Below are 59,943 nucleotides of genomic sequence, written 5' to 3'. Positions count from 1 at the left end.
GTAATCGCACTTGAGGTTGCATGTTCGTGAGCTTATGTATTAACCATGACAAACTGGATGGCTTATATAAATGTTATAAATCTATCAATATATCTAGAGTGTGAGAGAGAGCGATTAGAAGTTTATGGCATTAGTGAACATTTTGGTTTCGGTTTCACGTGTTTTTGATACCAAGAACGAATGAATTTGACAAGTCATTCTTGAGCACTAAAATGTCTTTCCATCGGGTGAATTGTGGAGTTTTGATATAACAGCAGACCTACGAGAAAGACATATCACACGTATAATATGCTGCAGACTTTTCTATGAATTGGATATTCGTGCAAGACACGCACACAGAATCTTTTAAAGTACAGGTCTTTAGGGGGGGGGTTAAATTTATTTCAACACACTAGTGGTCCTCACATCCCTTACTTACCAAAGCTATAGTAGATGTGACGCTATGAGGTTGAAGTCAGTTCCTCGGGATAAAGGATACCAGCCTTTTGTTTTTCTCATCTTTTCAGTTCCCACAAATTTTGCTTCTTGCCTAAATGTCTTTTTTTTTTTTTCTTATCAATAAGCCCTTTTCACTTGAATACCTCAGTTAATTGCATGCATTTTTTGGGTGCTGTTTTTGTATTAAGCTTGAATTTCTCATCTTTTTTTGCACTGTAACTATAATACCTCTTTATTTGACCTTTTATTTTGAAATCTGTTTGGTTTGGTTGTCCTATACTATCAGCCATCAAGCTGTCGAGAGCTGCATTGTTGTCGTCCCCCCCCCCCCCCCCACACACACACACACACACACACACACTTGAGGTTGATGCAGAGTGTATTCTCTGCACAGAAGCCCAACTAATTTTTTCTCATCGATCCGCTCTGTCTCATTCATTTAGATCAATGGAGAAGCTATTTGTGAATGCTGGGAAAAGCAGACAAAAGATTTCAGATGAGTTTAAATGCTTGTAGAGGTAATCAGATTGCACTCGAAATCATACGCTTTTCTGGATTTATCTTTGCTCTTCACATTTCACTCCTTGCACTCATTGATGCTAAATAGTTAGAATTGTCTCCCTGAAGATGGGCAGAGGGAAAGATGCTTGACTTGTCTCTTCAAGAAGATGTTTCCTAAGCTGTGTTATTGTGGCTAGCAGAAATCTAATGTCAAGTCAACTAATCCTACCCATAGGTGCTACTACCTCAAAAGACACTGCACTCTGCTCTCTGCCTGGCTCTTGTCTTTGTATATGTACATAACAAAAACGTTTATTCCTGGACAAAACTGCAATTTAACATCCATCTATGGCAGTGACACATACTGTAGTATTTTTACTGTGATATCTGTACCTTGAAAAAGGAGGTTTTGTCCAACTCATATCTACACACGCACACAAACGCAGAGCAAGCTTTGCACTCAGTTGAGTAATTTGTATTGGTTATAATGTCTTGAATAACAACACAAAAGTTAATCCCAGTGCCTTCTATGGAAAGAGTTTAGTGCCAATAGAGACTTTATCTGAATTAAATCAATTGAAGTCTGTCATGTTCATATTGAACACTTGAATTAAAAAATATATATATATATAGTTGATTTGTAAGCCATAAATTGAAGTTGTGTACCATGGCTTCAAATTCAATCTTATTGAATTTAACTATACTAGACTATAATTTCACATCCAGTTTTCTCCACTCAGATTGAGCTCTCTGAGACGCACATCCAGGGATTTAGCACAGATTCAATAAACTGCGAGGCTGCTGGATTCACGCGAAATCATTAGATCACGATCACGGGACAAATCAACCTGTGGGTTTGAATCAGAAGCAGCAGTGTTTGAATCAGAAGCAGCAGTGTTTGAATCAGAAGCAGCAGTGTTTGGCACCAGTCAGCGTCCAGAGGCTACGGGAGGGCTTTAGGTGTGACGAGAGCGAGCCCGTGATAGACAGATGGTTCATCCAATCACCTGCCAGGTATTTTTTGAAAGTGCCTGCCCTTTGAAACGGTTTCCTGAGTGACTCGTTCCCTATTGGTTATGTGAAAACAAACCATCTGGCAGCGTCAGGTTAGCGATTCAATGCGACACCACCAGACTGCCAGTTTTCACTAGCTAGTAGCAGTTTTCATGTCTGCCTTTTTACTAGCTTCCCTTCCAGCCAGGGGGGGGGGGGGGGTCACCGAAAAGAGCAGAAGGTACTGGGAGTGCGTGTTCAGAATCGTGGAAAAATAAGTGTCATTGTACCAGTATGCTCTCCAATTTTGTTGGATTGAATCTTTGTTTGCCTATCTTAAGTCGACCCAAATAGTCTGTTCTGTGAATCCGACTTGAGAATACTGGATTTGAAATGACAGTTAAAATTTAAATTCAATACTGATCACATTCAAAGTGTGCCTTACAAATTCAACATTTTAATTCATTAATTCAGCGCATTCATTTTTTTTTTGAAATGGCAGATTCAAATGCAATTCAAATAGAATCTCATGTGGTGCTTATCACTTTGCAGACCTTTCCACTTCAACAATCTTACAGCTTGATCTTAACGCTGCAGTGTTGTCAGTGTTGTCAGCCGACAGCTTGACCTTAACGCTGCAGTGTTGTCAGTGTTGTCAGCCGACAGCTTGATTTCCAGCAGGTGCCATCATACATTTCATGTGGCTTTATGTTTGGATTCCACCAGCCATAAATAGTCAAGTGTGAATTCATTGTGAAATCCTTCAGTTATGTGAAAAAAAAGGAATGTGAACTATAATAGTGGAAATTCAGTTGCACCATCTAATTTTGTTTGGTGTTAAAAGTACCTTTTTAAGCTCACTATCAGATGGGAGTGCAATCTGTAATTATTTCTCAAGCAAGTGTCTGAACCTGTACTTTACATAAAGCCTTCAATCTGGCTTTTGGTTTCCCCGTTAGAAAGAGAAAGACTGGAGGCTTCGGAGTGGAACTGGACTTCCAGGCCCTGCCAGTCACACCATCTCCAGCACTTCAGCCTGCAGTGTACCTGCAACCATTTTTACATTCATGTCAAACAGAATTTGTGATTTTGCTTTTTGGGCCACGGAATTGGTACAGCCAGACGTCCGTGTGAGGCCAGACGTCTGAGAGGGAGGGGAGGGGAGGGGCTTACTAAGGAAAGAATATGAAATCACTCATACGCTGCCACGACCATTCTTTATTTTCGTCTGTGACTGATGAAAAATAAGGACATTCTCACAAATTATCATTTAAGCCAGATGTGGAATTCAATTCCTACAAGCTCGTATGTATTTGATTTGTTTTTCTCTCTCTCAGAGGGAGGTCTCTTTTTGCGACTGTTGAAGTGAAGGTGGTCCTGCGTTGTTCGCGGCGGACTGTGTTCTCTTACTGGCATCTTTTGTTATTTTTCCTTTTCTTTTTGTACATGTAGCACAATTGAGCATTGCACTTGGGCGCCATACTTTACCTCATGTCAGAGTGTGAAAGGGAGTGTTGAAGACAGGCGAGAGGAAAAAGTGTATATATATCATGCTGTTATGTTAAAGAGGACTAACTTGTGGTTCGGGCTTTTGCTGCTGTTTCAATTGCTGGTATTATACACAGAGGGGAGACACATGTGCCTGCAGGTTATCATCTGATGAATACACTGTAGTAAAGAGATCTCTGTAATTTGGGGGCGAAAATGTACCCCGCCTCAAACGACTTTTTGAAATAAGTTGGAACTGTAACCCTCAAACTACCATGTCCAAAGCATGACTTGAATCACGCGAAGTGAACGGTCCCTCTTGGTTCAATTCTGTTTTGACTACTTTCATATGGAAATATTGTATTTCTCCTCTGGTGTGTTAGATTGCCCTAGTGAGAGAAACCTCCCCCAGCCCTTTATTGGCAACTTGAAGGAAAAATCCACCCTCAGATACTCGTAGACTGTAGACTGCCGTCATCCATCTGCAATGTTCAATGCATTTGCGGAGTTGTTTTCTGGTGGTCAGTTGTAATTTACCTCTTCTTTTTTTTTGTACCAACTTTCTATCAACCTGCCGCTATTTCTACTTAAGTCCCTAAATATCCCTGAATGCCTTTTGACAAGCGCCAGAGACCAGGTGTGAACTGCATTCGATCAAAAGTGTGGCATAAATCACTTGAAAGTGTGATCATGTACTCAAGATGCTGCATTGCATTCTGGTCTATTGAGGCTACAGTACCGTCATTGGAGAAATTGGCCTCTCCGCTTGTACGAATACGATGGATTACTCCCTGTCTGACTGTTGAACACCTCTGTGTAAAAAGACACCACCAAACAACAAAACGGACCCAGCAAGGCACATTGCCAATAGCCATTTGTTTTTTGTAACGGTGCTAAAGTGTTTTAGGCTGGGTGTTTCCTTTAAGGCCCACTGGGAAAGTGTTCAAAGTTTGAAAAGCGAAATGCCTTTTTGTTAAATGGTGGTGTGGAGCGCGCTCTTCACGCAGCACTACATCGGGCGCACTTAAAGCCAGCATGGAGCGACGGAACAGAACAGCGAAACACCAGCAGAGCGGAGCGACACCGAACGACGGACGAACTCTCTATCAGTACGGGACGTGATGGGCCATCACGACCTGCAGCAACATTTTAAGGGACATCAGACAAAGAAGAACTCCTCACTCATACTGTCATACCGTGCTGCAGTGGTTTGCGGTCTGCACCTTATGGATCACAAATACCTTTAATTTTTTTGTTTTTGTTTTTTCTTTTGTAATAATTGTAGCCAAGTATATCTACAATAAAATTAATGGTATGGTCGTTCACTTTTGGTCCTGTGGGTTTTTGTTTTGATTGTGGTGCCGATAGTGAGTCGGCACCGCTCTGCCACCAATGCGCCAACTCTCATATCCCTTTTTTCACAATTTCCCCCCCCTTTTGTACTTAAGTTTGTACTAACTGATCTCGTTCCCCTGGACTCTTGCATCACTCATAGACTCATTTGTTTTCTTCTTCTTTTTTGCCTATTTTATCTCATTCCCCTGAGCTTATGGACATTTAAAGACTCTACTTTTTGAACTGAATTATTTTTTTGGAAATTTTATCTCTGTATTTTAACTCTGTAAAATGTTTAGCCCGGCATCTATTGCATGTCAGTCTGCCCCTAGTTGCATCAGCCCTCACAAGGTTCCTCCTCTCTCCTCCCCCCTCAAAAAAACAACCATTGGTTTTTGGGTCCATGTCATTCAGGGGCTATTGAAGTCATAGCACTACCCACAGCAGTGAGCAGGTGACACCCCACCCACACACAGTGATTTACTGATAGCATTACCCACAGCAGCCAGTAGGTGGCACACACCAATTAGTGATGACAGTACCCACAGCATCCAGCAGGTGGCACACACACACAGACAGACAGTGATTGTATGCTCCAACGGGTAGCTATCAGAACTAGTACATACTGATACGTAGGTTTGCCCTTTTATATGTTGGATGTATAGAGAAGGAAATGACTGCAAAACCATAGTTGCCATTGGAGCAAATAGGCTACCTTTAACATATGCTAATGAAGTTAAGGATTTGAACTCAAATTCCCCCTGTTTTTAATGACATACCTTATTCAAGCCTATCCGCCATTGACATACCATTCACCGCTCCCTATAGCTGTTTTTTTTTTTCAGTCCCATACGTCCACAGATGGTCCGCTGATCCCCTCTGTGTCTCTGGGTCTGAGGCTCGTCAGCATCACCCACTATATTGGCTGGGTCCGAGGTGGCTGCTGACGATACACCATACTACTGCGGAATAAGAGGGACAGCTGCTGTACTGGGCCTTCGGGACCAAACGCACAGATAAGTCAAAAGTCCACTTTCTTCTCATAAGAGGCGCCTATAGGATCGGTCTTCATCCTGGGTTTGGGTAATACTTCCAGGACTGAATTTGTAGCAACTCACAAAACAAAACTCCAGCCGCCTGCTCACCAGAATAAAATGTCTGCTTTGTACATCTCTGCAATCCACGGGTTTGTAGAATATCACCTTTCTGAAGCAAATACGTTGCATAATATGTTTGTAGATGCATCATACAGTATATCAACGTTATAAACACACGCCTTTCACACCCGAGGGCCGTGTTCAATTCCCAGTCATGGTCACAGCGTTTCCAAACTGAAGTCTAGTCACTCTAATGTTTTTATTTCACCCAAACCATAACCCTAACTGTTAGAGAATGAAATTCCACAGCCAAAAGGTAAACAGTGAACCACTTGAAGGAAACCAGTTGAAATGAAATGATGGAGCCAGGAGTCAGAAGAAGTCGTCTGATATGATGTATTTGACATAGATCTTGGCCAAGAGCAAGAGATGCACTCTTGTATATTCACGGATGGATACACAGGCTTACATACATTGAACAGAAAGTCAAAGATACTTATAGGACACACATGTCTTGACGCACATCAGATGACATGTCTTGACGCACACTTGAAGGCCACTCTGTAGACTCAACCTATCTGTTATTCTGGCCCTGTAGAGGGCACCGTGGCACGGTGACAGGGCACAGTGTGCGATAGAGAGGAGCTGCAAATGTAAGGTACAGGTTATCTAAATACGTCTGTGTATGTACACAGGTTATCCAAATATCATGTCTATCTGTGTATGTACACAGGTCATCTAAATATGAAGTCTGTCTGTCATAACTATATGTAACTAAAATGGAAATGTATATTAATATATTAATAACTAGTGATTGTCCAAATAAAGGCTAATGTGATGTAAATTTTCTCTATCACTAACCATAACCAAGTTGTCTTGCCTAAACATAACCAAAGTTGTTAACGTTGTGAATATTATTATTATTATTATTATTATTTGCGTTTAACGTTAGAAAGGCAGAGAGGTTTTCAAATTAATTGCCGTTTTGTTTCAAATGTATGTTGAGATTGTACATATCTGTGGATTGCAGAAACGTCTGATGCTGGCTTTTTATTCTGGCGATTGGCTTGACTACAATTCTTGATGTAAATTGGTATTTCTCAATCCAAGAAGTTTTCTATATTTCAAAATTCTCAAGACCATCTACTTACTGCAGAGACTCAGACCCAGCCTTTTATTTGCAGAACAGTTTATCCCGCTTTTTAGACAAACATCAATCTTTATGACATAAAATATAGTCGGCTACGTTACACTAAGTAGTATTAAACTTATGTATGTCATATGAGCATAGGGTCTTTTAGGGGGGAATGAAATATTTTCTGATTGCAAGTGAGTTGAACCACAGCCTGACTGGGAGGCCAGTACTGAAGCCTGTGTGGGTGAGTCTGACCTGCTCCTCTCATACTGTACTGAAGCCTGTGAGTCTGACCTGCTCCTCTCATACTGTACTGAAGCCTGTGAGTCTGACCTGCTCCTCTCATACTGTACTGAAGCCTGTGAGTCTGACCTGCTCCTCTCATACTGTACTGAAGCCTGTGTGAGTGAGTCTGACCTGCTCCTCTCATACTGTACTGAAGCCTGTGAGTCTGACCTGCTCCTCTCATACTGTACTGAAGCCTGTGAGTCTGACCTGCTCCTCTCATACTGTACTGAAGCCTGTGAGTCTGACCTGCTCCTCTCATACTGTACTGAAGCCTGTGAGTCTGACCTGCTCCTCTCATACTGTACTGAAGCCTGTGTGAGTGAGTCTGACCTGTTCCTCTCATACAGTACTGAAGCCTGTGTGAGTGAGTCTGACCTGCTCCTCTCATACTGTACTGAAGCCTGTGTGGGTGAGTCTGACCTGCTCCTCTCATACTGTACTGAAGCCTGTGAGTCTGACCTGCTCCTCTCATACTGTACTGAAGCCTGTGAGTCTGACCTGCTCCTCTCATACTGTACTGAAGCCTGTGAGTCTGACCTGCTCCTCTCATACTGTACTGAAGCCTGTGAGTCTGACCTGCTCCTCTCATACTGTACTGAAGCCTGTGAGTCTGACCTGCTCCTCTCATACTGTACTGAAGCCTGTGAGTCTGACCTGCTCCTCTCATACTGTACTGAAGCCTGTGAGTCTGACCTGCTCCTCTCATACTGTACTGAAGCCTGTGTGAGTGAGTCTGACCTGCTCCTCTCGTTCTGTACTGAAGCCTGTGAGTCTGACCTGCTCCTCTCATACTGTACTGAAGCCTGTGAGTCTGACCTGCTCCTCTCATACTGTACTGAAGCCTGTGAGTCTGACCTGCTCCTCTCATACTGTACTGAAGCCTGTGTGAGTGAGTCTGACCTGCTCCTCTCATACTGTACTGAAGCCTGTGTGAGTGAGTCTGACCTGCTCCTCTCATACTGTACTGAAGCCTGTGTGAGTGAGTCTGACCTGCTCCTCTCATACTGTACTGAAGCCTGTGAGTCTGACCTGCTCCTCTCATACTGTACTGAAGCCTGTGAGTCTGACCTGCTCCTCTCATACTGTACTGAAGCCTGTGAGTCTGACCTGCTCCTCTCATACTGTACTGAAGCCTGTGTAGGTGAGTCTGACCTGCTCCTCTCATACTGTACTGAAGCCTGTGAGTCTGACCTGCTCCTCTCATACTGTACTGAAGCCTGTGTGAGTGAGTCTGACCTGCTCCTCTCATACTGTACTGAAGCCTGTGAGTCTGACCTGCTCCTCTCATACTGTACTGAAGCCTGTGAGTCTGACCTGCTCCTCTCATACTGTACTGAAGCCTGTGTAGGTGAGTCTGACCTGCTCCTCTCATACTGTACTGAAGCCTGTGAGTCTGACCTGCTCCTCTCATACTGTACTGAAGCCTGTGTGGGTGAGTCTGACCTGCTCCTCTCATACTGTACTGAAGCCTGTGAGTCTGACCTGCTCCTCTCATACTGTACTGAAGCCTGTGTGGGTGAGTCTGACCTGCTCCTCTCATACTGTACTGAAGCCTGTGAGTCTGACCTGCTCCTCTCATACAGTACTGAAGCTTGTGAGTCTGACCTGCTCCTCTCATACTGTACTGAAGCCTGTGAGTCTGACCTGCTCCTCTCATACTGTACTGAAGCCTGTGAGTCTGACCTGTTCCTCTCATACTGTACTGAAGCCTGTGTGAGTGAGTCTGACCTGCTCCTCTCATACTGTACTGAAGCCTGTGAGTCTGACCTGCTCCTCTCATACTGTACTGAAGCCTGTGAGTCTGACCTGCTCCTCTCATACTGTACTGAAGCCTGTGTGAGTGAGTCTGACCTGCTCCTCTCATACTGTACTGAAGCCTGTGTGAGTGAGTCTGACCTGCTCCTCTCATACTGTACTGAAGCCTGTGAGTCTGACCTGCTCCTCTCATACTGTACTGAAGCCTGTGAGTCTGACCTGCTCCTCTCATACTGTACTGAAGCCTGTGAGTCTGACCTGCTCCTCTCATACTGTACTGAAGCCTGTGAGTCTGACCTGTTCCTCTCATACTGTACTGAAGCCTGTGAGCCTGACCTGCTCCTCTCATACTGTACTGAAGCCTGTGAGTCTGACCTGCTCCTCTCATACTGTACTGAAGCCTGTGAGCCTGACCTGCTCCTCTCATACTGTACTGAAGCCTGTGAGTCTGACCTGTTCCTCTCATACTGTACTGAAGCCTGTGAGCCTGACCTGCTCCTCTCATACTGTACTGAAGCCTGTGAGTCTGACCTGCTCCTCTCATACTGTACTGAAGCCTGTGAGCCTGACCTGCTCCTCTCATACTGTACTGAAGCCTGTGTGAGTGAGTCTGACCTGCTCCTCTCATACTGTACTGAAGCCTGTGAGTCTGACCTGCTCCTCTCATACTGTACTGAAGCCTGTGAGTCTGACCTGCTCCTCTCATACTGTACTGAAGCCTGTGAGTCTGACCTGCTCCTCTCATACTGTACTGAAGCCTGTGAGTCTGACCTGTTCCTCTCATACTGTACTGAAGCCTGTGAGCCTGACCTGCTCCTCTCATACTGTACTGAAGCCTGTGTGAGTGAGTCTGACCTGCTCCTCTCATACTGTACTGAAGCCTGTGAGTCTGACCTGCTCCTCTCATACTGTACTGAAGCCTGTGAGTCTGACCTGCTCCTCTCATACTGTACTGAAGCCTGTGAGTCTGACCTGCTCCTCTCATACTGTACTGAAGCCTGTGAGTCTGACCTGCTCCTCTCATACTGTACTGAAGCCTGTGAGTCTGACCTGTTCCTCTCATACTGTACTGAAGCCTGTGTGAGTGAGTCTGACCTGCTCCTCTCATACTGTACTGAAGCCTGTGTGAGTGAGTCTGACCTGCTCCTCTCATACTGTACTGAAGCCTGTGAGTCTGACCTGCTCCTCTCATACTGTACTGAAGCCTGTGAGTCTGACCTGCTCCTCTCATACTGTACTGAAGCCTGTGAGTCTGACCTGTTCCTCTCATACTGTACTGAAGCCTGTGAGCCTGACCTGCTCCTCTCATACTGTACTGAAGCCTGTGTGAGTGAGTCTGACCTGCTCCTCTCATACTGTACTGAAGCCTGTGAGTCTGACCTGCTCCTCTCATACTGTACTGAAGCCTGTGAGTCTGACCTGCTCCTCTCATACTGTACTGAAGCCTGTGAGTCTGACCTGCTCCTCTCATACTGTACTGAAGCCTGTGAGTCTGACCTGCTCCTCTCATACTGTACTGAAGCCTGTGAGTCTGACCTGCTCCTCTCATACTGTACTGAAGCCTGTGAGTCTGACCTGTTCCTCTCATACTGTACTGAAGCCTGTGAGCCTGACCTGCTCCTCTCATACTGTACTGAAGCCTGTGTGAGTGAGTCTGACCTGCTCCTCTCATACTGTACTGAAGCCTGTGAGTCTGACCTGCTCCTCTCATACTGTACTGAAGCCTGTGAGTCTGACCTGCTCCTCTCATACTGTACTGAAGCCTGTGAGTCTGACCTGCTCCTCTCATACTGTACTGAAGCCTGTGAGTCTGACCTGCTCCTCTCATACTGTACTGAAGCCTGTGAGTCTGACCTGCTCCTCTCATACTGTACTGAAGCCTGTGAGTCTGACCTGCTCCTCTCATACTGTACTGAAGCCTGTGAGTCTGACCTGCTCCTCTCATACTGTACTGAAGCCTGTGAGTCTGACCTGCTCCTCTCATACTGTACTGAAGCCTGTGAGTCTGACCTGCTCCTCTCATACTGTACTGAAGCCTGTGTGAGTGAGTCTGACCTGCTCCTCTCATACTGTACTGAAGCCTGTGAGTCTGACCTGCTCCTCTCATACTGTACTGAAGCCTGTGTGAGTGAGTCTGACCTGCTCCTCTCATACTGTACTGAAGCCTGTGAGTCTGACCTGCTCCTCTCATACTGTACTGAAGCCTGTGTGAGTGAGTCTGACCTGCTCCTCTCATACTGTACTGAAGCCTGTGTGAGTGAGTCTGACCTGCTCCTCTCATACTGTACTGAAGCCTGTGAGTCTGACCTGCTCCTCTCATACTGTACTGAAGCCTGTGAGTCTGACCTGCTCCTCTCATACTGTACTGAAGCCTGTGAGTCTGACCTGCTCCTCTCATACTGTACTGAAGCCTGTGAGTCTGACCTGCTCCTCTCATACTGTACTGAAGCCTGTGTGAGTGAGTCTGACCTGCTCCTCTCATACTGTACTGAAGCCAAAGTCAGCTTGTACATAGAGGAGCGTGACCCCGTTGACCTTGCATTTGTTTTTGCCCAATTTTCCAGAGCTGCTATGAGGAACAAGATGTATTGTGCTGAGAAAGAACTCCACCAATCAACATCATCATTGGTAAGGAGCAAATAGGGCTAGACTTAAAAAAAAAAGTGAACTATCCCTTTAATGTCATTTAACAGAGTGATGTGGATTAAATATCTTGCTTTCCCATTGATACTGTAAGTTCAATGTAAATAAACACTGCAGCTTGTCAGCGAGGGAAGTGTGGGAATGAGCAGACTCTCGCCGTGTCACATCAACCTTTATTCTGCGTGCTGTAAAAACAAAGGAGAAGAAATGTGCCATTTCCCATTCTGCCAGTGTTGCCCACTCTTTAACAAGCAAAGGTGCTATTGGCTGCTCAGAAAGGGGCTAGAAGCAGAGCCGTATAATAGAAGAGTTCCGGCATCTCCATTCACTCCAATGGACCAGTTTTTTTCCAGGAAGTAGAAAGTGGAACTCTTGAGTAAAAAAAAGCAGCACTGTCGAGTTGCAGCAAAATAGACAGTTTGTGTTGTACTTTGAAAGGGTTTTTCATCCCCTGAATCAAATTGTACATTATCAGCTTTATGTTAGCATGCAAAAGTAGCGCGAGACCCATTCCTGGCTGTTCATTGGCTAATGAGTCTCGCATTTTGGTCCCCCGCTGAAGCCACTCTCTTACTAGAGGACACTAGCTAGAAGGTGCTAAATGACGTCACATGCTAATTAGCATATCAAATTATGCTTAAAAAGCACACCTCAGCGTAGCCGTTGTAATTATTGACTGTACGGTTGTAAAGTAAACAAGTAAACCCTATCCTGCTGCTCTCTCAGCGGAGGAGAGGGGCTCCACTGACGCGCTGTGTGTGTGTGTGTATGTGTGTGTGCGTGCGTGCGTGCGTGCGTGCGTGTGTGTGTGTGTGTGTGTGTGTGTGTCAGACAGGCAGTGATGAGGAGAGAGAGAGAAAACCCAGCAGCAGCCGCACCATTTTAAAGGCAAAATCCGTTCAATTCAACACATGTACATTGCTTCCCCTGGTCAGAAAAAGTAGCCAGATTTGGCGCTAGGCGCATTTTGGAAATAAAGGGCTAGGGGGTCTGAAGAGTAGCTAAATATAGTGCCCAAAGCGCTAAGTTAGCAACACTGCATTCTGCCCTTTGCTATAAAAAACAATGGTGCTTTGACCTGCGGAGCTGAACTCCCCAGCTAGCGCTAAACTGTCCATCACTCAGCAACACGACTCGCCCTCTCCACCTCACTGCATCTTGTTATTCTCCAGCTTCTTTTTAAACCCCTTGGCATTGTGGACGATTTCAATTGAGCACGCACGCACACGCACACACGCGCACACACACGCACGCACGCACATGCACGCGTGCACGCGCACACACACACGCGCGCGCACGCACACACATGCACACGCACACACACACACACACACACACACACTGGAGCACTCGAGTCACTGGAAAGTGATTTGAATAAGGTGCAGTTGACTAACGTTTCGACGCACAGCGTCTTCATCAGTCAGGTGTTTTGACTCTGATGAGTCACTGCACCTTATTAAAATCCCTTTCCAGTGAATCGAGTGCTTCAGGATCCTCCTTTACTTTACTTTATCATACTGTTCTGTCCTGAGATCACTGACCTCTCTCTGTGGAGGAGCTGAAGATCACTGACCTCCCTCTGTGGAGAGGCTGAAGATCACTGACCTCTCTCTGTGGAGAGGAGCTGAAGATCACTGACCTCCCTCTGTGGAGAGGAGCTGAAGATCACTGACCTCCCTCTGTGGAGAGGCTGAAGATCACTGACCTCCCTCTGTGGAGGAGCTGAAGATCACTGACCTCCCTCTGTGGAGGAGCTGAAGATCACTGACCTCCCTCTGTGGAGAGGAGCTGAAGATCACTGACCTCCCTCTGTGGAGAGGAGCTGAAGATCACTGACCTCCCTCTGTGGAGAGGAGCTGAAGATCACTGACCTCCCTCTGTGGAGAGGAGCTGAAGATCACTGACCTCCCTCTGTGGAGAGGCTGAAGATCACTGACCTCCCTCTGTGGAGGAGCTGAAGATCACTGACCTCCCTCTGTGGAGAGGCTGAAGATCACTGACCTCCCTCTGTGGAGAGGAGCTGAAGATCACTGACCTCCCTCTGTGGAGAGGAGCTGAAGATCACTGACCTCCCTCTGTGGAGAGGAGCTGAAGATCACTGACCTCTCTCTGTGGAGGGGCTGAAGCGCTAGAGGCTCCTTCTACCTTAAAACCAAGTCTTAACCTTCAAGCAGGTCTGTGAAGGTGTGTGAGTAAGTGAGGTGCAGTCAAAATGTCCTCACTTTCCTAATGTCCTCACTTCCAATGTATAACACTCAAATTGCTCCTCACTAAGATAGCTACACACACACATGTCCCAGCTGTCCCAGCATGTCCCAGCTCATGTCCCACAGCTGAAACTCAATGGAGAGGTTGTGGAGAGGGTTAGCAGCTACAAGTACCTCGGGACCACCATTGACAGCGGGCTGACCTTCAATGACAACACACAAATCATCTTCAAAAAGTGCCAGCAACGGACCTACCTTCTACGAAGGCTGAGGCACCTGAACGTAGCCCCTCCCATCCTCCGCAGCTTCTATATTTGCCACATAGAGAGCCTCCTCACCTTCTCTTTTCTGGCCTGGTACGAGGGTCTCTCAGAGGCCAATAAGGCCAAACTGAGGAGGGTGATTAGCCTGGTGTCCAAGCTCTCCGGGGCACAATGCTCACCCCTCCAACGGCTTTATGACCAGAGGGCGGTGAAGAAAGCAAGTCAGATCGCGAGGGACTCAACTCATAACCTCAGCACTTGCTTTCAGATCCTGCCCTCTGGTAGGAGATATGCTGCCCCTATATTTAAAACTAACGGGGAGGGCCAGCTTCATCCCCTCTGCTATTAGGCTCCTTAACAAACATAGCCCCCGCTAACACCTCCCCCCCCCCCCTGCCCCTCCCCTCCATCAGGGAAACCTGGCCCTGTTGTGTGCTACCCTCCCCCCCCCCACACCTTTTTTTTAGGTAGGCATACAGGTGCACAGAACTTTTAGAGTAATTATGTATTTTTTGTGGTATTTTGTATGCTGTGATCTATTCACTTTTTTATATATTGTCTTGTTTTCGCTGTACTGACCTTAACAAAGTGAATTTCCCTCGTGGACAATAAAGTACAACTTGACACACACACACACACACACACACACACACACCTACACACACACACACTCACACACACACACACACACACACACACACACACTCACACACACACACACACACACACACACATAGCGAGGGGGGGTAGGGGCTAGAGAGCTGCGCGGGCCTGAAATTTCGGGCCGAGCCCTCCCCGGCCCGTGACATGCAGACCCGTGCCCGGTCCGGCCCGGAGGAGTTATAAAATTAATTGGCCCGAGCCCGTTGCGAGGCCCGAAGCCAATATTACGATATAATGACACATCTCTCTCCCTCTCTGTTCCGCGTGCTGCGTCGCCGCGCGGCCGTCCTGCGCAGCCTCTGTCTGTCTCTCTATTTGACTCTCTCTCTCTCTGTGTTCGGGAGCTGTCAGCTCGCTGTACATGGACGGACACGGCACAAACGGCTTGTTTTTTCTCTCTATCTCTCTTCGGGAGCTGTCTACAGCTACTAACGTCACGTGAGGGTCTGTGTGTGACTGTGTGGCTGGGGGAGTGTCTGTGCACTCCTCCTCTTTGTCTGACTGTGCTCTGCTGTGTCAAATCAAGCGAGTACGCTAATACAACATTATTTAATTGAATTATTGAAACGGCCCGACCCCGGCCCGGCCCGGACCTATTAATAAAAAATAAATAAAAAACAAGCCCGGCCTCGGCCCGTTTTGGTCGGCCCGAGGGGCCCGTGAGGGTACCCTCGGGTTTGCAGCTCTCTAGTAGGGGCCCCTGGGCACTGAAGCTCCCAGCTCCCCCCCCCCCCCCCCCCTTTTTTTTCTTCTCTGGTCAGTAAAATGTTATATGGTCTCTCCTGATGCTAAATATAACAATCACTTTGTTTGACCAAGTAAATCTATTTTTTAAGCATTTTACAAAATGTCTATGGAAAAATGAATGGCTCACCAGTCACCACTTGCCCACAGCCATCCAATGACACTCAATCATGAGACTTAATCTTCTTGGAAACTATTTCTATTTAATTCCGATTGGTCTTAGATTTCTGTCATAGTTCTGTGGAGCCCGACAAAAAAAATAAAAATAATTGAGGGGCCCTTCAGACTGAGGGCCCCTGTGCACCTGCCCAGGTTGCCCATATGGTAGATCCGGCCCTGCTCATGTGTGTTTTGTTGTTTTGGAGAGCGACACTAAATTACATTCTGACAATCCCAATGCACAGCTTACTGATGGGCCTGGTCTTCCTCAGTTCTAACCACATCCAGGTGTGTGTGTGTGTGTGTGTGTGTGTGTGTGTGTGTGTGTGTGTGTGTGTGTGTTCCCTACTTTGGGCTTAGTCAGACATAGGGTGAAGAGTTATTTCAATTATTTCTTTTTTTGGCGCGAAAATACCACCCATCAAATACAGATGGTTTGAAAACAGAGGTAGGATTTTCAAATCTATCTATCTATCTATCTCGAGAACTGTTGGTCAGATCAACTTCAAATTTGGGGAGTGTGCTTAAAGCTCCAGTGTATTTTGTCATTTTTAAGATATTTCATGTAGCTGTGTTTTTCCCTGCTCTGCTGATTAGCCACAGTGTTGTTGACAAATAACCTTATTTTGGGCTCAAAGTCCTAAAACTAAGCTGTTGGTAAAAATGGGTGATGATGACGTCAGACATTGTGTTGTCTAACGAGTGACGTGTCATAGACAAATACAATATTTACAGTATATACCATCTGCTGTTAGCTAGGTGTTAGCCGCTATGTTTGCTAACTACGTAAGTGTTCACCAGGATCAAAACGCCGCCGAAAGTCACTTTTAACCAGATCGAGAAAGTCCATCAGCTTTGATATCTGTTGGCCGGTTTGTTGACAATAAGCAATATTTTGGCTTCTAAAATAATGTATTTCACTGATATGACCGGAACCAGTAGCCTATGGCCGCTACTTCCGTTTTATCGCAGACAAAGAGTATACTGAAGACAAGATGAGACGCTGCTTCTTTTAAAACAGCACATGCAGTCATTATGTTGCAGTGGAACATAAGTGGAACAAACTATTTTCGGTTCTTATCAATCTAAGCTCTTTGGCACAAATGGTGACCTGTGTTGTTACAGCGTGATTACAGCACACGTACGTTTTCATAGAACACCAACGTGAAACAGGTAGGAAAAAGTGACTGGAGGGGGGCTTTAGGGCGACCAGACTGAGTGCAGAGTGCATAATTTCGTGCAATTTGGCATAGCGCCACCTACTGGCAACACAAAAAGCGGTTTATCTCGAGAACCGTTCATTAAGCCTTTAGATCAAAATGTTTTAAGATCATGAAAAATATAGTACATTCAATCAGGTGACCCCTGGTGTCAGGTGATGGGCAGTGTAAATAAAAGCAAGCTAACTACAGTAAGACCCCTTTTGTATCCAGAGAGTACATTACTTTTCATTCTCCGTGTAATGTTCCCCCTTAGTAGCACCTGATATACAACTGCAGCTAACTATGGCCTCTGTAATGAAAGCCAGTGTGAAGCAGGAGCAAATATATGGCAACCATAATGAGACTCAAGCTGTTGACTGAAGCCTTAGAGAGTGTTAGTGAACAGGAAGACGAGTTGACGGCATCTATTTAGGGAGATGATCAACGTAATGTCAACTGCCCGTGACGTTGCGGCCGCCTCGGCTGATTTGCTCATGAGGCCGCGCGGCTCGTAGCAACGGTCGGCGCGCGGCCAGGTTCCCCTCAGCACTCGCTCCCCCACGCCCCCCCGCCCCGGTTGTTGCTGTTTTCTGATGAGACAGAAATGCAATCTGTGAAATATTGAAATGAGGTTGGGGCGTCGGAGGCTGGGGAACAGTAGGGAACTATTGGGAGAGATAGAGGGAGAGGTGCGGCGTAATTAAAAAGATAATTTCGGGCTCATGCGCGGCCTATTTCCATCCGGCGCCACATCGGCGCTGCAGGTAAATTGCTGCCTCTGCTCCCGCGAGGAGGGTAATGAGCGGTGTTTAGGCCCGCCAGCACATCTCTTTGATTTCACCTCAATGAGAAATATGCCATCAACAGGGGGGGGACTCACTCAGGGACTTTAAATATGATGTGAGCCCTGCTGAACTGACACGGCCAATCAGTGGAAGAGTATGATATTAGGTTGGCTGATGGAGAGGGATATTCAGTGTGTGTGTGTGTGTGTGTGTGTGTGTGTGTGTGTGAGAGAGAGCCTGCCGCTCGAGTCATGGCAGCCCACCTAGAGAAAGCTTATTATATAGATAATACATATGTATATCAGTTTCAGCGTTCTCGTTATCATTGACCACAGGTTTTCACTCCATTTCGCTCTCATTGCGTCGCACACTCTAATTGTCTACTTTATTCTGATACGAGAGACGCCGAGATTCGGTCCCCTCCCACAAGAAGTCTTCATTTGAGAGGCCAGAAAGACATTTGATGGGACTGAGACGAGACTTTCTGATGGCTGTCTTCCATTAGTCAGCAAGCTATCATGGGGAATAGAAGTTGACTTAAAAGCAGGGCCGGGTCTGAACTGCTGTAGGCCTCGACAAAATGTTTGTGGAGGCCCCCTTTTAAGACAAATCCTACTCGCCATCATGCAATACCACACCACCTCCGTGCGCCAAAAAGGCCCAACAACGCCTGCATGGGTCTCAGGTGACTAAAGAAGTTGGGCCTGAGGCCCAAGATTGTCAAAGACTTCTACAGAGGCACCATCGAAAGCCTGTTGACCGGCTGCTCACCTCCTGGTACGGGAGCTGCACCGCGATGGACCTCAAAGCGCTGAGGAGAGTGAGGTGCGCAGGCCCACGACAGGCTGCGAGCTGCCGGAACTGCAGGACCTGTACACCCAGTGCTGCCTCAAGAGGGCCCAGAAAATAATCAAAGACTCAACCCACCCACTCATCAACCTGTTCTCCCTGCCACCATCAGGGAGGCGATACAGAACCCCAAAAACTCTGACAAGCAGGCTGAGAAACAGCTTCATCCCCCAAGCCACACTCAGTAATGACTCAAACCCCTGGGCAATATGCAATATACTATATATTGGCAACAGCAATACTATGTACGACAACAGATTTGTAATATTGATGGGGATGTTCTGATGTTGATGTACCAATAGAGAGCCGCAGGAATGAGTCCGGAAAACATCGATGCTAACACTCCCGGTTCTTCACTGTTTTCGCCTATGGGATTTTTGAATGGGTTTTTGGCGCGATGCTTCAAATAAGGTCTGTGGTTAACGCAAGCTTATTCAAACGCGAACCTTTATACAGCAAGATAATCTTCATACATGAGGACCACTTTTATGAGTTTTTAAGCTTTTACGTGCCGTTAAAAGGGCGGCTAGCTAGCAAACGGCTAAATGAGACTACACTGTAGAGCAGTGGTCTCAGACTCACGGCCCCCGGGCCAGATACGGCCCCCCAAACTATTTCATACGGCCCGCCACTTGATATCAAGTTATCGTTAAATCAGGCCCGCAACTCCACTCAGTGTAAAACAGACAGCGCGCCCCCGAGGCGCGTGGACGAGGCGCTGCTTTCATGCGAACGTTCGCACTTCACACCAGGGTTGCCAGCTAAATTTACATAGACGTGCCGTGTCTTGGGCGGTTTTGTGTGCTTTTTGGCAGTTTTTGAACCCTTTGTGCTGGAAACAATCAGCGGTATTTGGCAACACGGCTCCACACGCCTGGCCAGTGGGTCATCACCGCCTGTGAAAGCCGCATCATTAACGCAGGTGATTTCACTGACAGTGATTACCGAGTGAAACAACACATAAAGCGAACACGTTAACACGTAGCAGCTTCATAATCAAAACAGAAGAAGAAGAAGTAGCAGCTTGATCAAACGTAGCCTAGTTTATTGACATGTCCTTCTCAAAGGGAAAGAGGAAGGTTGATGACGAGCACAGACAGTTCCAGGAGAAGTGGGAAAGTGATTATTTTTTCGTCGAGTTTAAAGGAAATGCCACCTGCCTAATTTGTAAGGAAAAGATCGCCGTACTTAAGGAATATAACCTGAAGCGGCATTACACAACTAAACACAAGGATCAATATGCACAGTACCGGAGATGAGAGGGACAGACGTGCTGCACAGCTTAAGAAAGGACTGTCACTGCAACAGAATCTCTTTCAGAAGGGTAGAAAGGATGCCGACGCCGCTGTTGAAGCGAGTGGTGAGCGAATTGATCGCCAAAGCAGGTAAGCCGTTTACTGAAGGCCAGTTTCTGAAGGACTGCATGCTGCAAGTTGCAAATATAATCTGCCCAGAAAAAAAGAGTCAATTCAGCAATATCAGCCTTTCAGCCAACACAGTGGCAGAGCGGATTACGGAGCTGTCAAGTGACATTTATGATCAGTTATGTGAGAAAGGTAAATGTTTCAATTCATACTCTGTAGCTCTGGATGAGAGCACAGACATTAATGATAATGCCCAGCTTGCCATTTTTGTCCGTGGTGTTAATGACCAGTTCGAAGTGACAGAAGAGTTACTTAGTTTGAATTCGATGCAAGGCCGTACCACAGCCAAGGATATTTTTCAGCAACTGTGTGACACAATTGAGCATGCTGGTCTGTCATGGATGTCGCTCAAAGGATTAACAACAGACGGCGCACCATCAATGACAGGGAGGAAAAACGGACTGGTAGCGCTTGTTCAAAAAAAGCTGGAGGAGGAAGGTGCAGCTTTGGCGATTGCTCTGCACTGCATTATTCATCAGCAGGCCTTGTGCAGCAAGTGCTTGAAGTTTGAGAATGTGATGTCTGTCGTCGTCAAATGCATTAATTACATCAGATCTAGGGGGTTACAGCACCGCCAGTTTCGTGCCTTTTTGGAGGAAATTAATGCAGCATATGGCGACGTTCTTTATTTCACAGAGGTACGTTGGCTCAGCAGGGGAAATGTCCCAAAGAGGTTTTTTGAGCTGAGAACAGAAGTGAAGGCCTTCATGGAGGAGGGCAGGATGGATCTTCCTGAACTTGATGACCCCAAATGGCTGAGGGACCTAGCTTTTCTAGTTGACATCACACAGGAGCTGAACACACTCAACCTGAAGTTGCAGGGCCCAGGTCAGCTTGTCACTGCAGCTTTTGACAATGTCAGAGCATTTTCCACAAAACTGATGTTGTGGAAAGCCCAGCTGTCTCGGAGAAAACTCCATCATTTCCCAGCATGCAGGTCTCTTGTGGAGGAGGGCACAGCATTCAGCGGTGAGAAATATGTTGATGCCATTGAGAAGCTACAGCAGGAATTTGATCAGCGGTTTGCAGATTTCAAGACACACAGTGCTACTTTCCAAATGTTTGCAGACCCCTTCTCATTTGATGTGCAGAATGCCCCCAGTGCGCTACAAATGGAGCTGATTGACCTGCAATGTAATTCTGAGCTCAGAGCCAAGTTCAGAGAGGCAAATGGAAAAGCAGACACGCTTGGACAATTTTTGAGAGAGTTACCCCCATCCTTCCCAGGGCTTTCTGGAATGTTCAAGCAGACCATGTGCCTTTTTGGAAGCACATATCTGTGTGAGAAACTGTTCTCCACCATGAACTTCAACAAATCAAAGTACAGGTATGTATGTATTCTTGCTGGGCAGAGATGTATACATGTATTTTTTAACTTGTCTAATAAATGATTTATTTATTATAAATCCAATCCAGGTCCAGGCTGAGTGATGCCCATCTTCAAGCCATCCTGAGGGGGTCAACTGCCACCTCCCTCAGAGCAAATGTGGCTCCGCTGTCTGAGAGGAAGCAAGAAAAGATGACCTTCTACAACAGCATGAGTGAATACTGGATTCTGATTGGCTAGCAACAGTGGTAAATAGGCCAACAATCTACAGTTCGGCTCCAACCGCAGTATCACTCCGCTCCCTGATGCTGACTCCGCTCCCTGTGCTGACTCCGCCCACTGTTAGCCTGTCAGTCTGCAAATCTCTAACAAGGAAATGGCCGATCTCTAACACAAGGAAATGTCCGATTTCGTAGTAACGTTTGATTTACTGGGTGGATTGAGTTTTGAGCAGTGGTTAGATGAAGATGAAGATGAAGTGAACAAAGAACGACATGGTGAAATTGGGGAGAGAGAACTGGCTGAGCTTGAGTTGTCACGAGTTCGGACTAGCGGGAGGTCGGACTAGCGGGAGGTCGGACTAGCGCCCGGACCCCGAACCTGGGACTGTCAAACAAACAAACGCCCTCTACCAGATATCAACACACCACCACCAAAACGGGCTGCTTTAGATAACTGTTTAAATAACTGTACTTTTACAGGCAATGTATCAATAACTGTGAATCCCGTTAAGGAATAGGTTAGTTGTTTTTTGGCTCAAAGGCAACTAAATGTTTAGTGCAATCATTGATCTTGTGTATGGAACTATATTCTGTGGCGGAAGGATAAATGTATTCTGAAACCACTAATGATTGTAAATAATGAATTGGATGTTACAATTGTGTATTTTTTATATTATTTGGTAGCTGTTGTAGAAAACAAATTTACCACTCGAGGTCGGGGTTTGTGGCCACATTTACCACTGGTACAGGGTTTATAGCACTCGGCTTCGCCTCGTGCCACAACCCTGTACCAGTGGTAAATGTGGCCAAAACCCCCTCCCTCTCGTGGTAAATTTGTTAAATTAACCCTGAAAAAATAAATTGCAAATTTTTAATCTGCATAAAAATATGTGCAATGCATTGTCCTTTAAATAAATAAAGTGTTCATGTTGAGAAGTTTGAACAGTTGCACTGTTTATTTATTTATATATACGGTAAAGCTGTTTATTTATTTATATATATAGCGGTGTAGGTATATATACTGTATTGTTTGTATGTGTGAAGTGGCCCCCTTGTGACAAGACCGGACACTCAGTGGCCCCCAGGTAATTTGAGTTTGAGACCCCTGGTATGCACACCCACTGGAACACGCCCCCTCAATCGGGAATGAGTGTCAAAATGAGTGTCAAGTTCCTCCCTGAGCAGCAGGTGTCAGTTATCTAGGCTGATTACTGCATTCAAGCTCAGTCTTGCTGTGACTCAGTGGGCGTGACCCCACAGTGACTTCTGCCTCTGTGACATCACATGCATACCCTCTGTTGAGTCGACGGGGATATTATACGTCAATAACGTCATCACTTCAAAGGACGAACATGGAAATTCTCTTTCCCTCACCTGGTTCAGCCCGGGTAGTGCACAGCACCGCACACATCAACAACACTCCAGGTTGAGTGGTGACGTGACGTGGAAGCCTATGCGACACTGTGTGTAGTTCTGGATTGGCTTAGCACGAGCATGAGCACAAGATTCGCTTAGCACAAGCTTTTTATTTCTAGGGCTCGCATTTACGCTTCAAAACTCATAAATGTGGTCCTCATTAACTTTATTAAAGAGCATCAGTTTCTCCTTTAAGGACTTCAGTTATTTCTGGAGTTCCTTCTTGTGAGGCCGTGCAGCTTCATCGATGGGTCTGAATCTGTGGTTGGTGTGTGTTTCTGAATGCAGACAGACAAGACACACTGGCTGCTGATGGTCCAGACAGAAGAGCTTGAGGTTCTCAGAGTGCAGACTGCAGAGAAGCTCAGATCCTGCTGAAGCTCTCTGAGCCATTTGTATCTCAGTGAAGCTGAGAGCAAGTCATCCATTTTATAACCTCACGATGACATCACAATTGCTCGAGTGAAATCACTGGTGACATCACAATTGCTTGAGCTTGAATGTAGAATATACGCCCCCCATATTATGACATCATCGGTGATATGACATCTTCTTCTTCTTCTGGCTTTCCGGCAGACTGGATGCCTTGCGGCACATTGCTGCCTCTCACACACAAGGAATATTCTTCCTCTTCTTACCCAGACACTGTTGTCTGAGTTTGCTTAAATGCATCCCTCAGTATTTCATCTATCTTTGCTTCAGATACATCCACCTCCAGTAACCTCTTAACAGCATCAAGCCTGATTCCATTCCTCTTCGTCTTCCCACTCAAACCAGCAGCACAGTTAATAACCATGGCAATGAAGGTCATGAATGTCTTCTTGTCCATGCAGATCACGTCCGGCCAGAGCTTTTCAGTCCAGCTTGGAGAATTTTTCTCATCTGTGGCCCCCCTTACTTCCGGCGTTCCTCAAGGGTCGATACTGGGCCCCATTCTCTTTTTACTTTACCTGTGCCCCTAGATTCAATCCTGGCTAAGCACAACATGTCCTTCCACTGTTTTGCTGACGATGTTCAGATTTTACCTCTCACTTACCTCTCAAATCAAAAGGTAAGGTATCACTCCAGCCATTGCTCGATTGTTTGAGCGACATAAAAACATGGATGAGTGCAAACTTCTTGAACTTGAATGAAAGCAAGACTGAGTTAATTTTATTTGGTAACCCCTCTTTGAGCCCTCCTGTTGATGCTCTGGGTCCTCTTGGTTCCAACATCCGCTCCTCTGTTCATAACCTAGGAGTGATTTTGATTTGATAGTGCTTTTAAGTTCAGCTCTGTTGTTGAAACCAGCTTCTTCCAGCTTCGACTCCCAGCAAAGACTAAGGCCTACTTTCCCCAGAGCGACCTGGAGAGGGTGATCCATGCCTTCATCACAACCCGGCTTGATTATTGTAATTCACTGTATGTTGGCATCGATCAGTCGTTGCTCCGCCGCTTGTGTTGTGTATGTTATGTTGTGTTATGTGGATATTTCATGCCTGAGTGCGAGCAGCTGTAACTTGTCCCAATTTCCCCCCGGGGATCATTAACTCATTGAGTGCCAGCCACTTTTGGAGAACGGACGCTCCCAGTGCCAGAGTTTCAGAGCTTTTTTCAGTGATTTCTCGAGGCCCACAGAATATTGTGTGATATTACTATGTAAACACTGAACATGCAAAAAGAACGATGAGACTCTTTTCTATCATCAGCAAAAACAGGTTTATTGATATCATTTTCCGTTCTTTAGTTATCAGCCGGAGAAGATAGCTTGATTTAACCAAAAAGAGACGTTTTTTTCTAGAAGCTGAGATAATGGCCCTTTTGTGAAATTAAACATTTCAAACACATCACTGACTCTGAAGCTAATTTTCTGATGTAGTCACACCTCAAAAATAATTTCCTTCAATAAAACAGTGAAGGCCAGGGAATTTTGTTTGGCAGAATAATATTTTTAGCTGCAACCAGCAGCGCTGGCCCCTGCGTGCGCTGCTGGTTGCAGCTTCTTGCTGGTCTTGATTTGCTGCTGGTGGGCATCGGATATTCTGGCTTGCGTTTTCCAATCCTGTCCTGCTGTCTGGGTCTGTCTGGGTGTTGTGTGCTGCTCTGCGTGCCCCCCCCCCCCCCCCTCCCACCCCTCAACTGCACACTCCTCCTCCGTATGGGAGTGTCTCTGGTGGCTCTCTGCTGAGTTTGCTGTGCACAGTGAAGGGTGCGCGACATCCAGCTTTTTTACAGCGTTCCGCGTGTGTTTGTCACCGGCTCCTATGCTTCCAGTTGAGAATAATAACAACTCCACGGCTGATCATGCGGATGGGCTGTCGCAGCGGACATGGAGGAGCTCAATTGTGGGAGCAGATTGGCTGCTGCAGGCACATCTAACGTTAAAACGCTTCATGCATATCGATGCATACGGATGCGATGCGATTTCCGTTTCCCCAACGACTTATTCTCTGTTTTTCTCTGCCTTTCTGTTAACCTGGAGAGCACTGTCACCACCTAAGGGTTCTGTAAAATAGGTTATAGACCTCCAATAGCTACAATAGTTGTACAGGAGATGCGGAAGGCTTTGATCGACGTCCCACCATCAAAAAACGCATTGGACGTTGAAAGACGTCCTTGGCACTCTACGTCACTATTTAATTGGACGTTGAAAGACGTCCATGGCACTCAATGAGTTAAAGTCTTTCTGATTCTGATTCTGATTCTGATCACAGCTGGTGCAAAATGCGGCCGCTCGACTCCTCACCGGCACCAAAAAACGCTACCACATTACCCCAATCCTGGCCTCTCTCCACTGGCTCCCCGTCCGTTTCTGCATTGATTTTAAATGACTGCTGAGTGTTTTTAAAGCCCTAAACGGGCTGGCACCACCGTACCTCGCCGAGCTCCTGCACCACCATACGCCATCCAGAGCCTTAAGGTCAGCTGACCAGCTGCTCCTGGAGGTGCCCAGGACCAGGCTCAAGACCAGAGGGGACAGAGCCTTTTCGATAGCAGCTCCTAGGCTCTGGAATAGCCTCACCTTCCACATCAGATCAGCCCAGTACTTGTACTTGTACTTGTTGTTTCTATACTTTTATTGTTTTTATCTGTGAAGCACTTTGGTCGGCCACTGGTCGTTGTAAATGTGCTCTATAAATAAACTTGACTTGACTTGACTTGACGTCACTCCGACTAGTTCCTTCCTCCTTCTCCTGCGGAGCCTTATACCTATCCTGTCTTTGTTTCTTTCCCATCCCCACTTCTTAACAGCCTCACAGCCTCAGCACATGATAAGCTCCGTTCTTCTCTGATCTTGCTCACTTTCCTTTCCCTCTTTCTTCGTGGACATTGAGCAGACCCGATGATTCCCATCACAGTGTAGGCACTTCTGTTCCTCCTCCTTTGCATCGCACCTTGTACTAACTTCCCACATCTCCTACATATCTTGCTTTTAGTATAAACAGCAGCCACATACACACACACGCACGCACACACGCACGCACACACACACACACACACACACACACACACACACCTGACAGCAGAAGCACCTGAGAGGAGCTCTCTCAAAGGGCCTCACTCATCCCTTCTCATCTCTTCATTCTCGCGCGCACACACACCTTTCACCCCCGGCACACACACACACACACACACACACACACACACACGCATACACACCTTTCACCCCCTGCACGCACGCACGCACACGCACACACGCATGCACGCACACCTTTCACCCCCGGCACACACACACACACACACACACACACACACACCTTTCACCCCCGGCACGCACACACACACACACACACACACACACACACACACACACACACACACACACACACACACACACACACCTTTCACCCCCGGCACACACACACACACACACACACACCTTTCACCCCCGGCAGACCAGAATGATGACGGGACAATATAACAATATAAGGAAGTTGTTGGCAGTTTATTCCCAAAGGTCACTTCTTGGTTTTCTGTGAAATACTTCCTCATATGACCGCGCTCGTGTGCCCGTTACACACACCCCACACACACACACACACAGACACACACACACACACACACACACACACACACACACACACACACACACACACACACACACACGCACAATAAACAAATTTAGTGTTTTAGGGCAGGGGATGTCATGCCAGCAACCAGGAAATTGAGCAAACACAATAAGGGTGTATGATTCAATAATTAACTGGAGACAGATATGAGACAGCAGCTCAGAGCAGCAGACATCATCTGACCTGAAACATGTCGGCATCAGTATCGACCACGACGGGCGGCGTGATGATGGTCACCCAGGTCTACCCAGCACCCCAACTTGGTCCAGGCACCCAGGTCTACCCAGCACCCCAACTTGGTCCAGGCACCCAGGTCTACACAGCACCCCAACTTGGTCCAGGCACCCAGGTCTACACAGCACCCCAACTTGGTACAGGCACCCAGGTCTACACAGCACCCCAACTTGGTCCAGGCACCCAGGTGACGGTCTACCCAGCACCTCAACATGGTCCAGGCACCCAGGCGTACCTGGCACCCCAATATGGTCCAGGCACCCAGAGGTTCAGCCAGGGCCGGCCGCAGGTGTTGGGGGTAAGTACTACTCCAGTCCATTGTTTTGTGTTGTCCTTGAGATGCTACTGTTGCTTTACTTGTCTTTTATTTGTTAGTTAGTTGTTTCACTTGTTTGTTTTGAGGTGAAAGATTTCAATAAGTGTCTTGTTATTTTTGATCTCGTCATAATTCTAAACATGTATTTACATCAGTTTTTTTATCATTCCGTTTTCCATCTCTTGATTTGTCTTAGCACTTCACTCCCATGGGTGATCACTCTGCAAAAATTAAAATTAAAATTAAAAACTAAACTAAAAAAAGAAAATGAAAAAAGATTTATATTCCTTCTCTTTTTATAGCCAGTGAGTTCTCCTGGCTCACATCACATCACTATGCTGGCATCTCTCCTCACCTGTCAGGTTCACACTCAGTTTTAAGGTGCATTCTGGGGACCACCAGGGGTCCTTGAGGGGATTCCAGGGGGTCCCCATCAAACTGATGAATTGTTCAACTTCACCATTATTTAGTTTATTATTGAACACAATTAGAGAATGTAGAAGAATGACTATTTTGATAGTTTCACTGTTATCTGTCTACCTACAATACAGAGTCTGTTATCTGTCTACCTACAATACAGACAGTCTGTTATCTATCTACCTACAATACAGACAGTCTGTTATCTGTCTACCTACAATACAGAGAGTCTGTTATCTCTCTACCTACAATACAGACAGTCTGTTATCTGTCTACCTACAATACAGACAGTCTGTTATCTCTCTACCTACAATACAGACAGTCTGTTATCTCTCTACCTACAATACAGACAGTCTGTTATCTGTCTACCTACAATACAGACAGTCTGTTATCTGTCTACCTACAATACAGACAGTCTGTTATCTCTCTACCTACAATACAGACAGTCTGTTATCTGTCTACCTACAAAACAGACAGTCTGTTATCTGTCTACCTACAAAACAGACAGTCTGTTATCTGTCTACCTACAATACAGACAGTCTGTTATCTGTCTACCTACAAAACAGACAGTCTGTTATCTGTCTACCTACATGGGTGCTGAATGTACCCATGTTTTACCCTGTTCTTTTTTTTGTACTGTCCTATGTGTGCTGCTCTTTGTGTGGCTTGTGAACAAGTAATTCCAATGCATTTTGATGCAAATTTTAATGCAAATGGCGAAATAAACTTGAAACCTACAATACAGACACTCTGTTATCTCTCTACCTAGACAGTCTGTTATCTGTCTACCTACAATACAGACAGTCTGTTATCTGTCTACCTACAATACAGACAGTCTGTTATCTATCTACCTACAATACAGACAGTCTGTTATCTATCTACCTACCTACAATACAGACAGTCTGTTCTATCTACCTACAATACAGACAGTCTGTTATCTCTCTACCTACAATACAGACAGTCTGTTATCTGTCTACCTACAATACAGACAGTCTGTTATCTGTCTACCTACAATACAGACAGTCTGTTATCTGTCTACCTACAATACAGACAGTCTGTTATCTATCTACCTACAATACAGACAGTCTGTTATCTATCTACCTACCTACAATACAGACAGTCTGTTCTATCTACCTACAATACCTAGACTAATCATGTATTATTGTCATTATTATGGATCATGAAGCAGATTAATCATGTATTATTGTTATTATTTATGGATCATGAAGCAGGAAAAAAAGATGGAAAAAAAATAAAAATAAAAATAAAATAAATAATAATAATAATAAAAAAAATAATAATAATAATAAAAAAAACAAAAAAAAACAAAGACAATTAAAAAATAAAAATAAAAAGTAAAGAAATAATAATAAAAAAATCATGTACAACTATTAAATATGCATTATAAAGTATGAGCAGGAAGCATGTTCTTTTTTTGTTTTTCTCCTTTTTTGTTTTCTTTTCTTATAAAGATTCACACTTGTTTTTCTTTCTTTGTCATGTGCTGTATGTGAATAGGGTGGGCAAAATAAGCTTTTAGCTTCAGCCCATACCTTTTTTTGGTCAAGATCTATGTAAAATGTGTTATGTCTATTGTTTTGATTATATGAAATAGAGGTATTGTACATAGTGTTTGGATGACCAAAAATAAAAAATCTGCAAATCAATCAATACAGACAGTCTGTTATCTCTCTACCTACAATACAGACAGTCTGTTATCTGTCTACCTACAATACAGACAGTCTGTTATCTGTCTACCTACAATACAGACAGTCTGTTATATCTTTACCTACAATACAGACAGTCTGTTATCTATCTACCTACAATACAGACAGTCTGTTATCTCTCTACCTACAATACAGACAGTCTGTTCTCTATCTACCTACCTACAATACAGACAGTCTGTTCTATCTACCTACAATACAGACAGTCTGTTATCTCTCTACCTACAATACAGACAGTCTGTTATCTCTCTACCTACAATACAGACAGTCTGTTATCTCTCTACCTACAATACAGACAGTCTGTTATCTCTCTACCTACAATACAGACAGTCTGTTATCTTTCTACCTACAATACAGACAGTCTGTTATCTGTCTACCTACAATACAGACAGTCTGTTATCTATCTACCTACCTACAATACAGACAGTCTGTTCTCTATCTACCTACCTACAATACAGATAGTCTGTTATCTGTCTACCTACAATACAGACAGTCTGTTATCTGTCTACCTACAATACAGACAGTCTGTTATCTTTCTACCTACAATACAGACAGTCTGTTATCTCTCTACCTACAATACAGACAGTCTGTTATCTCTCTACCTACAATACAGACAGTCTGTTATCTCTCTACCTACAATACAGACAGTCTGTTATCTGTCTACCTAGAATACAGACAGTCTGTTATCTGTCTACCTACAATACAGACAGTCTGTTATCTGTCTACCTACAATACAGACAGTCTGTTCTATCTACCTACAATACAGACAGTCTGTTATCTCTCTACCTACAATACAGACAGTCTGTTATCTGTCTACCTACAATACAGACAGTCTGTTATCTGTCTACCTACAATACAGAGTCTGTTATCTGTCTACCTACAATACAAACAGTCTGTTATCTGTCTACCTACAATACAGACAGTCTGTTATCTGTCTACCTACAATACAGACAGTCTGTTATCTATCTACCTACAATACAGACAGTCTGTTATCTCTCTACCTACAATACAGACAGTCTGTTATCTCTCTACCTACAATACAGACAGTCTGTTATCTGTCTACCTACAATACAGACAGTCTGTTATCTCTCTACCTACAATACAGACAGTCTGTTATCTATCTACCTACAATACAGACAGTCTGTTATCTCTCTACCTACAATACAGACAGTCTGTTATCTGTCTACCTACAATACAGACAGTCTGTTATCTGTCTACCTACAATACAGACAGTCTGTTATCTGTCTACCTACAATACAGACAGTCTGTTATCTGTCTACCTACAATACAGACAGTCTGTTATCTTTCTACCTACAATACAGACAGTCTGTTATCTCTCTACCTACAATACAGACAGTCTGTTATCTGTCTACCTACAATACAGACAGTCTGTTATCTGTCTACCTACAATACAGACAGTCTGTTATCTCTCTACCTACAATACAGACAGTCTGTTATCTGTCTACCTACAATACAGACAGTCTGTTATCTCTCTACCTACAATACAGACAGTCTGTTATCTGTCTACCTACAATACAGACAGTCTGTTATCTGTCTACCTACAATACAGACAGTCTGTTATCTGTCTACCTACAATACAGACAGTCTGTTATCTCTCTACCTACAATACAGACAGTCTGTTATCTGTCTACCTACAATACAGACAGTCTGTTATCTGTCTACCTACAATACAGACAGTCTGTTATCTGTCTACCTACAATACAGACAGTCTGTTATCTGTCTACCTACAATACAGACAGTCTGTTATCTGTCTACCTACAATACAGACAGTCTGTTATCTCTCTACCTACAATACAGACAGTCTGTTATCTCTCTACCTACAATACAGACAGTCTGTTATCTCTCTACCTACAATACAGACAGTCTGTTATCTGTCTACCTACAATACAGACAGTCATGGGACAAAATCAAATCTAAAGATGCAAATATTTTCAGATTTGGGTCTGAGAGACAAAATCTCATTAAATGGGGTACTCTAATGTCGACTAGGGTCCTTGATATTTCCTCATTTACTAAAGTGAATCTTGAATATGAGAGAGGTTCAGAATTTAACTGCTTTAAACGTCCATCTTTATTCTCTTTGCTTTGATTGTGTCGGATGTTTAATTCTTGTACTCTTGTTGTCTTTGTTTTACTATTTTACTGCCTTGCTATCAGGGTAGGAAATTAGCGAGGGCTCTGGCAAAATGCCCCCCAAAAAATCTAGAATTGCCCTTGGAACTGGGGTGACGGGGGCTTTTAAATGCCCCCATAAAATAAAGAGTTTATGTATTTTAACATTATTTTGCATTTGCAAAGCGTAACTCGAAAATGGCGTTATTTACCTGAGTGACAGGCAACACAAGCTAGCTGGCCAGCTAGTTCACTCATGTTTTTGCCAAGTACATTAATAACACACCAGACAATCAACAGTGTTGTTGAGATAGGATATTGGGATCTTTAACTGTGATTGTTTATGAACTTTTAGAAATAAAATATGCTTGGATAAGACTCATTGATTGGTCTGTCATGCTACATAGGTGCAACTAAAGTATTTCCCAACATTTGATAGAATTGCGCTGGAAATGATCCAAAATGCCCCCGAAATATATTTCACAGGGGGCAAAAATAGTTTAAAAAAGTTAACTTCCTACCCTGCTTGCTATGGATATGTTACTGTTTTACTGGGTAAGTGGTTTTATTTTTCCAGTAGCCTATCCCATTGTGAAGCACTTTCTAACCACAGTTAAAGAAGGTATTTACAGAAGCTTTTCTGTGTTGTGTTTTTCTAAACTGTATCAACAGCAGTGTTGGGAAAGTTACTCAGGAAGTGTAATTAGTTACTTATTACTGATTACTACTTTTAAAAGTAATAAAATTACCTTACTTTATTAGTTACATTACTCGTTACATTGCTACTGTATATTACTTTCGCTACCATCTTCCGAAAACTTTACATACAACCTTTTTAGCCAGCTCCTTTTAGAACTGAATCCACTTTATTGGAACAATAATTAACCTGACAGGAGGAGTCAACAATCAGCCAAACTGCAGACTTTGTATTTATTTGCCTACATAAGACAAAAAACTAATCACGTTCTGGCAACGCAGTAGTCTCGCACAGCCAGACCTATCCCCACACTTTGCTTTAAACGGAACAATTACAGTAGTGTTCCACACAATACGTGCTTGAACCCCTAATAATAATAATAATAATGATAATAATAATAACAACAATAATAATAATATGAATGATATTAATAGTATTATTAATCATAATACATTGAACGTATAGAGCTTTTCAAAAACTCAACTTGAACTTTTTGGAAATTGGGCCGGGGGCCCCGGCCCACAGGTTGGGAATGGCTGAATTACAGTAACTAAGTTACTGCCCAACACTGAACAAGGCAAATGCCAGCTCACAAAAACATTAGGTTGATGTTTCCAGACAGTTCCTTCTTGGTTTTGCAGCAGCAGTGCAGCAGATGTAAGCTAATGGTCTCTGCTGCCTCCCTTGTGGTCCCTCCAGACGGTGCAGATCATGATCGGCCTGCTGGCGTTCCTGTTCGGCGTTGTGATGACGGTGGATGCAGATTCACTGGCCGTGTTCACTGGTGTGTTCGTCTGGGGATCTTTATTTGTAAGTCCATCTCACAGTCAACATCTGTATCTAAATACATCCCCATAGTCCAGTGGTTCTCAGCATGGGGTCCAGGATCACCAAGGGTCCTTGAGGGTCCCCAACAAATTGATGAGTTGTTCAACTTCACCATTATTTCATTTACAAGAAGTTAACACAAGAGAATATAGAAGAATGACTGTTTGGATCATCGTTTCACTGTTATCTCTACCTACAATACAGACAGTCATGAAATTGTGGACAACAAAATTAATAGGGGTGTAAGACTGTGTTCACAAAATTCACATTTTGGTTCGATACGCCTCAGTGGTGTCACGGTTCTATATGTTTTTCGATATTATTTAAAATGTTTAATTTATTTGTATTTTGCTTATTTATTTTATTATTTTCACAGTCTAGTTAAATTTTTTATTTCAATTTATGACGGTTTGGCACGGTTTGCAATGTGTAATGAACCTAAAGGCTTGTAGCCTACCTAAACGGTTCGATATTAACCTAAAGCCTTGTACCTAAACAGTTCGATACAAATATGCGTATTGTTAAACCCCTGATATCTGATATCTAACAGTAGAAAGATTCACAGATTTGGGTTTGAGAGACAAAATCTCATCAAATGGGGGTCCGTGTCCCTAATGTGAACTAAATTAGGGATCCTTGATATGAACAAGTGCAAACCTTTAAGCCCACGGCGCCATTTGCCCTACGGCCCCTTTTCCCTCGCCCCACCCTCCATATCCCCCTACCCTACCCACTACTACCCACCCCTCGAATCCCGGCTCTCTAACACCTTCCTATCCTTAACTCATTCATGGCCAGTTTAGGACTGCCAATATTTAGCTCAGGCCAAAGATTTTCATAATTGTTGGTCATCATTCAAGACCCACAGTAAATTATCTATTAGCACCAAAGTGATTTGCAATACCTCAAAATGAAGATGTACGTCTCTGGGTTCACCAGAAAAAAAAAGTGAGCTTTTAGCATGTTCTGTACTCTACTTATAGCCATTTATATACACCCTGTTTTCACCAAAAAGGTCTCTCTGAGAAGAGAAATGGGAGAAAAGGGCATTTTTGTAAAGGACACAATCTCAGGCAGAACTTGCTCTCAATTCTTTTATTTTGAACTGTATTGACATCAGACATGTAAATATTATTCGTTATGACACAAATGACAAAAAAAAAAAAAATATATATATATATATACATGAAGTGCTTTTTTTACATTCAACAATACAGTTTACTCAGTGTGAATGTGTGTGTCTGCGCGGGGCCCATGTGTGTCTCTTTACATTACATTACATTTCGTCATTTAGCAGACACAGCAGTAGAGTAACATCAACACACACACACACACACACACACACACACACACACACACACACACACACACACACACACACACACACACACAGAGAGAGAGAGTTCTGTCCACAGCTGCTGCTGGATCGCACCTCCTTCCCAGGGAACACTATTGATCTCCCCGCAAATTAGCATAGGAGGAGAACACCAAACTGGTATGAGATCAGCGTCTAGCCTCCTCTGCCTCTGCATCGTAACAAAATGTGTGGCGAGGCTGCCAAGCTTTACGGGCTAACCGAACTACAATTTTGTGTGATCTGTGTTTGAAAGAGCCTATAGTCACTTTCAATGTAATCCCGGCGGGTCTTTGATGCACGGCGCAAATGCGCTGTGAAAAATGGCTCCTGTCTTTTGCTGTGGTTTCCTCGTTCTCCTTCTCCTCCTCTTGTTCCGCCTGGGACACAGGAATTCTTGGGTTTGGGACCAGGCGCTGGAACCGGATCGATCATGTTGGTCACGGGTTTGACTACCGCGAACAACTCATCCAGGTTCGCTGCCCTGCAGCAAGGCGACCAGCGCAGCACGCCGAGGGGCGTTTCAATGGCGTTTCTCCTGTCTGCAACAGGCAGCGTTTCTCCGTTTTCTGTTCTTCCTCCTCCCCCATTTCAAAACACAGCTGCGTAGTTGTTTGTTCACGTGTTGTCGGCTTGACTTTGAGGCCAGGGACCTGATACCATGTCACAGGCTGGGGAAGTCTTTGAACTACGCGCTGCACTAATAAAAACAAAAATACGTCAAACACGTCTTTGGCTGGGAGGCACATTCCTGATAAGACGTTAAAGACGTATTTGGCCATGAATGAGTTAAGATCATAGATAAAGTCCTATCATTTGGTTTAACCCTTGTACCCCCCTATTTTTTTTCCTCTGTCGTTACTATCTAGGTCCAGCAGCTGGATATTGATATTCATACTTATTTTTCATTATTCATTTTTCATTTTATTCATAATTCATTTTATTTTTTATTTTTTATTGATTCTTATCCATTGGTAACTTCATCCCTCATACCTCATATCAACATTCCATGCTTACTCAGAATTTTAACCCCTCGAATGCCAGTTTACTGTACTTACTGTACAATAAAACGTACAGTAGAAAACACAAAATATGATTTTTTCCCCTTCCCATAAATGCCACCTGGATCTTCCCCGGTGGGATTATCATAGCCTTGGATTCATCACATTTTTCACAGAGGAATTATTTTCTTCCATCTTTCATCTTTTGAGAATTGCACATTTGCTCGCAGAGGACTCTTGTCGCCCTTTGGGTCCAGCAGCCGGATATTGATATTCATACTCGAGAAAAGAGAAACACCTTGGCTCGTTGACACGGAAGTCCACAGAAGTACGCGCATGCACATCTGGGGCACTACCCGGATGCTGATCATGACCGAGTTTTGACATCCGGGTCAACACACACGTTGTCACATGGTTGTCACCCGAAACCAGGGAGGACAGACAGCCGAGAGGCTCTCTGCCGGGCATCAGATTTGCTGTGCTCCGGTGCAGAGAGCATACGGCATACGGAAAGCCATGGAAGGCCCCTAGAAGGCCCAATCATGACGCCTGTAAAGAGTTATACTCAGTTTTCGACGCTGATTCCAGCCGCGAGTCTCTACAATGAACGGTTGCTGAGATACGATGTCCTTTCAAAAAAGGTAAATTTGACCAAAAAAACATAAAACTGCCCACTGTCTCTTTGCAGTATATCCTGGCTGGATCTCTGACGGTGGCTGCAGGCAGGTCGATGAGCCGGTGCCTGGTTAGTAACTTTATAATTGTTTTGGAATGGGAACAGTTTGAAACCTACTGTATCTATTTCCTGTCAGACTTGCACACAGCAACAGGAAGTTAGCTAGGGGCAATTTAGAATGTTTATTATGTTGTCAAGTTGAAACTGTCTTTATTCACTACCACCTTATATACTGTACATCACACTGATGCTCAGCAGCTCTCCAGACTTCAATTAGTATTCTTAGGGGAACAAAAGGACAGTATCCAGTCAACACTCTCGGTCGCTCACATAATTTCCGAATTGGTATTGGCTGATAAATGGAAAAAGTTAATAAATGAATTACTCAATTATTCAATTAATTAGTTAATTCATTAATGTTTAGTCTCAACTACAGTAGACTTAGTGGCCAGACATTTTTTGGCCACACAGTTCACACCAGCCGCACCAGTTTCAGTCTAAATATAAGCATTTGTTGTGTGTTTTTTAGCTGCTGCATGGACACTTGAGGTTATTGCTCTGTCGAGTTGTGTCTGTGTGGCTCCGCCTCCCTGATGTGGTCTCTTTGCTCGGCAGGTGGGCGGCTCTCTGGGCCTCAATATTGTTGCTGCGGTTGTTTCCTTCACTGCCGCCTGCCTCTACTTTTCGGATGCTGCTGGTGTGATGCTCTACTGCTATTACTATGGAGGTTATTATCCAAATGACGACTGCAATAATATGTGGTACTACCGATATAAGGTAAGACATTTTGGTTTGAAATATGTAGTTGTCAAAAAACTATAGGAACAACACATGTTTGCTCCATGTTTCTCATGTGACGCTAATGGGCATTGATTGCTGTAAATAGAACAGGTTTGTGCCTCCATTCCAAGAAGCAAATAGACTGATGATGGTCTAGTGTTGATTTCTCACCATGGTGAAGAGAAACTGAAGTGGAAACTAGTAAAGCTGTTGTAACAGAATGCACAAGTACTCTAAGTTGGACATAAACCTGTTGAGCGATTTCCTCCAAAGGCGTTTCCTCCCTGTTCTCCACAGAGTCGGACTCAGGGGGTTTCAGGGGTCTTGGGTGTTTTCTCTCTCCTGGAGTTCATCGTTTCCATCACCGTTGCAGCGTTTGCCTGCAAAGCTAACTGCAACTCCACCCCCCAGGTGAGTCCACCTGTGTCTTACTGTACAAACACACAGTGTCATCACAGGGTGGCAAATGACAGCACAGACCTTAGATGCTAACCTGGCTTTCACGGCAAATGCGCAATCGCGCAAAACACATACATTTCCTCAATGAAGGACAGCGCAACATTCTCCTAAACAGCTGCACTTTTCTTTTCTTGAGACTTGATCCGTTTGTTTTTGTTTTTATCTGTTTCAAATACAAAGACACTTCTGTTGTTTGTCTTATAGCAAGTGTTCATTGTGAGCAACAATTTACCTGAAGGGAGCAGAGTGACCATGCAGGCTCCGCCTACTTTACAGCCTTGGATGGCTTCACAGACTCCGCCTACTTCACAGGCCAACCACGAGGTTTGTTGTAAATGTGTGAAGTCATGTTAGTGGGTTTGTTGTAAATGTGTGAAGTCATGTTAGTGGGTTTGTTGTAAATGTGTGAAGTCATGTTAGTGGGTTTGTTGTAAATGTGTTAGTGGGTTTGTTGTAAATGTGTGAAGTCATGTTAGTGGGTTTGTTGTAAATGTGTGAAGTCATGTTAGTGGGTTTGTTGTAAATGTGTGAAGTCATGTTAGTGGGTTTGTTGTAAATGTGTGAAGTCATGTGAGTGGGTTTGTTGTAAATGTGTGAAGTCATGTTAGTGGGTTTGTTGTAAATGTGTGAAGTCATGTTAGTGGGTTTGTTGTAAATGTGTGAAGTCATGTTAGTGGGTTTGTTGTAAATGTGTGAAGTCATGTTAGTGGGTTTGTTGTAAATGTGTGAAGTCATGTTAGTGGGTTTGTTGTAAATGTGTGAAGTCATGTTAGTGGGTTTGTTGTAAATGTGTGAAGTCATGTGAGTGGGTTTGTTGTAAATGTGTGAAGTCATGTTAGTGGGTTTGTTGTAAATGTGTGAAGTCATGTTAGTGGGTTTGTTGTAAATGTGTGAAGTCATGTTAGTGGGTTTGTTGTAAATGTGTGAAGTCATGTTAGTGGGTTTGTTGTAAATGTGTGAAGTCATGTTAGTGGGTTTGTTGTAAATGTGTAAAGTCATGTTAGTGGGTTTGTTGTAAATGTGTGAAGTCATGTTAGTGGGTTTGGGATCGCTTGTTTGCAACCACGTGATTCCCATGATGTCAAAAACAAAGGAGGGCATGCAGTGAAAAGCATACTGTGCTAGTTTAGACAATATTACAAGAGAAAGGTGTCAACAGAAAATCACTATATGTTGGTGATCCTTATGTTATGAAGAAGAGCTATTTCTCTACTGAATTGAGAGACTTGCTGCTATGGAGGCAGTAGATGAAAAGTATACTGAAGTATGGAGACAACTCACTTCACTCATTTTGCCATTTTCCAACATGAACGATTCATCAAAAATACACAGCGACAAATAAACGCCACCCCACAGATAAACCACATTCACAATAGCTCTTATCAGATAAACCACATTCACAATAGCTCTCATCAGATAAACCACATTCACAATAGATCTCATCAGATAAACCACATTCACAATAGCTCGTATCAGATAAACCACATTCACAAAAGCTCGTATCAGATAAACCACATTCACAATAGCTCTCATCAGATAAACCACATTCACAATAGCTCTCATCAGATAAACCACATTCACAAAAGCTCTCATCAGATAAACCACATTCACAATAGCTCATCAGATAAACCACATTCACAATAGCTCTTATCAGATCAACCACATTCACAAAAGCACTCATCAGATAAACCACATTCACAATAGCTCTTATCAGATAAACCACATTCACAAAAGCTCTTATCAGATAAACCATATTCACAATAGCTCCTATCAGATAAACCACATTCACAATAGCTCTTATCAGATAAACCACATTCACAATAGCTCTCATCAGATAAACCACATTCACAATAGCTCTCATCAGATAAACCACATTCACAATAGCTCTCATCAGATAAACCACATTCACAATAGCTCTCATCAGATAAACCACATTCACAATAGATCTCATCAGATAAACCACATTCACAATAGATCTCATCAGATAAACCACATTCACAATAGCTCTCATCAGATGAACCACATTCACAATAGCTCTTGTCAATTATGCTCGATATGCCGTACAGCGTATCGACGCGGGTTACACCGCTTTCTTCTATAGCTAGCCTATCCGCTGGTCATTTTTCTTATGGACATCTGCTACGGTATAGAATGCCCAGCTCACTAGTAACCCGCGGGGTAGAGAGATTCGTCCAACTCCTAACCACCTCCTGATCCTTAAGTCCGACCTGCTGTATTTCCCCCCTTCGGAAGCAGTGGCCTACTGTGGTCACTTGGGGAGATCACTCAAGTTAACGGTGGCTCTCTCTAGCACTGTCTGATGTTGTGTGTGTTGGAAATTAATTATAACTATGTGTTAATCTGCACTGGTTAAGGTCGTGTTAAAGTTTTTCCCTTGAGATAACAATTCTCGCTTAACCTGACGGTGTTTTAATCCACCTCATCCTGTCAAGTGGTCGTTTTAAGCTTGTCATCCCAAAGGCCTCCAAAGTAACCTTAAAAGACATGACATGTCAGGCTAAACCAAATGTTCCTAGTATTTTTACATCACGAGAAGAGGCTACTACCTATTAGATGGACATTCGTTCAAATAAAAGAGATGAGATCAGGTATTGGCGCATTATAAGTTGCTTTTTAAATAGAGAATATAGCTTAGCACAGCACAAATATAATTTCAATACAATTCTTAAACATTCACATGGCACACATTTAAACATAACATAATAACACAAATCTTCTTTCTTAACCTTAAATTGAATAAACACTTTCCATTCAAGCACAAATACCTTCTAACCTTATAACTTTTGTATGGCTACAGTACCGTGTTGGTACATTTTTGGCTAGTGCAGTGTAATTTTCTGTGTTCGCATTGTTATAAATGTGATATAAATGGTCAAATGGCGATGAATTTTGAAATTGGGTGGGGGATTGGGGCATATATCAAGGATTTTCACACTTCAGTGCCTCAGCTCATTTTTGGCCCCGGGAATCAAAAATGTTTACTGCATCTTTGTTATTATCCAGAAATGAATAGATAATTCCCCATTGAAAACCACTATAAAGTGCAAAAAAGTGCTATTTTTGAGCTCCAAGACACTTTTTACAAAAAAGCATTTTTTTTATGACTTCCTCCAGATATTTTGGACATAAGGCTTCAAAATTATGGTTTTTAATATTTTTCAGCAGATTGCAACATTTTCTCATGTATGGCATGCATCTATTGCAATCAATTTAGCTGGTTTCTGTTTGTGCTGCATTATGGACCACTACAGCCCAATGGAATAAATAATTTCAGCTAAAATGGTGTTCATATGGATGTGTGTGTGTGTGTGTGTGTGTGTGTCTGTGTGTGTGTGTGTGTGTGTGTGTGTGTGTACACACACACACACACACACACACACACATCCATATGAACACCATTTTAGGGATGGGGTTTTGGGGGGAGGGAGGGACAAAAAAAACATGCCTATATTGAAGTCAGCTCAAGTTGTGTGTGTGTGTGTGTGTGTGTGTGTGTGTGCGCACACACACACACACACACACACACACACAAGCAACTTGAGCTGTCCCCCCACCCCCCCCACCAAAGCCCCATCCCGATGTGTCCTGATCATGCACATACTAGGCTAGACAGAGTCTGTTTATGACCTGCATCAGAATGACAGAATGCACCCTTGGCCGGTCAAGGAAATGGTCAATTACTAAAAACTGGCATTGAAAGGGTTGAAATTCTGAAAAGTAATGAACATTGAGACATGAGATTGAGCAAACATGAGATTGAGCAAAAAAGGAAAAAAAGATTCTCCCCCTATTTTTGTTGTTGGCCAAAAATGGTTAGTACTTGCCCAGAATGACTCACTCTAATTGACCAAAAATGGTCAATTAGATGGTCTAAAAAATTATACAGTGCATTTTTTTTTTAATTGTCACTGAATAAAAAGTAAGAATGGAACAAAATAAATATTGGTAATAATCTTTTACATAGACCCCACTGTGATAATCCCACCCAAAAACATTCCCTTTGGATTATATTTTGTGCAGAGATTGTGGAAATCTGAAAAAGCAGCAAGTGAAACTGTTTATAGTCAAGACAAACTGGCTTATAGAGGGTTACATTTCTGAAAATGAATAAATATTTTTGGTATGTATAGCTTCATCTGAAGGTAAAATGTTTGGGGGAAAAAAGAAAAGAAAAAAAAGATTTTTTTTTACCTTTCTTATCATTAGAAAAATAATTGACCAAAACTGGACAATGGGAGGGGCATAAGATTGAGGGGTAAGTATTAGTTAACAGTGTACAAGGGTTAATCAGCTACTGTAACTTTCAGTATAAGTTGCCCGTCTGCTGGATGCGGCCTTCTGCACCCATTCTAATAATAGCTCAGTCAGGCCACTGCTAACCTGTTGCTTCATGCAGTGTAAAGAGGAAGTGTTTTCTCTTCCCTATCCAAATCTAATACTTCCAGTAACACTTCATAACAATCAACGGGTATTATTACCCCGGACTTGAAATGATCAAGCTGAGATAAAAGTAAATAAATAAAATGTATTTCCCTTAAATGTAGCATGCTTCCTATAGGCTCTGTTCCGTTATGATCCCCTCTCGGTGACTGTCAGACACCAGCTTGTTGAGCGGGCCTCAAACCATTGGTTTCCTACTCATCTAAAAATAGATCTACTCCAACTTCCCTAAACGAGTTCAAAACGCAGATACAGTATATGCTACTGTACACCTCAGCGAGATAAACCACTTTACATTTGTTCCCAGAATAAAATGCTGCCTTATCAAATTCCCCGCTAGGTAAGTTCCAGTACAAGTGTTCCCAGAATAAAATGCTGCCTTGTAGAACTTCCATATGGAATGTTAATAAAAATGCTATATAACCCACAGTGCATGTATTTACTTCAAATGAGAAACCCAATCAGCTCTGAGTGCCAACTGTCCAGTTCAGGTGTATCTTTAATGAAATAATTTATTTCCGCCATATAACTGTACTCTATATAAATGCTTTCATTTCACATGGGAAAATTCATTTAGAGGGTTTTAGCATAACAGACAATGCACGTCACCTTGAGCCCATAATAATGCTCCACTCTATAACAAGGAGTGTAGGTATGAAACAGACTTATTTCCAAACTTTTAACAAATAGAATTTCTCCCCCTATAACTGTACTCTATATAAATGCTTTAATTTCACATGGGAAAATTCATTTAGAGGGTTTTAGCATAACACACAATGCATGTCACTTTGAAAATAATAATGCTCCTTTCTATAACAAGGAGTGTGGGTATGAAACAGACTTATTTCCAAACTTTTAACAAATAGAATTTATCCCCTCATATCATATATTTCCTGTTTCAAAACAAAACGGCTTCGCCAACCATAGTAATCCATGACCACCCCGCTAACCGGTCTTAAACCAAATCAACCTACAATACTATTTCATTACCCCAGCTCGCTCCACCGCTTAAACACATCAAACTTCCTCCCAACCGCAAGCCCACAGGAAGATAATATCATTTATCAGTTAAAAACCCACTTCCTTTTCTGTGGCGGAGAGAGGAAATCAGCCAGAAACTCATCTAGACGCATCATCTGTGTTAACGACAGATGATCTCCTTATACGGATTACATTCTACACCTGTGTTGAAAAGGTCCCCTACCCGTTAAAGTCAGACTGGGTCTCGGCAGGTGTTCACCCTCGCTCCTTGGCTGGCTGGTTGGTTCGCGGGTTGGTTCGTGATTTGCTCGGAAATAGCATCTGCACGCCAGGGGACGTGAAGACCCCAATTGATGATTTCTCACTCCTTTTATAATAACTTTCTGCCAAATCACTTCCCCTTAGCCCATCGCTACCTCACCACTACTTCCTCATTTCCCCCCGAATCGTTTCCAAACAGGACCTTGCGTCTACCTTTCCTTAATGCAATCCTCAATTTCCTCAATATAGCCACCTTGCGACACCTGTAACTTTCCATTGGAACATTTCCACATATCCTCAGACCACCACTGTATTTCTCAAGCACGCACCTGTTCTACTTCCCCAGCTTTCACTCCTCTTTATATAATTAAACACATGGATGACTTCCCCTTTTTATATAATCCACACGTGCCTGAATGGGCTTTCTGAATACTCCATGTTAAATATAATTGATTAAACCTTGCACATATCAAATCACTTATCTTACCCTCGCCTGCCGTGGGTCCGTACTCATTGACACTCTTATCAGATAAACCACATTCACAATAGCTCTTATCAGATAAACCACATTCACAATAGCTCTTATCAGATAAACCACATTCACAATAGCTCTTATCAGATAAACCACATTCACAATAGCTCTCATCAGATAAACCACATTCACAAAAGCTCTCATCAGATAAACCACATTCACAAATAGCTCTTATCAGATAAACCACATTCACAAAAGCTCTTATCAGATAAACCACAATAGCTCTCATCAGATAAACCACATTCACAATAGCTCTTATCAGATAAACCACATTCACAAAAGCACTCATCAGATAAACCACAATCACAAATAGCTCTTATCAGATAAACCACATTCACAATAGCTCTTATCAGATAAACCACATTCACAATAGCTCTTATCAGATAAACCACATTCACAATAGCTCTTATCAGATAAACCACATTCACAATAGCTCTCATCAGATAAACCACATTCACAATAGCTCTCATCAGATAAACCACATTCACAATAGCTCTCATCAGATAAACCACATTCACAATAGCTCTCATCAGATAAACCACATTCACAATAGCTCTTATCAGATAAACCACATTCACAATAGCTCTCATCAGATAAACCACATTCACAATAGCTCTTATCAGATAAACCACATTCACAATAGCTCTTATCAGATAAACCACATTCACAAAAGCTCTTATCAGATAAACCACATTCACAATAGCTCTTATCAGATAAACCACATTCACAAAAGCTCTTATCAGCACTCAGCAATGTGATTTTTCAACTCAACCTAGCACGCACGGAGCCACAGCTTTACAAGCAGTCACACCACTCCACCACAGAACAAGCGGCTAACTAGCAACAAATACACAGAAAGGATCAAGACAAACATAAGCCTACCGCTTCTACCGCTGTGATGGCTGTTTCCGCCGCTTCCGCCGCTTCTAACATTAACATTACTCCAATCCAAACTGAAGAGTGGAAACAGTTACAGTCCAAACTTTCCAACAATATCCGTTCAATCCAAAACTCTGAGATCCACGGCGCCAGAACACCGGCACTCTCAAGTCCAAAGTCTTCTCATTTATTTCTGAACTCGAGTTCTGTTCTGTCTGTTTTGAGAAACTCCGGCGGGCACAATATTTGCACAATATGTTTTTCTCTATTATGTCCATGCGTCCAATCACATAATCATTTTTAAAGCAGAATCCCGCCCATCAGCTGTGTTGTGGATGCAGAAGTTGTTGTTGTTGTTGAAGTTTTGATCGATTTGTTCAAGCGTAAATGATGTAAAACAGGCATTTTGAGAGCTTGTGATAGTGCTTCTCTATGCCCTCTATGCCTCTATGCCCTCTATGCCCTCCAGGTATAATTCGCTCTGTGACGTGACATCACCTGAATAGAAGCTATGAAGGTCCATTCAGAGATTAAGTCATGTGAGTGGGTTTGGAGTAAAGGTCAAAGGTCAGTTCAAAGGGAGATTCCAACTCACATGATTTTGTTTTTCAGGCGACGGCTTCTGAAGAAGGATCACCTGGAGGTCTGAGCAACAAGGCCCCACCGTACACCGCTGTGATCTACTGAGCTGCTGTTCATCAGACACGCACGCACACACACACACACACACACACACACACACACACACACACACACACACACACACACACACACACACACACACACACACACACACACACACACACCACACACACACCCCACACACACACACACACACACACACACACACACACACACACACACACACACACACACACACACACACACACACACACACACACACACAAAGTCCTGATTTCAATGTCTTTTACAAATGATTCACACTGATCATTATACTGGACCACCAGGGCCGTAACCAGGGTTCCGAAATAGGGGAGGTCCAGCAAGGGGATTGAGGGTTTTTCCCCCCCTTTTTTAGCCATATTTAGAGTAATATATCATTTTAAATCAACATTAGGATTATACTGTTGTGATGTCATTATTCAGTATATTCTCTTTCATGTCACCACCTGCTCAGCTCTCCTGTCAACATAATTGTAACTAACAAACACAAACTGTTTTAGCCAAATTCATATCAAAATGACACCTACAAACACAGGTACACAACCCAAGCCGTACACAACACACAAAGTCATCATTGATAATAAAAAAAACATACAGAGGGACATTTATTTATTCCTGATAGGAACGATTGAAAAATAAAATAAAATATATTATGTTGTTTTTAACTTTACACCACCTCTTTTTGTTACTTATTGGGTCATGAAACTGAAACCATGCATATAGCCACCTGCATACCTGACTTCGGGAGCTTGGCACTTGGCATCATGCATGATTAGCCAGTAGCATCCCAACGTGTCACACAGGTAACATTACTTAAGAGACAGACTAGACACTTACTTTCTTGGTTGTTGCTAAAAAATCTGTCAGTGTCACTCACTGTCTGTCGTTCACTTCGCTCACTGTCTCGCAGCTCGCTCACCTTCAATTATCTCGACAGGCAGACAGACAGTCATCACTCACCACCATGCTGCTGCTCTCTCGGAATCAAGTTACCCCGGACGCGGCGTCAGATGACTTCCTGCCTGACCTGCCTTTCGTTTCAAAATAAAAGCGATCCCGTGTTTTTCATGCTTTTCCATGCAGATTGTTTTATAATTTTTTTTTTTTTTTCTTTTCTCTGAAATATTAGGGGAGGTCCGGAACTCCCCGTCCTCATAGCTAGTTACGGCCATGTGGACCACCCTCGCAATGTATGTTTTCTATTAGCAGCAGACAGACTGTTCTCATTACCAACCAATGCATCCTATGTTGACTGAAAAAGGGAATCTCTTGCGCTTCAGCTCCCCCGCAGAGGGAGGACGGTGCTTCTCAGAACAGGAGGATAATCACAGAAAAGGAAGAATCTGGAGCACACGGGTCACTGGTGAGATGGTTTCTTTTTAATAGGCTAAGTGCACCAACGTTTCGACGCAACGCGTCTTCATCAGGGTTAAACAGGAATGGCAGAATGACAGCAGTTTAAATCCCACCTTTCTCCCACCTGGCTACCACCCCCTCCCTCGGGTTTCTACAGATGTGGCCACTGTACTCATTGCTCGAACTCCTCTGATACAAAACATTTCCTTCACCCCCGGACTGGTAAAAAATATCCTATCAAGTCCTTCATAAACTGCAGTACCACACATGTGATCTACATGCTGAAATGTTTATGTGGGAGTGTTTATATAGGACAAACTAAACGAGCATTAAAGCTCCGTATCGCTGAACACAAAACGGCCATCCGCACCCAAAACCTGGACTATGCAATAGTAAGACATTACAAACAAGCCCACCATGGTTCAGTCGCCTCCCTTAACACATTCAGTGCCAAGGACGTCTGTGCACGTCCTAAAAAAAAGTAACGTTCAGTGCCAAGGACGTCTGTGGACGTCCTAAAATCATAATTCATATTATTCCATAATTCTGCTGTTCAAGGTCGTACCCAGCCAGTGAGCATGAATCCCTTCAAGGGATCACACGGCGCCACCTTAAACATCGTCACAGGAGCTGCTCCACCCACCTCAGATCCTTTACTTTGTACAGGAGACAGCGGAGAAAGCCGTGGAAACCGATGCATGCTTTCTGCCAGAGCCGTATATATTGCTCCGTCTACAGCGAGAGTGGGCTCGGCTGCATCCGCGCTCACAACTGAGCTCTTATGCTTCTATCTATCTCCACACGATTTCCTAGAAAGCCAGCATCCGAAGCCGAACGGGCCAAGCCTTTTCGTTCAGTCGCGTTTGCCAGCGCGCATCATTTCCTTGATGCCCATCAAGGAAATGATGCGCGCAGCAAAGCTGGGATCTGTCCGGGGCAAAAACGGTGTCGAGAAAGCAAACTCTGTGCGTGTGGGAGGAGCCCGCAGCTCAGAGGTGGAGAGGGGGGCGGGGTGGAGGGGGGGGGGGAGAGGGGTGTGTGGCTGCACAGAAACCACACCACACGCCACCACATCAGAAAACACCAGCCAGAGTCAGTGAATGTGCTCGAAATTAGAGTGAAAAAGGTATTCATAAAAGGGGCTATATCTTGGAAAGAAAAAAAAAACGACAGAAAACCCTTGAAAGTGCACTTTTTTGAGAGGCTGTAATTTCATAATGGAACTGTCTAGAAACAAAATTTCTTCTTTGGAAGAAGCAGGAGTGTTCAATCTTTCATTAAAGTCCAGCCCCGTTAATATAGCCATAATAGAAAAAATTCTATAGCTGTTTTCAACTGAATGGAAGTGAATCTGGCACAGGCTCCAGACAATTTTACTGAAGCGCTGTGGCACTGAATGTGTTAAGTTCTGGGGGATAGAGAAAGTCTCTTCCCCACAGAGAGGTGGTGATATTGTCACAAAACTGTTGAGGCGTGAAGCCTTCTGGATTCACACATTAAATACGGTGGAGCCTAATGGACTTAACGATGAGCTCAGCCTCTCATGCTTCCTCTAAATGTACTGATATTTTGTGTTCTTGTGTTTCTAAAAATATATAAAAATATGTAAAGATATGTAATTATATGCTTCTATTATGCATTGATTCTTTTATGCATTGATCCTCTATCCCCCCCCCCCCCCCCCCCCCCCCCCTTCCTAAGTGCTGTCACAGGATTGGCTTATTGATTGACCACCCCCCATCGCGTCTAACCAATTGTAAACTGCCTTGTGTACTGGGGAGGTATATTTAAACTGCTGTCATTCTGCCATTCCTGTTTAACCCTGATGAAGACGCGTTGCGTCGAAACGTTGGTGCACTTAGCCTATTAACACATTCAGTGCCAGCAACGCCATATGGCGTCATTAGAAATTTACCGTACAGTGCCAGCGACGCCAAATGGCGTCATAACTCGATTTTTTTTTTTTGACGGGGGGTGTCGATCTATGCCTCTTACATCGCCTCTTACAATATTCAGAGGTATTGAATGTGTCTAACCTATTTTACAGAACCCTTAGGTGGCGACAGCGCTCTCCAGATGAGAGAACGTGGAGTGAAACACACAGAAGAAGTCATTGGGGGGAAGGAAATCGCATCGCATCCGTCCGTATGCAGCGGCTTCATTGAAGCAACGTTTAGCTGTGCCCCTGCAGCAGCCAATCTGCTATCACAATTGAGCACCTCGATGTCCGCTGCAACAGCCTCCGTGTCCGCTGCAACACATGATCAGCCGTGGATTTGTTATTATTCTCAACTCGAAGCATGGGAGCTGGTACACGCGGCTGTAAAAAAGCAGGATCTAGCGGACTTTTTCAGTGCTGAGCACAGGCAGAGAAAACGAGAAAACAGCAGAGCAGAGAGACACTCCTCCCACAACGGGGGGGGGGGGGGGGAGGAGGAGGGGGGGAGGTGGGCACGCAGAGCCAAGTACACAACACAGACCCAGACAGCAGGACAGGGTTGGCAAACGCAAGCCAGAATATCCGATGCCCACCAGCAGCAAAAGATCAGCAAGAAGCTGCAACCAGCAGCGCATGCAGGCGCCAGCGCTGCTGGTTTCAGCTAAAAATATTATTCTTCCAAACAAAATTCCCTTGCCTTCACTGTTTTATTGAAGGAAATTATTTTTGAGGTGTGACTACATCAGAAAATTAGCTTCAGAGTCAGTGATGTGCTTGAAATGTTTAATTTCACAAAAGGCTCATTATCTCAGCTCGTAGAAAAAAAGCTCTTTTTTTCGTTCAATCAAGCTATCTTCTCCGGCTCATAACTAAAGAACGGAAAATGGGATCAATAAACTTTTTTTTGCAGGTGATAGAAGAGAGTCTCATCGTTATTTGTGCGTGTTCAGTGTTTACATAGTAATTATTAAAGAAATTATATGACTGTTTTAAAATGCATTGCGGCCTATGTGGCACAGCAAGCAACCTTTTGCCCAAGGGCCGTGGCACTGAAAGTGTTAAAAAGAAACCATCTCACCAGTGACCCGTGTGCTCCAGATTCTTCCTTTTCTGTGATCCTATGTTGACTATTTGCAAAGTAAGTCCCTCGTAACTATACTGACATGAGAGGTACCTTTCTCGTCAGTTTTGGAGCCGTAGGGTCGTCCAACAGAACTCACACAACATCTGAACTTGACGCCACGGGATTGTGACATCAATCCTTTGCCTTTCACACAAGATACCCATGTTCATGTAACCTTGCTTGCAAGATGGATAACCTCGCGAGATCAAAAGAGATTCTCTCGAGTAATCCATCTTGTCATGCACAGGCAGTTAAGATGATTGGCCGAACCATGCCGGCCCGACGAATCAGCGGCAGCCTTAGGCGGGCTCAGGCTCGTCTGGGCAAGTAGTGGGTACATGGTCTTTGTAGTTCTTTTCACTCGTCAACATGAATGCCGCTGCGGAAGTGACAGGCAGTCTGAATGAAATTGAATGTAACGTTCCCAATTCTATGTATTAAATTCTAAAAAACTAACGGCAACATTTGGGAAGGCTAAGCCACACAACTAGTTCGTTATAATCCAACTAAATGCTTCGAAGGTGACTTTACGACGGTGAGGACTCAATCAATGAATACCACGGAGATCAGGCACAGGCACCTTCGGTGATCTGATTGGTTGAAGTTAACACCCACCAGCGGTGATAGACAGATGGGTCATCCAATCACCTGCCAAGTAGCTTGGAAAAAGTGCCCGCCTCCGTCAGCGGGTCTGGTTCCTGCATTCCCAGATCGACTGGTTTAGTGAAACGTATGTGGAGCTATACCGTCCATCTGGCAGCGTCAGGTTAATGTTCATGTCCCAGTGTGTCCAATAATGTTCAACCATAAGTAATATTTAACGTTTTGTTATTTAACCCTAACCCAAACCCTAACCTTACCCAAGGCGCTGACATACTCGAACGTAACTCGGCGCGTTGGCTGCGGTACACCTCCAAAACACTAGGTGGCTTGTGGTACACTCATGTCCATGACATCTGATGCTATCATGTTGTTTACCAAGAACTTATGTCGGTGCGGGGACATTTTATTGTCCGTCCATTTCAAAACTCATTCCGGTGAGCCTGCAGAAGGCTGGAGGATGAGGGACAAGCACTGTTAAATGAGGAAATGGCATATCCTCATTCCTCACAACAAGTACATCAGCGGATACGTGCGCGGTCCAAGGCAACGGCCAATCACAGCTCTCGTGCTGGTCACGTCACGTCCGTGTTGACGCCGCGGAGTCACATTTTCGAGGAGCTGCACGTTCCCTCCGCCGAGCTCCGCAGATAGGCCGGACAGCTGCTGCGCACCCCTCGGTGCAGTCGGCGCTGGCGATTTCGCGTAAGCATAAATCGGCTTTAACCTTAACCAAGTTGTTTTAGTTGTCTAAAATTAAATAAACTGATGTGACGGTTTTCAAATTAACTGAGGTGGAATTGTGAAAGTGACATTGGAAAATTACAAAACAGGGTACATTTAGCATCAACATAAGACTGAGGAGTTGGTATGCGAATGCGTTGCAGGCGCAGCACAGCGCTACATGTAGGCTTCATAATACATGTATTAGCTTCCTCTCTTACATTCTTACATTTAGACACATTTAATTTCCTACCTGATGGCCACTATAATCATGCAATTTATTAGGGTCCAACCACCACAGGCCCAGAAGCTCTTTTGTTTTGTGCAGATTTGTATTATGTTTCTCATTCTTCTTCCGTAAAAGTATCTGCATCTAAGAGACCATCAAATAAACTCAGTGTATCCAAACATCAAATAAACTCAAATAAACTCAAACAGTGTATCCAAACAACAAATAAACTCAAACAGTGTATCCAAACATCAAATAAACTCAAACTGTGTATCCAAACAGGGATGGAAATAAGTTTGATGGCTTTTTTGTGTCATCCTGATGAATTATTTTGTACTGTATGCTTGTGGTGTACTGTATTTTTTGATTGATCAAATAAATAAATAAATAAATTCACTCCTGTTGGTATTGACTCTATTATTTTGAGTTGTTTATTGGATGATTGATCTATCAGTAACAAGGAACAAACAAGACATATAGGCAATGTTATGCTTTATTCATTGAACAAGCACAGCACAAACCTCCGCCAAGGCCAACATTGTTTGTCTGTGAGGTTTGAGTCGCATCGGGATCCGCACCAAAATGTGACGGTCTTCCTTGGCCCATGCTACACCCTTCCACGAAGCTTCATGAAAATCGGTCCAGTAGTTTTTTGTATTCCTGCTGACAGACAAACAGACGGCACCGACCAACATTGAGCAGCGCCAGGCAGTGAGTTGGAGTGGAGTAAAGACGCAAGATGGATACAATAGTACCTTCTTCATTGAGGTGAAAAATGAGCTAAAAGAAAATGAATACTGTATGCTATGTAGCTGCTAGATTATCGTCTCCGAACCACATAGACAACACACGTGTCTATGTGGTTCGGAATGGTTGGCTTTCACATTTGCAAGTGTTCTGTGCCCGAGCACACTAAAGTGTTCCCCAGAGCACCTTTTCAAGTGGATCCTGTCACAGTTCCCGATTGCGTGCCCGGGTGCGGAATGGAACGCAACGTTCACACTCATCAAATGTTCCGAAACTGGGGTCAATTTGGGGACAAGTGTGCTCGGGAACGGTACCGGGGCACCAGTGTGAAAGCACCCTTAGGGCTAATGTACATTGATGAATTGTTAAACTTAACCATTATTTAGTTTATTATTGAACACAATTAGAGAATGTAGAAGAATGACTATTTTGATAGTTTCACTGTTATCTGTCTACCTACAATACAGACAGTCTGTTATCTGTCTACCTACAATACAGACAGTCTGTTATCTCTCTACCTACAATACAGACAGTCTGTTATCTGTCTACCTACAATACAGACAGTATGTTATCTGTCTACCTACAATACAGACAGTCTGTTATCTGTCTACCTACAATACAGACAGTATGTTATCTGTCTACCTACAATACAGACAGTCTGTTATCTCTCTACCTACAATACAGATAGTCTGTTATCTGTCTACCTACAATACAGACAGTCTGTTATCTCTCTACCTACAATACAGACAGTCTGTTATCTGTCTACCTACAATACAGACAGTCTGTTATCTCTCTACCTACAATAAAGACAGTATGTTATCTGTCTACCTACAATACAGACAGTCTGTTATCTCTCTACCTACAATACAGACAGTCTGTTATCTGTCTACCTACAATACAGACAGTCTGTTATATCTCTACCTACAATACAGACAGTCTGTTCTCTCTACCTACAATACAGTCTGTGTTCTCTCTACCTACAATACAAACAGTCTGTTATCTGTCTACCTACAATACAGACAGTCTGTTATCTCTCTACCTACAATACAGACAGTATGTTATCTCTCTACCTACAATACAGACAGTCTGTTATCTCTCTACCTACAATAAAGACAGTCTGTTATCTGTCTACCTACAATACAGACAGTCTGTTATCTCTCTACCTACAATACAGACAGTCTGTTATCTGTCTACCTACAATACAGACAGTCTGTTATATCTCTACCTACAATACAGTCTGTTCTCTCTACCTACAATACAGTCTGTGTTCTCTCTACCTACAATACAAACAGTCTGTTATCTGTCTACCTACAATACAGACAGTCTGTAATCTCTCTACCTACAATACAGACAGTCTGTTATCTCTCTACCTACAATACAGACAGTATGTTATCTCTCTACCTACAATACAGACAGTCTGTTATCTCTCTACCTACAATACAGGCAGTCTGTTATCTATCTACCTACAATACATAGAGTCTGTTATCTCTCTACCTACAATACAGACAGTCTGTTATCTATCTACCTACAATACATAGAGTCTGTTATCTCTCTACCTACAATACAGACAGTCTGTTATCTCTCTACCTACAATACAGGCAGTCTGTTATCTATCTACCTACAATACAGACAGTCTGTTATCTCTCTACCTACAATACAGACAGTCTGTTATCTTTCTACCTACAATACAGACAGTCTGTTATCTGTCTACCTACAATACAGACAGTCTGTTATCTGTCTACCTACAATACAGACAGTCTGTTATCTGTCTACCTACAATACAGACAGTCTGTTATCTCTCTACCTACAATACAGACAGTCTGTTATCTGTTTACCTACAATACAGACAGTCTGTTATCTGTCTACCTACAATACAGACAGTCTGTTATCTGTCTACCTACAATACAGACAGTCTGTTATATCTTTACCTACAATACAGACAGTCTGTTATCGGTCTACCTACAATACAGACAGTCATGGGACAAAATCAAATCTAAATATACAAATATTTTCAGATTTGGGTCTGAGAGACAAAATCTTATTAAATGGGGTACTCTAATGTGGACTAGGGTCCTTGATATTTCCTCATTTACTAAAGTGAATCTTGAATATGAGAGAGGTTCAGAATTTAACTGCTTTAAACGCCCATCTTTATTCTCTTGGCTTTGATTGCGTCTGATGGGCGGCTGTAGCTCAGGAGGTAGAGTGGGTTGTCCACTAATCGCTTAATAAAAGAGGTCGGTGGTTCGATTCCCGGCTCCTCCAGTCTGCATGTCGAAGTGTCCTTGGGCAAGACACTGAACCCCAAATTGCTCCTGATGGTGTGCCAGCACCCTGCATGGTAGCCTGCCGCCATCGGTGTGTGAATGGGTGAATGTACCTACTGACTGTAAAGCGCTTTGGATAAAAGCGCTATATAAATGCAGGCCATTTACCATTTACCATGTTTAATTCTTGTACTCTTGTTGTCTTTGTTTTACTATTTTACTGCCTTGCTATCAGGGTAGGAAATTAGCGAGGGCTCTGGCAAAATGTCCTGCAAAGAAATCTAGAATTGCCCTTGGAACTGGGGTGACGGGGGCTTTTAAATGCCCCCATAAAATAAAGAGTTTAATACTTTCTGTATTTTAACATTATTCTGCATTTGCAAAGCATGACTCGAAAATGGCCAACTAGGCATCCGTACAACCCCCGCCATCCTCCTACTAGCATTATTTACCTGAGTGACAGGCAGCACAAGCTAGCTGGCCAGCTAGTTCACTCATGTTTTTGCCAAGTACATTAATAACACACCAGACAATCAACAGTGTTGTTGAGATAGGATATTGGGATCTTTAACTGTGATTGTTTATGAACTTTTAGAAATAAAATATGCTTGGATAAGACTCATTGATTGGTCTGTCATGCTACATAGGTGCAACTAAAGTATTTCCCAACATTTTACACGATTTCAGACGGACAAGCCCGTCTTTATTGTCACATGATTACAATCAACACATGCACGGAGGGCCACAACACACACATGCTGACGGTGGCCGGTGAAATTTGTCCTCTGCATTTAACCCATCCTGGCTTTGTCATTTCCTCCGGGGGGCAGGCCAGGAGCAGTGGTCGCTTTCTCGTACAGCGCCCGGGGACCGACTTCGGATGTTGTCGTCACTGGTCGGATGACGATGACGATCTGATCTTCTGCATGTTTTTAATGGGGGGGGGGGTGATAGAATTGCGCTGGAAATGATCCAAAATGCCCCCGAAATATATTTCACAGGGGGCGAAAATAGTTTAAAAAAGTTAACTTCCTACCCTGCTTGCTATGGATATGTTACTGTTTTACTGGGTAAGTGGTTTTATTTTTCCAGTAGCCTATCCCATTGTGAAGCACTTTCTAACCACAGTTAAAGAAGGTATTTACAGAAGCTTTTCTGTGTTGTGTTTTTCTAAACTATATCAACAGCAGTGTTGGGCAAGTTACTCAGGAATTGTAATTAGTTACTTATTACTGATTACTACTTTTAAAAGTAATAAAATTACCTTACTTTATTAGTTACATTACTCGTTACATTACTACTGTATATTACTTTCGCTACCCCCCTTCCGAAAAACTTTACATACAACCTTTTTAGCCAGCTCCTTTTAGAACTGAATCCACTTTATTGGAACAATATTTTTAACCTGACAGGAGGAGTCAACAATCAGCCAAACTGCAGACTTTGTATTTATTTGCCTACCTAAGACAAAAAACTAATCACGTTCTGGCAACGCAGTAGTCTCGCACAGCCAGACCTATCCCCACACTTTGCTTTAAACTGAACAATTACAATAGGGTTCCACACACTACAGTACGTGCTTGAACCCCTAATAATAATAATAATAACAACAACAACAACAATAATAATAATAATAATAATAATAATAATTAAAATAATGATAATAATAATAATATCATTCATATTATTATTATTATCCTTATTATCATTATTATTATTATTATATTATTCATAATAATAAATTGAACTTATACAGCTTTTCAAAAACTCAACTTGAACTTTTTGGAAATTGGGCCTGTCCCACAGGTTGGGAATGGCTGAATTACTGTAGGAGACCACCGCCTTCACCTTGTCACAGACTGTGAAGCTCAGGTTGTCCAGGTGTTTGGCCTTGTCTATCAGAGCTCCTGAGAGCAGATGTGGATCATCCAGCAGGGGGGGCTGGTATTTATTTAGCCTGGTAGTTCTGCAGGAACAATACATCTTCAGCTCTCAGCTCTTTCTCTATAGCTTCAAGAGCTGCTACTTCTCTGCCCAGACCCTCAATCTTCTCCTTCATCGTCTGACTCTTTTGCTCCTCTTCCTCCCTCAGTGCAACAATCCTGAACTCTTCTTCTTGTAGGAACTTCTTAAAAGTTGCAGCTCTGATCATAGCTCAACCTTTGACTGATTTGTTTAACCTGACTGTTTCTGAAGAAAAGTGGCCTGATATCTGGAAACAAGCTTTCGTCTCGCCTCTTTTGAAAGCAGGTGACCCCTCCGAGCTAAACAATTATCGACCTATTTCTATTCTTTCTGCCCTAGCAAAAATCTTGGAGTCGTTAGTATCCACCCAACTAAGATTCTTTCTTGATACTCACGGCATCCTGAATCCTATGCAGTCCGGTTTCAGAACCAAGCATAGTACTGTGACCGCGTGCCTGAAAGTCTTAGACGACATTAAGGCCGCTACTGACAAAAAGTTATTTTGTGTTGCTTTGTTTATTGACCTGTCTAAAGCATTTGACACGGTTGACCACCACATTCTGCTCAATGCCCTCTCAAAGGTAGGTTTTGGTCAAAATGTGGTTGCTTGGTTTAGGAGCTATCTTCTTGAACGCACACAGTGTGTCAGGTTTGGTGATATAATTTCTGATCCAATTACTTTAGAAAAGGGGGTCCCACAGGGTTCGATTTTGGGACCGCTTCTTTTTCTTTTGTATATAAATAATATCTGTGATCATCTGTCTAACCACTCCCTGTATCACATATATGCAGATGACACCGTTCTATATTCCTGTGCTCCTTCTCTTGATGCTGCTGTTGCAACTCTACAGTCTGATTTTGACTCTCTGCAGCATGCTCTCCTTAAATCTAAACTGTTGTTGAACGGAAGTAAAACTAAGGGTTTAGTATTTGCTCCAATTAAGTCTTCGGTTGTTGCTTCTCCTTCTATTTCCACACTTGAAGGTACCTCCATTGAGTTTATTGAGACCTATAAGTATCTCGGCATCTGGCTGGACAAGAACCTGGATTTTAAACACCATATTGATGTCCTAGTTAAGAAACTCAAATTCACAATTGGTTTCTTTTATAGAGTAAAAGCGTGTTTTTCTCCCTCCTCCCACCAACAGCTGGTTACGGCCTTATTTCTGTCACAGCTGGACTATGGTGACACAGCTTATAGATTTGCTTGTCCCACTGCCCTGGCTAAGCTTGACCCTCTCTACCATGCTGCTCTGAGATTTATTACTAACTCAGCATATAGGACGCACCACTGCACGCTCTACTCTTTGGTTGCTTGGTCCTCACTTGCTACACGCAGGTTGCAACACTGGCACATCTTTATTTATAAGGCTATTCTTGGCAAGCTTCCACCCTACATCTGCTCTAAGTTCGTACTGATTCAGAGTTCTGTGAATCTCAGATCCAGCGCTTGGGTGCGCTTTAGAGTGCCACCCGCGCGGACTGATGTAAGCAGGAGATCTCTTTTTTACTTTGGCCCTTGGTCTTGGAATGACCTTCAAACCCGCCTTAAACTTGCCTCTCTGGTCTCTTTATATAGTTTTAAACAAAAACTAGTTGAGGTCCTTGCCACCTGCTGTTCCTGCTTTGAGGTGTAGCACTCTTCTTCTTGACTTTTTACTAGCTGTCTCTCATGTTGATGAGGCATGCTTTTGATTGTACTGTTTTATTGCATTGGTCTTTTAGATCATTTCTATTTGTCTTAAATTTTCTCCATTTTGAGTTGATGGTGGTCAAATGACAGAAATGTTTGTATATGTATTTGTACTTGTGTATTTTGTACGACGTGAAACGTGCTTTTGCCTTCTTGGCCAGATCACCCTTGAAAAAGAGACCTCGGTCTCAATGGGTTTTTATTTTCTGGTTAAATAAAGGTTTGATTGATTGATTGAACTGCTGAAGCTTCTTAAACTCGTCCTTAATCTGCCTCTCTGTGCGTTGGGCCTGAAGCTTAATGTGTTCTGCTGCTTGATCACAGTTTCCTTTAAATTGATTAAAGAGCTTCAGTTTCTCCTCTAAGGGCTCCAGTGATTCATGAAGTTGCTTCTTGTGAGGCCATGCAGCTTCGATGGGTCTGAATATGTGGTTGGTGTGTGTTTCTGAATCTCGACAGACAAGACACACTGGCTGCTGATGGTCCAGACAGAAGAGCTTGAGTTTCTCAGAGTGCAGACTGCAGAGAAGCTCAGATCCTGCTGAAGCTCTCTGAGCCATTTTGTATCTCAGTGAAGCTGAGAGCAAGTCATCCATTTTATAACCTCACGATGACATCACAATTGCTCGAGTGAAATCACTGGTGACATCACAATTGCTTGAGCTTGAATGTAGAATATACGCCCCCCATATTATGACATCATCGGTGATATGACATCTTCTTCTTCTTCTGGCTTTCCTGGACGCCTTGCGGCACATTGCTGCCTCTCACAGTTAAGGAATATTCTTCCTCTTCTTACCCAGACACAGTTGTCTGAGTTTGCTTCAACGCATCCCTCAGTATTTCATCTATCTTTTCTTCAGATACATCCACCTCCAGTAATCTCTTAACAGCATCCAGCCTTATCGCAGTCCTCTTTGTCTTCCCACTCAAACCAGCAGCACAGTTAATAACCATGGCAATGAAGGTCATGAATTTGTTCTTGTCCATGCACATCACGTCCGGCCAGAGCTTTTCAGTCCAGCTTGGAGAATTTTTCTCATCTGTGGCCCCCCCTTACTTCCGGCGTTCCTCAAGGGTCGATACTGGGCCCCATTCTCTTTTTACTTTACCTGTGCCCCTAGATTCAATCCTGGCTAAGCACAACATGTCCTTCCATTGTTTTGCTGACGACGTTCAGATTTTACCTCTCACTTACCTCTCAAATCAAAAGGTAAGGTATCACTCCAGCCATTGCTCGATTGTTTGAGCAACATAAAAACATGGATGAGTGCAAACTTCTTGAACTTGAACGAAAGCAAGACTGAGTTAATTTTATTTGGTAACCCCTCTTTGATCCCTCCTGTTGATGCTCTGGGTCCTCTTGGTTCCAACATCCGCTCGTCTGTTCATAACCTAGGAGTGATTTTGATTTGATAGTGCTTTTAAGTTCAGCTCTGTTGTTGAAACCAGCTTCTTCCAGCTTCGACTCCCAGCAAAGACTAAGGCCTACTTTCCCCAGAACGACCTGGAGAGGGTGATCCATGCCTTCATCACAACCCGGCTTGATTATTGTAATTCACTGTATGTTGGCATCGATCAGTCGCTTGTGTTGTGTATGTTATGTTGTGTTATGTGGATATTTCATGCCTGAGTGCGAGCAGCTGTAACTTGTCCCAATTTCCCCCCGAGGATCATTAAAGTCTTTCTGATTCTGATTCTGATTCTGATTACAGCTGGTGCAAAATGCGGCCGCTCGACTCCTCACCGGCACCAAAAAACGCTACCACATTACCCCAATCCTGGCCTCTCTCCACTGGCTCCCCGGCCGTTTCCGCATTGATTTTAAATTACTGCTGAGTGTTTTTGCTCCTGCACCACCATACCCCATCCAGAGCCTTAAGGTCAGCTGACCAGCTTCTC

General features: G+C 43.5%; 1 protein-coding gene across 1 annotated transcript; it reads left to right on the top strand.

Annotated features, from left to right (window-relative positions):
* Positions 1–27,160: 27,160 nt before the first annotated feature.
* Positions 27,161–46,563, top strand: LOC310773663 (membrane-spanning 4-domains subfamily A member 4A-like). The gene is made up of 7 exons (XM_083633587.1): positions 27,161–27,514; positions 33,203–33,313; positions 36,375–36,431; positions 36,978–37,139; positions 37,440–37,553; positions 37,806–37,925; positions 45,328–46,563. Exons 1-7 carry the CDS (start codon positions 27,173–27,175, stop codon positions 45,400–45,402), a joined length of 981 nt encoding a protein of 326 aa, XP_083489713.1. The 5' UTR covers positions 27,161–27,172; the 3' UTR covers positions 45,403–46,563.
* The last annotated feature ends 13,380 nt before the right edge of the window (positions 46,564–59,943 follow it).

The sequence above is a fragment of the Poromitra crassiceps genome, assembly GCF_964638095.1.
Source record: "Poromitra crassiceps genome assembly, chromosome: 3".
NCBI classification, from domain to species: domain Eukaryota; kingdom Metazoa; phylum Chordata; class Actinopteri; order Beryciformes; family Melamphaidae; genus Poromitra; species Poromitra crassiceps.
The sequence above is the reverse complement of the archived record's forward strand: the minus strand, read 5'-3'. Positions and strand labels throughout refer to the sequence as shown.

What these genes read in the sequence shown, in the direction of transcription:
- LOC310773663 (XM_083633587.1), top strand. Translation starts at nt 27,173, where the DNA reads ATGTCGGCATCAGTATCGACCACGACGGGCGGCGTGATGATGGTCACC. An exon ending in TCGTCTGGGGATCTTTATTT is followed by an intron (nt 33,314 to 36,374) that starts GTAAGTCCATCT and finishes GTCTCTTTGCAG; the next exon opens with TATATCCTGGCTGGATCTCT. An exon ending in GGTCGATGAGCCGGTGCCTG is followed by an intron (nt 36,432 to 36,977) that starts GTTAGTAACTTT and finishes TTTGCTCGGCAG; the next exon opens with GTGGGCGGCTCTCTGGGCCT.